This window comes from Cynocephalus volans, chromosome 1 (assembly GCF_027409185.1).
Source record: "Cynocephalus volans isolate mCynVol1 chromosome 1, mCynVol1.pri, whole genome shotgun sequence".
NCBI lineage: Eukaryota > Metazoa > Chordata > Mammalia > Dermoptera > Cynocephalidae > Cynocephalus > Cynocephalus volans.
The window spans coordinates 56,089,603-56,158,708 of record NC_084460.1 but is presented as its reverse complement, the minus strand read 5'-3'; the positions used below and the strand labels follow the sequence as shown (position 1 = coordinate 56,158,708).

At 55.7% G+C, this 69,106-nt stretch overlaps 3 protein-coding genes across 3 annotated transcripts; 2 read left to right on the top strand and 1 right to left on the bottom strand.

The window, feature by feature from the left end:
- The first annotated feature begins 31,491 nt into the window (after positions 1-31,491).
- RBBP8NL (RBBP8 N-terminal like) lies at positions 31,492-39,885 on the top strand. The gene is made up of 13 exons (XM_063097251.1): positions 31,492-31,552; positions 32,754-32,796; positions 33,459-33,554; positions 33,911-34,023; positions 34,532-34,604; positions 34,797-34,954; positions 35,084-35,166; positions 35,442-35,608; positions 36,120-36,849; positions 37,227-37,251; positions 37,778-37,848; positions 37,952-38,081; positions 39,755-39,885. Exons 1-13 carry the CDS (start codon positions 31,492-31,494, stop codon positions 39,883-39,885), a joined length of 1,881 nt encoding a protein of 626 aa, XP_062953321.1.
- A 4,030-nt stretch (positions 39,886-43,915) lies between these two features.
- On the top strand, positions 43,916-57,708 carry CABLES2 (Cdk5 and Abl enzyme substrate 2). Its single transcript, XM_063110712.1, has 10 exons — positions 43,916-43,927; positions 49,828-49,899; positions 49,999-50,091; positions 51,257-51,334; positions 52,124-52,232; positions 52,719-52,872; positions 53,341-53,444; positions 53,752-53,858; positions 54,952-55,156; positions 55,389-57,708. Exons 2-10 carry the CDS (start codon positions 49,889-49,891, stop codon positions 55,527-55,529), a joined length of 1,002 nt encoding a protein of 333 aa, XP_062966782.1. The 5' UTR covers positions 43,916-43,927; positions 49,828-49,888; the 3' UTR covers positions 55,530-57,708.
- Positions 57,709-57,840: 132 nt separating this feature from the next.
- Positions 57,841-59,034, bottom strand: RPS21 (ribosomal protein S21). Its single transcript, XM_063110725.1, has 6 exons — positions 58,976-59,034; positions 58,802-58,864; positions 58,638-58,701; positions 58,467-58,538; positions 57,989-58,044; positions 57,841-57,902 (listed from the first exon to the last, which is right to left on the bottom strand). The coding sequence occupies exons 2-6, from the start codon at positions 58,849-58,851 to the stop codon at positions 57,893-57,895; spliced, it is 252 nt and encodes an 83-aa protein (XP_062966795.1). The 5' UTR covers positions 58,852-58,864; positions 58,976-59,034; the 3' UTR covers positions 57,841-57,892.
- Between the last annotated feature and the right edge of the window lie 10,072 nt (positions 59,035-69,106).

The following is a 69,106-nucleotide window of genomic DNA, read 5'->3' as shown; positions in this document are numbered from 1 at the left end:
GTATCGATGGCCTAGGAGAGCCTCCAGCAAAGGGGTGTGCAGGAAGGGGGTCCCCAAAGGCGTGGAGGGAGGACAGCCAGAGGAGAGGAGGAGACTGGGGATGAGTGCTGTAGACAGGGGAGTCCCCCAGGTCGGGACACTGGTGACTGTGTGAACTGAGGGTGGGCACCTGCCCCCCTCGTGTGGTGAGTGGGCTGGGAAGAAGTGTATCCCCCACCCCAGGGGGCATCACGCAGGCCTGTGGGCATTGACAACAGGAGCCTCTGGAAGCCCCAGGGCCTGGATACCCCAGGGCTGCCAGCCCCTCTGCAGGACAGAGCCCAAGTGAAGCCCCAAAGGTGGCATCCCCACAGCTCCAGGCACTGGGGGAGCCACACAGGCCATGCCCGTAGCGGGTACACAGACCACCACCCCTACTCCCAGCTCCACCCAGGACTCTGCCACAGCCTGGATTCTCTCCCACCACCCCACACTCTGCTGAGCCTGGCCTTGGCCACCTTGGTCTGTAACTTTGCAGACCAGCTACAGTCACACTCACCTGTGCACTGTCAGCAGAGCTCTCAGACCAGGCATGCAGGACCCTCTGCCTCCCACCACCCTCCACGCCTCAGCTCCCCCATCTGGCATCTCCAGGGGCTGGCTCTGCAGTGACATAACAGGGGCTTTTGGGGGTCTCAGTGTGGGCCTTTCCCCACCCCGTGGTCTCCCTCCCAGAGAGCCACTTTTAAAAGATTATTTGCAAAATATTAAAAATCACACACCCAAAAAATCTTCCATAACCCCCCAATATTGCTTAAAGACATGCAGGTGCCCACTGCCTCCTCCCAAACCCCAGGGACCCCAGTGAGCCTAATCCCTGAGCAGACTTGCTCTGTCCCTGTCAGGGTGGGGCACACAGTCCTTCCCTCCACAGCTTCTCCCTCTGGGACCAGGTTTGCCACTGAAGCAGGCGTCCTGAGCAAGGGGGTGTCAGAAGTCCTTGGTGCCCCCTTGCAGAACCTGGGTGGGTACCAAAGGTGAGGGTGATCATTTCTGCAAAAAGGGAATGTTCCAGCCCTGGTCAGGGACCTAGACCTCGAGGACGTCAACGCTCCCCACTCAGCAATGAGCTATTGTCATACAGCGTATCCATCCGCAACCAGGCAGGTTCCACGCCCCTAGACACCCCATCTCCCCAGCAGGAAGGCCAAGCCGTTCCAGGTGAGGCCACTGCCCGTGGAGGAAGGCCCCCATGTGGCAGTCACTGAGCACTCCGCTTCTGCTGACAGGAACAGTGCAGGACTGAAAAGTGACTGAGCTCCAGAAACCTCAAAATAAATGCACACTCAGTCCGTCACAATGGCGCTTGCTCAGGTTTGGCCCCATCTGTGCTGGGCTGGGTTCTCCAGAAGCAGCACCAGAGACCAGGTCTCACGTGACATATGGGGGGGCGAGCTCAGGAGAGGGGCAAAGGGAGATGGGTGGGCCGGGGAGGGGCTGCGCAAGGATGGGGTTCCGGGAGAAGTCTGGCTCACGGGAGCCCTGGAGGGTAAATTGCACCACAGAGGTGCCCCACCCAGAGGTACGTCAGCCCTGGTCAGTCGTTGGCTATGGGCTGTCCCAGAGGCCCATGAACTCCCCGTCGTCCCCTGCAGTTAAGGCATCTCTGGTATCCAGGAGGGAGTCTCAGAAGACACAGGTGTGGGCTGTTGCAGTTGCAGGTATGGGCTGATGTGGGTGCACACAGCTGTGGGAACATGTGTGCCCCAAACCAGTAACAGGGGTCAGGGAGACCTGGGTGGGACAGTGCCTGTTCCAGTCACATGTGGGCCTTGGCATGCAGGGAGGGGGAGGGGGAGGAAGTGCAGGCAGGGCCAGGCGCAGGGCTGACCCCCGTGGCCCACCTTGTAAGGAGGAAGCTCAGCCACGGGTGGAGAGCAGGTGGGGGCAAGCTGGGCTGACCCAGATCTCAGAAGTCAGTGGCCTGGGTGGATAGAAGGCCCTCCAGCCCGGGAGAACCTGCAGGACCAGGCAAAATTGCGCTCACACACAGGGAAGAATGAAAAGCCAGAAGCCCAGCATCAGGGCCCCAGTGGGCTCAGGGTGGGGACTGATAAGCTGGGCCTTAAAACAAGACTTGGGAAGCAGCAAGGACCCTTCCTGGCCTCTTAGCCTCCGGAGGCTCTGCCGTCCTCGGCATTCCTGGGCTTGCAGATGTGTCACTCCAGTGTCTGCCTGCGTCTTCACACACCCCTCTCCCTGCGTGTCTGTCTGCACACCGGCTTCTTGTAAGGACACTGGTCATACTGGATTAGTCCACCTCCTAATGACCTCATCTTCACTTCATCACATCTTCAAAGACCCTAATTCCAAATAAGGTCACATTCCCAAGTACCGGGGGTTAGGACTGCAACATATCTCTCAGGGCCACAACTCCACCATCCCAGGGGCCGGGCCCATTCTGGGGTCTGAGGACACACCTGTGAAGTGGGCAGAGCCCTGCCATGCCAGAGCCAGTGTTTGATGAGGACAAGCCAGAAAATACACACAGAAGTAAATAAGAAGAACAGGACAAGAAGAACAGGACAAGCGTGGAGCCCCTGGGGCAGGCGCCTGCCTGGCAAGGAGGCCAGCAGGGCTGAAGAAGAGGGGTGAGGAGGGGGACATAGGAAAGGACAGAGAGGTGGGGGCCAGATCATGGGCCTTGCCACCCAGAGAGGCAAAGGGCATCAGAGGTGACGATTAAGAGCTGTCTCCCCAGCACCCCACCCACTAGTGGTGTGACTTTGGGCAGGTCTTGGCACCTCTTGGAAAACCAGTATCCTCCTCTCTAAAAAGATAAGCAATAGTCCCCACAGCAGGGAACCCAGGGTAGGGCTGGGGGGGTCACACAGGACACCAAGTGTGCCGTTATCAGCCAGGCTCCACGTAAACATGGATGCTTAATCAGTGCCATGTGCTAGTCACATCTGCTGTCATCTGGGCTCCAAGAGGGTGATGGGCGTGGCTAAGGAAGGGTCCCCCCAGAGGCCCACCCAGGGCCTAGCCACGGCAGCGGCCTCTCTGATCGGGAGCACCGGGGCCTTTCCACACAGGCCCTGCCATGCCCTGGGCACCAGCTGCTCCAGCTCCCGCCCTCCTGCACTGCTACTGTCCCAGAGGACCGTCCTGGTGTGGGGAGCCTCCCTGACCAGTCACTCTGCACCACGTGCCCCACCGGCTCCTCAGCCACCCTCGACCTGAGGATTCTCCTTCTCCCATCTGTGTCTCCCCCACCCACGAGGGGTCTGGCTCACCGCCACCTCCCAGTGCCAGCGTCTGACACTCTGTGACACACGGGAAGAGCCCCAGGCCCACTGGCCCGATGGGGACATGCACTCAGGGGTCCTGACACCCAGGACTGCCCAGAGGCCACGTGCCTCAGGAGCGCCACATCTTCCGGAGGACGTTGCACAGCAGCCTCAGCCACCAGCTCCCTGGCACCAGCTGTGGGCTCCGAGGCTGGGCAGCTGGAGAAGCGCCCGGCAGCTCGCAGGCCCTCGTGGACCAGTGCAGCCCCCACCCCAACACCCCTCGCTGCCATGGGTACAGACGTCAGTGCCACGAGTCCTGAGCAGCATCTCCCAAGCCTGTCCTGTGAGCGGCCACGGGAAGGGACTCCGAGACTCTGGACGCCGCCAGCCACTCGTGGCCCGCCAGCAGCCCCAGCCCAGCATGCTGCTCCGGAGCCCGGCCCAGAAGGACAGGACAGGCTTCCTGCCGTCCTCTTGCTCTGTAGGGGAGACCTTGTTTGTGCCTTTGATCTTTCATAAAGCACTGCGGCTTCTGCTCCGTGTCGGCCACGACATTGACAATTGTTTATTAGTTCTAAAATAGCTGAAATTCATGTCAAACATTCCTCATGTTAGAAAAATGTTTATGAAGTGTTATCACCGTTTATGTAACTGCATGTTTGGGAAAGCAACATAGAATGTAACAGACCACACAGACCTCAGGCCTCGGCTCCAGGCAGCGCCTCCCCTGGGCTAGGGAGGATGTCCCTGAGCCTGGCCCCACCCGCCCCGGGCCCCCGAGAGTAGATGGCCGACCCACTCCAGGGCCTTCCTCTCACCACCTTGGCGATGTAGGGGAACCATCCAGGCTGCCTTGAGACCCCCCATCGCCTGGGTCCAAGGGAGGGTGGAGTACACCCACCTCCCACTCTAAAGTAAAAGGTGGTAGGAAGGGGTCCCCTCCTCCCTGGGGGGGCTGCTGTTGAAGCTTCAGAGGGGTTTCTCCACTGGGATACTCCCCAGTTCAGTCTTGGGGTGGAAATGTGGTCCTGGTTGTCTTGTTTCCCTGGGTTTTGAAGTGTCCACAAATGATCCCACTGTTTGGAGGTGGATACCCATTTTCCTCCCCACCCAGAGGGGCTGCTGAGTCCAGGCGGGTGTTTCTGCTGCACTCGCTGCTCCAGACTCACCAGCCGGGCACAGGCGCAGCCTTGCAGGGCCTCCAGGAGCAACGAGCAGCCTGGCTCCTGCCCTCCAGGGCCTTACTTTCGAGGAGGACAGAAGGGAGCCATTGGTGCTGGCTGCAGATGCACTGCTCTGTGCAAGCGCTGAGGGGCTCCCGGGCCCAGGCCTGCCACTCCCACAGCACGAGGAAGACACGGCCAGGAAAGCTGCACATGCAAAGGCCCTGGGGAGAGGAAAGCACCAGCAGGCCGGAGTGGGGAGGAGGGGTGGCACAGGGGGTGGGCAGGGGCTCTGAGGGGCATGGTGTGAAGGCCTCACCAGTCTCAGGGCGGGGGCCAGGTTGAACACGGACCCGTCCGATTTGGGAGGTGGGCTCACAGCACTGAAAGTCTGGGCTTTCTTCATGGGCAGGTTCTGACTCTGCCCAGTGCTGCTGTGCAACCTTGAACAGCTCACTTCACCTCTCTGAGCCTCAGTTTTCTGATTTTTAAACTGAGACCCATACCCGCAAAAATGGCTAAAATTGAAGAGACTGACAACATGTGGAGGAACAACGTGTTGGAAAACATGTAGAGCAGCTGGAACTCCCACCGCCCTGGCAGGAATGCAGAACGGTGATACGGCACAGAAGGAAGTTGGGCAGCTCCTTGTGAAGCTAAACGGGCTTTTCCCAAAGGGCCCAGCCATCCCACACTTGCAGATTTGCCCTAAGAAATGAAAACCCGTGTTCACACAAACCCTGAGCACAGATGTCTACAGCAGCTCCATTCATAATTGCCAAAGAGTAGAAACAACCCAAATGCCAACCAACAGGTGCATAAATGAACAGACTGTGGAACAGTACTCAGCAATCACAGGAACGGTGCAATCCCATGCACAGCAGACCCCAGGAGAGACTCAACTAATCTCTAGCGACAGAAATCAGAGTATTGATCATGTCTGGGGCAGAGGGAGTGAAATTCACCAGAAAGTGCCTCAAGGGAGACTGTCATGGTGGGAACACCCTGTTTTGTGATCAGGGTCACATGACTGTACACATTTGTCAAAACTCACCAAACTGAACATTCAGAATTAAGTGTGCTATTTCATAAATTGTCTTGCAAGATGCCTATCACTAGGTAAATGCTTAATAAAGGTCATTAATATTCAATAGGCGCTCCTATGACAAGGAGAAAATGTGTCTCAAAACCTGAGCAAAATCCCTAAAAGAACAGAAAACAGTGTTCAAGCAAATATTTGTACCTGAGTGTTCACAGCAGCCAGAAGTGGAAACAATCCAAACGTCCACCCACAGACGAGTGGGTAACTGTTTTAGTCCGTTTTGTGTTGCTATAACAGAAATACCTGAGACTGGGTAGTTTATAAGGAAAAGAGGTTTATTTGGCTTACAATTCTAGGACAGCTGCATCTGGCATGGGCCTCAGACTGCTTCTACTCGGCGGAAAGTGGCAGGCAGCCAGCGGGTACAAGCAGATCACATGGCGAGAGGAAGCAAGAGCGAGAGAAGGTGCCAGGGTCTTTTTAAGCAACGAGCTCTCACGGGAACTTATAGAGTGAGAACTCACTCATTAATCCTCCCTCCCCCAGGGAGAGCATTAATCCATTCATGAGGGATCCATCCCATGACTCAATCAGTTTCCAACACTGCCACATTGGGGATCGAATTTCCACATGAGTTTTGGAGGGGACAACACATCCGAACTTCATCAGTAACCATGGGACATCATACAGGCCCTGAAGACTGCTGCAACGGGGCACGGACCTCAGAAACGTGCTCAGATAAAGCAGCCACGCATGAAAGCCCACCTCCTACATGACAACGCTTACGTGAAATGCCCAGGTAGGTATGTCCAGAGACAAAAGCAGATTGGTGGTTGCCAGGGGCCGGAGGAGGAGAGAATGGGGACTGACTGCTAATGGGCATGGGGCCTCCTTTTGGGGTGCAGAAAGTACTCTAGAACTATCCAGAGGTGGTGAGTGTACTAAACGCCACTGAATTGTTCCCTTTAAAATGATCAGTTGTATGTCATGAGAATTTCACCTTAATCATAGTAAATTAAAAACCAGAACAAAATTTAAGCAGATCCTGCAGATCCTAATGCTGGGTGTGCCCGTGTCCCTGGGCTCATCGCACGGGCACAGGGGGTGGCTTTCCCACCCTGGTGCAGGGACAACTGCACACAGATCTCACACACTCCATACCCTGTGGATGGCAGGAAGGAGCAGAGCCACCGAGTGACAGTCACAACCAGAAAAGAAGACTGGTGTGCCAGGCACACCCCTCCCTCGTCCCACAAGCGCTCGCCGGCTCTGGCTGTGAGCAGGCCCAGGGTGGAAAGACCTGGTACTGGGCTTGTGGGAAGGAGTGGGGGCTCATAACATTAGGGGCGGGCAGTCACAAGGCCTTGGCCACCCTGGTGCCAGGAATGCAGCCCTGCCCTGGAGCACGCACAGGGCCTTCATTACCTTTGATCTGCTCCTTTTCAGCAGGTCATTCAAGCTGACCCATAAGATAAAAATTTAAATCCTGCACCAAAGTAAATTACCATTACAAGGTATGTGGTAGCCAGAGGAATTTCCTTCTGGAAAGAGCTCGGGTGAAGCCACATCCTCCAGGCATTTCTGTCCATGACCGGAACCAGGCCCAGGGCACTAGGACACCCTGGGAGTCCCTCCGTCCCAAGCCCTGTGACTGTTTGGACAACCCCAGCGCCCCTGTCCTGTGTCTCTGCTCTCGAAATTCTCTCCAGGAGGAAGTTTCTAACAGAGCCGAAGGTTCACAGAGAGCTGCCAAGGCTGACCAAGTTAATTAGAGCCGGGCAGCACCCCCTCTCCATGTCGCATCCAGGATGCTGAGGCCAGGCAGTGACAGATATTTTAGTCTGCCTTCCCACATCCTCATTATTCAACTTTTTTTTAGGCCATAAAATTCTGACTTTTAATATTTTCAACTCTTGTTTCTCATAAAACAACAATATTAGTATTTCTTTAAAGACACATAGACCATTAATGTATCTTTATGATGTGCGTGGGATCCGTGGTGCATGGACTGTGGCCTTCTGACACCAGACTCCTGGCCACGAGGCATCACTTACAACATCTTGGTTTGACGCAGTCCCCCGTGCCCTGCAGGACGATGCAGTTTTATTATCTGTGACGTGCCAGTAGACAGCCCAGCTTAGTCCTGGGATTGCTCCCATCACGGACACCTCCTCATCCCCCCCCAATCATGGATCAAGTTATCCCAACTGACAGCGATTTACAGTCCCCATTGCCTGCTTGTTAAATTCCCACAGCTCGAGGAAGCTGGAGGCTGGATCTGCAGACACGCAGAGCCCGGGAGCACTGCCACGGCCTTCCAGCCAGGGCACAGTAAGCAGAAAAACAAGTCTTTGGCTTCCCGGAGTTGGGCGAGTAGGCCCAGAACTGCTGGCCAAGCTCTGGGCAGATCTTGGGGTGACCGTCATGGCCCGAGGAGCTGGATACTGTGTGTCCAGGGGCAAAACAGGCCTGCCAGCCCCGCTCCCCTGGGACCTGCCCAGCTGCCCCCCCCCCCCAACTGGCAGCGCTGTTCAGCACTCTCCTGTGGGTGTGTCCTCTCGTCTAATCCCACATCTCCAGGAGACAGAACCCAGGAGTTGTCCCCATCATCCTAAAACGGAAGCTGAGGCTGGAGAGATTGAGAAGGCACACGGTCCCTCTGCCGGTTTGCTCCAGACCCCTCTGTCCCGCTCTCTGGAGCCCCACCCCACACACCCCAAGGCAAGACGCAAGCTGGCCTCAGCCATGGGAAGACCCCAGAGTCTCTCCTCCGTCTGACACACAGGGTCAGCCACCCCATGCACTCCCCAGTTCTACTTGCTTTTAGCCAAGTGTATGCACACATCGTCTCACAGAGCAGGGCAGTTCTGCAGGCTCGTTAGGAAAAGCAGACCCCCGCCCCTCCTATACCACCCCAAGTTCCCACCAGCAAGGATTCTTTTGGCATTTGCCTCCAAATCCCTAAGCTTCTCGAGCTTTCTGTTTAAGACATGACCTGTTGGCCAAGCCAGCGAAGATGAGGATTTAACTCTTTCACACACACCTCACCCCTGCAGTTCCACCCCACCCCACCCTGCTCCCCTCAAATGTTGCAAAAGACGTTCAGTGCTTATGTTGTTATGTCTGTGAACACTACTCAGAGGTGACCTGTGCGATGTACTAAATCTTTTTTTTTCCTCTTTTGCACAGCTTTTTGAACATCCTGGAGCTAATGGTTGTCTTTATTGTTATTATTCTATCTTCCTGTCGGTAAATAACTCCCAGATTTCTTCTTCTCAGTTTGTTCGAGTCCGTCTTGGAGACTTCCTCCTGGTATTGGGGGTGCGTCACCTCCTGCACCCGCACCTTTGTCCTAAGGGACAGCATCTCAGCCCTGCGCCCTTGTCACTGGAACAGACTGGCAGCCCACCTGGAGAGCCTACCTCATGCTAAGACCTGGACTCTACCCTCACGTCCGACAGAATCTGTTGGTAGGTGCCTCCAGGTGGGAAATCATCTGCCTTGGGAATGTGAAGATTTTGGCCCAAAGACAACCAGCCTCCAGAGCTGTCAGAGAACTCTGAACGCATGCTGAGTCCTGAGCTCCTGCTGATGACCACTTTCTTTCTTTCTGGAAGCTTCTAGGGTCACCTCCTGATTCCAGGTGCTCTGAAACATTACCCCTAGATGCACAGGTGCGAGCTTGATTCATTCCACAGCCCTGGGCTCGGCCCTTTCCTTGTGAAATGCACATCTGTATTAGTCCGTTTTTTTGTTTGTTTTAAAGATGACATGTAGGGCCGGCCCATGGCTCACTCGGGAGAGTGCGGTGCTGATAACACCAAGGCCACAGGTTCGGATCCCATATATGGATGGCCGGTTCGCTCACTGGGTGAGTGTGGTGCTGACCACACCAAGTCAAGGGTTAAGATCCCCTTACCGGTCATCTTTTAAAAAAAAAAAAAAAAAAAAAGATGACCTGTAGGAGGATCTTAACCCTTGACTTGGTGTTGTCAGCACCACGCTCTCCCAAGTGAGCTAACCAGCCATCCCTATATAGGGATCCAAACCTGTGGCCTTGGTGTTATCAGCACCGCACTCTCCTGAGTGAGCCACGGGCTGGCCCTTGTATTAGTCCGTTTTTGTTGCTTACAACAAAATACCTGAAACTGGGTGACTTATAAGAAAATGAAATTTATTTGCTCACAGTTCCCAAGGCTGGGAAGTCCAAAGTCCATCTGGTGCTGGTGACAGTGACCCAAGGGTCTCACATTGCAAGATTGTGGAATTAGGGAGAGAACAGAGAGAGAGAAAGACAGACTCTCCTCTTCTTTTAAAGCCCTCAGAACCACGTGCCTGACCACCACTTTTATTCCATTCCTTACTGCACAGTCCTACGATCCAATCACCTCTTCAAGGCCACACCTTCAATTACCATGATAGGATTTCCCACCGTCTGTAATTACAGTGGGGGTTTAAGCTTCAGTGAGGTTGGGGGGGGGACTCAATCAACAGCATTCCACCCCGACCCCCTCAAAACTCATGTCCTTTTCACATACAAATACATTAATTTTGTCCCCAAAGTCTTAACTTGTTTCAACTCAAGTCCAAAGTTTAAAGTCCCATCTGTGAAATAAAACAAGTTATCTACTGCCAAGATACAACAGTGGGACAAGCATAGGGTACATGTTTCCATTCAAAAAGGAGAAATAGGCCAAAATAAAGGGGTAACAGTGTTATAGGGGCCACTCAGCTCATGGCTAAAGTTCCCCAAAATTGATACCAAACTCACAAGTCCAGATTCCTGCCCCCAGACAAAAAAACAACCTGAGGGCCAGCCCGTGGCTCACTCAGGAGAGTGTGGTGCTGATAACACCAAGGCCACGGGTTCGGATCCTATATAGGGATGGCCGGTTTGCTCACTGGGTGAGCGTGGTGCTGACAACACCAAGCCAAGGGTTGAGATCCCCTTACCGGTCATCTTTTAAAAAAATAAAATAAAAATAAAAAACAACCTGAAAGTCGAATGTTGGTGAAGATGGAAGTCAGCTTTATTCAGGAATACCAGTGACCTGAGGAGAAATGTTGGGCTAACCCATCTGTCCAGTAAACCTGAAGGCGAATGGCCAGACTGAAACCACCTCACAGACTCTGGTTTACTGAGGGATTTTTAAAGAGGGGCTGAGGGAATGGAACGTGGGACACGAAAAGCAGGAGGGAGGGGGCGTGAGCCACGGGGGGCTCTGTGCAAGATCTCAGGTGCAAGATCCCACCGAGACTTCATCTGATTTCTGCTCCTGTCCTTGCTGTTATCTCAGGGTCTGGGTAGCATGTGCGAGTCTGCAGCTTTAGGCTGACAGAAAACAACTTTCCATTTATGTAAATAATGTCATCTTGCCCCATAACCAAAGTTCAAAGTATCAAGTAACCACAGGAAAAGAGGGGACTCAGAGAAATGCATGCCAAGAAAAAAAAACTGTCTTTTCAAAATTTGCCTGCAGCTCATGCGGTTTTGTAGGTCCCAGACAAGTCTGAAACCCAGCTGGGCAGGCGTCAAACCTCAAAGCTGGTGAACCACGTACCTTGACTCCATGTTCGACGTCCGCTGCACGCTGGAGCAGGGGCTGGGTCCCAAGTCCTGGGGCAGCTCTGCTCCCATGGCTTTCCTCGTCTGAGGCCATGCTTCAGCTCTCGCAGGCTGGTGCTGCCCGCTGCTGGCTCCATGATTCCAGGGTCTCCACGGCAGTCCCCTCCCTCAGCTCCACTAGACATGGTGCTGATGGGGTTTCTCTGCTACAACTCTGACCCCACATTTCCTCTTGGCGTCGCTCGAGGGAGGGCTGTCTGTTGTGACTCCACCCCACAACAAATCCCTTCCTGGGCCCCCAGACTTTTCCATACATCCTTTGAAGTTGGGGTGGAGCTCCCAAGCCTCCACAGCTCTGGCATTCTGTGAGCCTGCAGACCTAACACCACATGGATGCCACCAAGGCTTCAGCTTGTGTTTTCCAAAGTTGTAGGTCCAGCCACACCTGGGACCAATTTAGCCCCAGCTGGAGCAGCCAAAGCAGCTGGGGTACTGGTGTGGGGAGCAGTATTCCGAAGTGGCACTGGGCATTGAGCCCATGGAGGGCGCCTCAGGCCTGTTCCCCAAGACCCTTCTGTCTCTCTAGGCCTCTGGGCCTGAAATGGAAGGGCTGGCCCTGGGGGCTTCTGCAATGCCTTCAGGGCCTCTTCCCCTTCTCTTGATAATCCCTTTCTTTTGTGCTAATCTTCTTAGCCCACTGCATTTTTCTTCTGAAAATGTTCTCTGCTTCTCTACCACATGGCAAATTTTCCAAATCTTTCCTCTCTGCTTCCCTTTTAAATTCTGACTTTATGTCATGCCTTTTCCACCATAACTCAGCATAGGCAGTTACAAGTAACCATGCAGCTTCCTGAATGTTTTGCTCTTTAGAAATTTCTTCTGCCAAATACCCTCATTCATCATCTTTAAATTCCACATTCTGTAAAGCTTTTGAGCATGAACAGAATGCAGCCAAGTTCCATGCCAGTTCATAACAAGGGTGATCTTTGCCCCAGTTTCCAATAAGTCCCTTCTCATTTACATCTGAGATCTTCTCAGAGTGGCCTTTACCGTCCATATTTCTATCAGCATTCCGCTTACAACCATTTAACAAATCTCTAAGAAATTTCAAACTTTCCCTGGTTTTCTTGTCTTCTAAACTCCCACTATCAACCAGGCCTTTTCTAGCCTGTTCCTTCAAATTCTTCTAGCCTTTGCCCATTACCCAGTTACAAAGCTGCTTCCACATTTTCAAGTATTTGTTATAGGCAACACCCCATTTCTCTGATACTAAAGTTCTGTATTAGTCCATTTCTGTTGCTTATAACAAAATACCTGAAACTGGGTGATTTATAAGAAAATGAAATTTATTGCTTACCATCTCAGAGTGGGAAGTCCAAAGTCCAGGCGACACATTTAGTGAGGGCCTTCCTTAGTGGGGCAGCAACGACTTGGGGGTCTCACGTGGCAGAAATGGTGGAGCAGCGAGAGAGCTCCTCATGTACTTCCCATTTAAAGCCCTCAGAACCACACCCAAACGGCCATTATTAATCCAGTCGCTATGGCATGGTCACACAATCTAATCACCTCTTCAAGTCCCCACCTTTTAATTACCATAACAGCATTTCCCACCCTCAACAGTTACAGTGGGGATTTAAGCTCCAGGGAGGCTGGGGGTGGGGGATACCCCATCTACAGCAATAGTGGACAAAATCTGCTGGGGCTGGAATCTCCTCAGGATTCGCCCATTTATTCATTCATTTAAGAAGTGTTTATGGAACACACACCATGTTTCCAGAAGCAGGACTTGGCAATGAACAGGCACTGCTCCTGCCTCCAGGAGAAGGCCTTCTGAAGTGACTCCATGAGTCGGTACACCGTCACCACCGAAGACCTGCACACACAAGACTGTGAGAGAAGGGCCAGGCCTGGTCTGTAGTCAAGGAGGGCTTCCATCAGGAGGTGGTGCTTGGGCCAAGACTTCGAGGATGCCCAGGAGTTGACTAGGAAAGGGAGGAGGGCCAGCCGCAGAGGACTATGGTAAGGTGAGCATCTGCTGGCCCATTCAGGAGGATCAGACCACAAGGCCTAGAAGAGGCCTCTGGCCATCCCAGCTTAAAAAGTAAAAGCCTAGCCTTTCAGTGGCACCTTTGGTGACAGATGGAGGACAGCAAATGTCCCAGAGAGGGACCCACCCACCCTGGCCTAGTCCTGGGCTCTCATCTTCTGAGCAGTCTGATGAGGTGGTGGCATGGTTGGCCCCTTTCACAGATTAGAGGACAGAGGCCCAGGCCTTGAGGCCAGGTCTGTGCCCTGGGCTCTGCGCCCCAGGCTCTGGAGCGGATTCCACCTGCGTTTGCACAGCCTGAGGACGCCTCGCTCCCCTTGCCCTAATCCTGTCTTCATGTAAGACTTGGATGTTAGGTTCATCGTGGATTTCTCCATTAATTTAGACCTTTAAAAGATATTGCATTAAACTATTATTGGCAATTTCTTTAAAAATTAAACACATTACTACCATATAACCCAGAAATTGCACCTGGGTATGTCCCAGAGGAATGAAAACTTGTGCTTGTATAAACACAAGGGTCTGTCTAAACCCTTCATATTTCAAAAAGTTTGTGGAAAATAAAGATAATACGAATCTTTCCATTAACTTTTGAAAACCCATGTACATGAATGTTCACAGCAGTTTTACTTGCAGTGACCAAAAAGTGGAACCAGCCCAGATGTCTTTCAACAGGGGAACAGACTGTAGTGTGTCCATACAACAGAACACTACTCAGTAATAAAAAGGCACAGACTTGCTCCCCACAGCAACTTGGGTGGGTCCAAGGGCATTATGCTGAGTGAAAATAAAAGCCAATTCTGAAACACCACATACAACGTGATCCCATTTGTGTAATGTTTCTGGAATAACAAATTTTAGAAATGGATAACATGTTAGTGGTCACCAGCCAATCTAAGCTGCCAACTAAGGTTTAGGGAGGGGCCTGGAGGGAGGTCACAAGAGGGTGTTGGAAATGTTCTCGATGTGGACTATGGGGTGGCCACACAAACCTACACGGGTGATAAACCCATGTAGAATCTAATACACACACAAGTACGAGCAATATGTCACCACAGGTAACGCCTTCTGGGTGAGGTATACGTAGAATATCTCAATGTTATTTCTTACAACTGCATGTGAATCTACCATGGTCTCAGTAAGAATTTCTATTAGAAATAAAAAATGTATGTTATTTCTCTTTGGTGCCCCTTTAAATTTTGTGACCACTCACCTCACCCCAGTCCCAGCCCTGGAGACTCCTGCAGGCCAGGCTGACTTTTTGGCTCAGTCTGCCCTGCCACCCTGCTGGGAGCCTAGCACGCTGTCCGCATGCCCCACCAGCCAGAGACGATGCCAGGGACAATGCCAGGCAGGATGGCGGCACCGCAACTGCCCAGCAGTTCCTCCTCTCCCTGAATTTCTGCAAGAACCAGTCACACCCAGGTATGGGGGAATGCCCCGCAGCAAGATCTGGCAGGAAACATGCTCATCCCAGGCAGAAGTTCCTCTGGGGAGGGGACAAGATGTGACAATAAAAGTAGACTTTGGCCTTATCCGTGGTGTTTTAGTGCCTTGCAAGGTGGGTCATCCTTGCGGTTCTTGTGTGATCACAAAGTAATTTTAAAAGTAGGATGCTCAGTATCGAGGCCACACAGGGAGGCTGGGGGGGCGGCTTCCTCTCCGTCCCCCACCAAGAAAACCCTGGACCCCCTCAAACCCCCAGCTGCCCAGCCAGGCCCACCTGCTCCTCCCCCCAGCTCAGTCTGGCCACGCTGGGCACATGCCCACTCTGCCATCAGGAGCTGCATCCCTCAGCTGGGTCATCAGGATCCTGTCTGCAGGGAGGGTGGGACAGGGGCCACACAGCCCAGAGGCAGCCCCATCCCTGCACACCTCTCTCCACAGGGCTGTATTAATAGGTGACCCATTTATCTGGGGGCCAGGGCTGCAGGCTGGCCTGGCCTGGCCGCTGTCCTGCCCACCCCATCCCCTTATCTATCAATCCAGTAACACAAACATCGGGCAGGACAGGCCCAGCTTTTAAAGGTGCATTTACAACCAGATGCCTTTGAAGCTTTATCTCCCCACCTCTCCCGGCTCAGGGATAAAAGCCCAGGAGAGCCACCTCACCCCTGGGGCTGGGCGTTTTGCCCCCAGCTGGCCCAGGAAGCAGGCTCTGGGGCCGGTCCAGTAGGGAGTCCCTCTGGATACCCCTCCCAGGCTCTGCATTCCCCACCCCTCAGGTATGGGTGGAGCAGCTGTCGGCCCAGAGGAGCCCTGGGCTGGGTCTGGGTGCTGTCCCTGACTCCACGCAGCATGGGCCAGCTGCTCACTGCAGGCCTCAGTCTCTGGCTGTAGAACAGGTGCAATGAGCAACCCCAAACTCTGAAGCCTGGCCCCAGTTTGCTGGGGAACGTGTGGAGGTCAGTGGTGTTGCTCGCGATGCTTCTAGAGCCTGGCACTGGCCTTCACATTCCCCAGCACCTGGCTCAGCAGGGTTCGGCACACATCTGCTGGGTGAATGAATGGGAGAACACACACGAGACACAGTCTCAGTCTTCACAATCAGCCCTGCAAAGGAGGGCTACAGATGGGTAAACTGAGGCCCAGAGCACCCTGCCTGTGCCAATTCTGACAGCCAGGTCCCTGAACAGGAGGCAAGGGTATGAGTCACACTCACGACCGCGCATGTGCCAGAGCCCAGCACAGAGCCTCGCAGGTGGTCAAGATGTGGTTCTTGGATGGCTGCACACGGACAGATGGACGGACGGATGGACGGACGGCTGGGTAGAAGGGTAGACAACACCCGGTGGCGCTGGCCCTCCTCCTTCCTCCCCTTGCCCTTCTCTCTTCTCTTCTGCACATGGTTCTGGCGTGGCACCAGGAGGCTAGACTATGCCTGGTGTTCAGCGAAGGAAGCTGCTGGCCCGGGTGTGCCACCTCTCCCCTGGGGGCCCAGCCACAGGCACAGCCTGCACCCGGCCTCTATCCCTGGCCAGCTGCGGTTTTCCGGCTGGCCCCTCCATTGCGGAGTGCTGGGAAGGGCACACCCAGATGCCTTGGGGCCGTGTAGGTCTGCTGTGCATTTCCAAGTGGGGTTTTCTGCAGCCATGGGCAGTGTGCTGGGTGTCCCCTACTGGACTCTAACATTGGCTGAACTGATCCAGCCTTCCTGGCTGACCCAACGAGCAGGTCCTTGGCAAAGGCCGGTCAGATGGCTGGGGAAACTGAGGCTTGAGCCAGCATTACACAGTGGATTAGAGCCAGCTGAGCTCAGCCCAGCAGAGACAGGGGGACCTGATTCCCCAGGTTCCAGGGGCTTCAGAAGGGACCACGTCACCTCTCCCTCACCTCCGTGCCCTGATCTGCCCTCATCAGCCCCACCCACCCCCACCCCCATGCTGCAGCCTGGCGCTTCACCCCCCTTCCTGCCTGCATCAATCTCCTGCCCTTGCAAATCCCCACGTCCCCTCTGTTGGGCCCCAGTTGAATGCCACCTGCCCCGCACCCACCTGAGGCACCCTCAGACCATCCCAGAGCAGCCTCAGTTCCCTTCTCCCCAAGCACTGGCACCAGCTCATGTGACCAGAATGATCCGCTCCCTCGTTCGCGGCCCCCAGCCCTGACTGTGTGCTCTGAGAGAGGAAGGGTCTCACGGCTGCCCGCCCAGCCTGCCTGCAGCGGGTGCTCGGGAGCTAGCACATCTCCACCTGAGCCCCCAGGTCTGCCCACGGTGGGTGGTCTCCAAACAGCCACCCGATGAACAGGTCCGGGTGAGGTTGTACAGCGGATGTGTCTTCTGTGTTGTCTGCATCCTGCTGGTCCCACAGCAGAGAAGGTTGATCCACAGTCCTCCCCAGCCCAGGGCTGCCGTGCTGCCCCCAGCAAGGCTATGGGGCCCAGAGTCCTTCATGTGACTTCTCTGAGCCTCCGTTTCCACATTTAAAGCTGGCGAGCTGGTGCTCTCGAGGCCTGACAGGTAACAGAAGGAGACACGAATTTACCAGGTGACACCCTCCCTCTGCCCACAGAGGATTCTCCCCTTCAAACCATCCAGGGGCTTCCCACATTCATGCAGGGCCCAGCCTAGTGACCTGCCACTGCCTGCTTCCCACCTGGCATCATCTCCCCCAGACCCACTGGTTTCTGCTGCCCACCCTTTCACCTGCAGGCTAGAACCATCTCATCCCACAGGAGCACAGCTGGGCTGTCCCCCCTCCTGAGTCTCGTTGGGGCCCCCACCCCACAGCTCTGATCTCTGCTAGACAGCTCCCCGCTGACACTGGTGCAGGGAATGGTGGGGACCCTTTGGATGACCAATTTCATGTAACATCTCTAGTGTCTGATGCGTAGCTGTGAGTGAAGGAAGGACAGGACAGGGTGGGGGAGGCAGGAGGGAGGGGAAGGGAGAAGGGGAAGCATGGGACGGTCCCTGACACTGGCCACCCTCACGTGCAGGGTACCAAGGACTCAGGGGCCATCCTGGCTGCCAGGCTGAGCTGCCCTGATCCTGGGGAGGGGCAGGGCCTCCTTGGCCTGCCCTGTTACACCTCCCACCCCCACACACAGAGAAGACTCTCCTGGCAGTGCCCAGGGCCGGGGTGGGACTTAGGCCCCTGCAGGGATGTTGGAGAGCCTGGGGGGGCAGGACGGACTCCTGGAGAGAAGGAGAGGACAAGGCCAGGTCTCAGCAGCTCCCAGGAGACCAGAGCCCAGGCAAGGGTGTGTGTCGGCACCGCCATGGCTAAGGAGCAATCTGAGGCCTGAAAGGGACTCCACTGGGTTGTGCCCCTGGTCAGCCCCATGCAGGGACAAAGTCATCAAACCAAGCACGATGGGCCCCTCACAAACCCAGGCTCCCGAGCCTGACCCCAGCTGACTCAGCACATCCAGGACTCTGGGCCCCAAGAGTAATGCAGAGCCCTTCACCCCAAATGGCTGGGGTGAGGGTGAACCTGCATGCGTTTGTCTGTATGTGTCTCTGTGTGTCTGTGTGTGTCTGCGTGTGTCTGCATGTCTGTGTGTCTGTGTATGTGTCTGTGTGTGTATGTGTCTCTGTGTCTGTATGTGTGTCTGTGTGTGCATGTGTGTCTGTGTGAATGTGTGTGTATGCGTGTGTCTGCATGCATGCGTGTGGCATGGAAGCACCACCAGACCTCTAGCTCTGCGAGGGAAAGTGTCTTGCCTGCTCTGTCCACCACTGTGCCCCTGGCACTGGGACAGTCCTTGACACATGGTAGCAGTCAGTCAACACTTGCTGCAGGGTGAGCGAATGAAGGAATGCCTGTATGAGGGCTGTGCATTCAGTGTCTACACACATCTTGGGGAGGAGCAGGCAGCCTAGAAGAATCCACAGGGGGCTTCCCTGGCTGCCCACCCAGAATGACCATGGGGCTTTACTGACTGTGGGAAGGGGGGAGGAGAGGGCTCTGAAAGCCCTCTCCTGCTGGGCAAGGTTTGCCCAGGGGGCATGGGCTGGGGGCTCCTGTGCATCCTCCCCCATCCCCAAGGACACTGACCCCTGACCCATGCAGAAGTGAAAGCCACCTCCCCATAACTACAAGGCCAGGTGCTGCGGTCCATGAGCTCTGGTATCCCTGAGGCAGTGAGGACAGAGCCCTGGCCTCCTGGGTCAGACCCAATGCTAGGTCAGCCACTTGACTGCCACCCCTTCCCTGCATGCCTGTAACCCACGGGATGCTCTGCAGCTCTCACGGGCAGCTCCTGCCCCCATGCAGATGTGCTCATCACCCCCACCTTCAAGGCTGGGACAGGCTTCAGGCTTTGCTCCCAGCCACCTGGGAAGGCATGGGAATGAAACCAGGACTGACCGGGCTCCCCATGAAACTGGGCACAGGGAGAGGACAGGGCTGCACCATCCTGGGGAGAGGGACCAGGCCTTGGTCACCTCTAAGCCGTGACTGGGGTGCATGGTGGTAGGTGGCAGGGACACCAGGGGCAGGAACAAGGAGGGGCTCGCAGTGGCATCTGAGCAAGGCCAAGTGCAGGGACCTCATGCACCGTAAGAGCACGTGTTTACTGAGCACCAACCACACAGCTGGGTTGTGTGAGGGCCGGGCATGGCAGGCCTCCACCCTGGGGCCAGGTCCCTGGAGGGTGAGAGATGATCTGACAGGACCCCCACCCCCACCACCTCCCAGGCTCTCCCAAAAAACCAGCACACCGTCTCACCCACTTCAAAGGGTCACAGACCCTCCACCCCCCCTCCCCCAGGGCCCCTCATGGACCCCAGGCCAGGAGTCTTGGGGCCAGACCTAGATACATAGAGATGGGGAAGGAGTTTGAGAAAAGGGTCTCCAAGCAGGATGGGTGGAGCTTGCCACCCCCAAACCAGGCAAGTCCCACCCCCTCGGGCCTGATTCACCCTCTGTATGGTGGGGCAGCATCATGGTGGGGCTTAGGGGCTACTCCTAGACAGACCCAGCTCTATCCCTGAGACCACTCGTGAGGTGATGCCCCTGGGCAAGGCACTTCACCTCCCTGGGCCTTGCTCCTCCCATAAGATGGGGAGGGAGTGCAGGGGCAGGCGCGTGGAAGGATTGGGCTCCTGGGAAGCCCTTGGCCAAGGGCAGCGTTCGTACACCATTGTCATGGTGATCATTCCAGCGGGGTCTGGAACAGAGGTCCCGGTACAGACGGGGGAGGCACGATGGGTCCCTGACACGCACCTGCTGCCCAATGCGGTCGTCCACATGAGGAGGGGACAGAGATCCCCTGGGGGGGTGTCAGGGAGCAGGAAGCCTCACCAGAACCCACAGGAGGCCTGAAGGAAATCAGGCCACTGCAGGTCCAACTGAGGGGAACGAGGCAGGTGCCCTGCACAGGTGACCTTCCCCGAGGCCCCGTCCAGCGGCTTAGGCAGATGCCATGGACAACGGATAGTCAGGCCCGCCTCACAACCCAAGGAGCATTGCAGCGTTAACTTTATTCCTAGAAAATTCCTATTTTTTGAGCGTTAACTTTATTCCTAGAAAATTAAATATACTTTTATCATTGATCTCATGATCATGGCACTAGATATTTACCTAAAGGAGCATCCACCTTGCAGACCTGGGGATCTGGAGCGCAGCACAGAGGCTCTTCAGGGCAGTGAATGCTCCGTATGACACTCATGGAGGACACAGTTGTCAACCACAGCATGCTGGACACCACGCTGAAGCCCAAGCACAGCCCGTGGACTGCGGTAGGTAACACTATGTCGGCGCCGCAGCACGGCCTGGGGGAGGCGCGCTTGTCTCCGGCGGGGGTCATAGGAACTCTCTCTGCTTTCCTCTCAATTTTACTGTGAACCTACATCTGCTTGAAAAACACACTTTGTTAATTTTTTTTAATTGACCTTAGTGAGGTATAATTTGCATAAAACAGAGTTAGCCCATAATGACCACTCCAACCAAGACACAGAACGCTTCCGTCACCGCAGAGTTTTTCCTGCCCCTCTGCCCACCCCACCCAGACCCCAGCGGCTTCTGACCTGCTCCTGGCCATTGTGGGCTGGATGCTTCTTTCCTGGGCTTCTTGTCAATTGAGCTGGGGTCACCCCGCACATCCAGCTGCTTTTGCATGTGCTGCTCCTGCAGGACTGGTGCACGGGAGGCCAGTGCCTTTTCATCCCTCGGTGGTTTTCCCTTGTGTGGCTGGACTCACCCTTCCAGCTGGAGGTGATCATGGACACGGCTGCTGTGAATGTCCACGGGGCCGCTGATTGTGTGGCCGGGGTGTTTACCGTAACAAACTTACAGCTTTCTTTTTGTTGTTGTTGTTGTTGTCTTTTTGTGACCGGCATACCGCGCTCAGCCAGTGAGCGCACTGGCCATCCTTATATAGGATCCGAACCCGCGGCGGGAGCACTGCTGCGCTCCCAGCGCCGCACTCTCCCGAGTGCGCCACGGGGTCAGCCCGCAAACTTACAGCTTTCCTTCCATTGCTGATGCCATCCGGTGAGAGCCCCCACCCCATCCACTGGCCTTCGCGCTGTGCCCTCACTTGGGGGAAGGGGCCAGGGAGCTCTCTAGGGCCTCTTCTGCAAGGGCAGTAATCCCATTCTTAAGGGCTCCACCCTCAGGACCTCATCACCTCCCAAAGGCCCCACCTCCTGTCACCATCGCCTGGGGGTGAAGATCTCAACACAAGAGTTGGGAGGAGCAAACATTCAGACCCCAGCAAAAAGCAAGGCTCGCACACACACACAATGGCACACTGCACCCGTAAACACACCCCACATGTGATCCCCACACACTAGGCTGTGCCCCATCCACCCTCTCCTGCAGTACACAAGCAGACACACAGACACATGCCCAGCGGCACACAGATGGCTCCTGCCATGGGCCCAGCCAGGAGGGACTGGGCACCAGGCCTCGTGGGTGAGGCATCCAACAGCCCCATGGCCTGGCCTGAGCCTGGGGTGGCCCACACTGACCATGACCCTCTCCCAAGAGCGTAGCCCTAGGGGTACAGGCCATAGTGGGACCGGAGATGGTCCAGCCCCCACCGCAAGCCCAGGGCCGGCCCAGGCAGCCAGCAGGGGCTGGGCCAGGGAGCAGGAAATCCATCCTCAGACCTCGCCCAGTGCTGGCAGGGATCCTGGGCCCTCCTCTGAGCCCTGAGCACCTTCCTCAGTCCACTCGGGAGCCCTCAGGTGACCCTGCACGACTCCATGGCCCCAGGACTCAGGAGTCTCCCTGCTTCTGTGTGGGGCCAAGACAGACTGAGGACGGGAGGCTGCTGGGGGATCGCGGGGCAGGGATTGTGGGGTGTTGGGGGGGGTTGGAGGGGGTTGAGGCGGCCATGCTCTTTTCTGCAGAAGTGCAGCCACCATGTCACTGTCCAGAGAACAAGCATGTACAATCACACTGCCTGGCCCCTCCAGCACCCTGGGCGCACCACTGTGGACTGGGCCAGCCTTCAGCCCCTCTTGTCACCCCTTGACAGGGACATCCAGCCTGCCCAGAGGCCCAGAGATGCACACCCACCTGCACCACCCACAGGTACCACCTCCACCACACAGAAGGCCCAATCTACTGGGAGGGTGGAGGCAGAGTGCTGGTGGGTGTCCCCCAGACCCGGCCAGGCCACTTGCAGTATCAGTTTCTACGTTTCCATCTCCTGAACTCTGACAGGGACAGGCGCAGTACTTACTATCCCCAATTTACAGACAAGAAACTGAGGCCAGAAAGAAGAACTTCCTCTGCACAAGGTCAGCCCAGGGGAGCACGGCCCAGACCATGAGTAGCACAAGGGGTCACTGTGGCCAGGGAGCCCTCCCCACCTCCGTCCCAAGGAGGCAAGACCAGCAGTTTCACTCCCTCCTGCCGCCCCCCACGTGCCCCCACGTGCCCCCACGAGCCCGCTGCCCATCCCGCCCAGTCCCTCCATGTCCCAGGCCCCTGGACGGGGTCGTCCTTGTTACTGGCTTGGCTCCGGCCAGCCGGCAGGCCACGCGGTGATTATGGGGAAACAATCCCATCTCTATGTGGCTTCAGACCCAACCTGTTCTGCCACCTTCTGTGAGATGGCAGAACCCGTCGGGTGGCTTTGGGCCGTCTCTGCCTCCTTTCTGCTCCTGGCTGGGAGAATCGGAAACCTGTCGAGCGGGTTTGGCCAAAATCATGTCTTGTTGCCTGTGCAAGTTCACACACCGCTCCCTCCTATCTCTGCCGGGTGGGGAGCGTGTGGGCTCAGCACAGGGGTCGGCGGAGGTCGAGGCAAGGCGAGGGGCCATGTGAGTACCCAGTGGACACAGGGCTGAGCAGCTCAAGTAGCCGGGTGGGCTGGGGCTGCTGATGGGGCAGGGGCTGCTCACTACGGTGGCTGCGGGCCCAGCTCAGGCTCCCTGCGTGGGAGGCTGGAGGCAGGAGTGGGAGTTGGTGTGACTGGACTGCCCTCGCCCTCTGGGTGACTCGAGGGGCACAACCACCTGCTGTGGGGTGCCTGGTCCTGGGGACCAAGACAGGTGGAAGGCTCAGGGGCTTCCTAGGTGGGGGGCTGGGCACAGAGAGGCAAGGTCTTCCCTGGCACTGTGGCCCCGGAAAGCTCCCAGGGTCAGCTGAGGGACTTGGGGCACCAGGACTCCCTCCTGGATGAGACCACTTCCCAGACCGCCATGGGGCAGGAGCGGGTACAGCATGGGGTGAGGGGTAGCGCATGCTCTATGCTGGGCAGTGGGACACACGGCTGCCCTCCGCTCGGTGTCTGCAGGGAGGCAGTGACGAACAAGGACTCTGCTCGGCACCCTTTCCCTGCCAGGCCTCGGGGAAGCAGCCAGCGAGGGCAGGTGCCCAGCCATCCCAGAGGATCCGGGTTGCTGGGCCCGCTGTTACCTGAGCTGCAGAGCAACACCTCCATCCTGCCTTGTTCCTCTGTGCATGTGTACACGTGTGCACAGTGCCTGCACATGTGAGCGGTACATGCATGTGGAGTACATGGGGGTGCAGCTGTCTCTGGGCCAGGGCAGTGGCTGCATGCACAGGAGGGGAAGGTAGCTGAGCTTGTACATGGGCATTTGTTGGAGTTACACAAATGCGTGTTTCCTCAGGTTAGAATACTGTTGCTATCCATATGTGTGAGTGTGGGTGTCATGTGTGCACATTGTGTGTGCACATGTCTGTCTTGGGTCTACGTGTGTAGAGGATGAAGAAGCTGCCCTGGAAGGGACACCTCTCTGGACAGGGCCCACTAATCCTGAAGTGGCCCAGGAGGTTGCTGGGAGGCCTTGTTGTATGTGTCCTGACCATGTCCCATGTAAGCTGGTGACCGTGGTGACATCTCTGAGCCCCAGCTTTTGCTTGTGCATCGATAAAGTGGGGGTTGCCATGGCCACTCTGTGGCGAGCATAAGACCCAGTGAGGCTTGCACATAAAGCTCCTATCAGGCTCCCAAGTAGGGCCTTGAGGCGGGTCTGCTCCCAGGTTGACCCTGGCCACTCATCACTAGATCTGGCATTGGAGCACCAACAAGGAGCCCTGATGGCCCAAGGTGGCACAGGCTCCTCCTATCTCCAGGAGCCCTTGTCAGTGCTCACCATCACTGTCTATTCTACGGATGGGGAAACTGAGGCACATCCAGGCGAGTGACTTGGCTAAAGTCGCTGTGGGAGAGGCATTGCCCATCCATACAGGGGCCCCTGCAGAGAGGGTGGGAAGAGATTGGAGCCAGCCAGACCTAGTTAAAATCCTACCTGCAACTGCTCGCCGCTTGTCTGCTTCAAACCTCAGTGTCTGAATCTGTAGAATGGGACAATCAGCAGTTCCCCAAAGGCTCCAATCACATGCATATGCCAAGCCTGGGCACACAGTAGGTGTTCCATAAATGCTCATGCCACAAACTTTGAATGGGCTGTGACGGTGTGGCTGGCTCCCAGGCAGGAGGCAGATAGTGTGGGGGAATCACCTGGGGACTGGACGGTGCAGACTGCAAGTCAGGCGATCACTCTGAGCTCAACTTGCTCATGACACTTCCGGATGGTCTTAGTGCCCCGCAAGCGGGAAACCCCTGGCGTGGTACTTGCATGGAGTGGGCAACTTGGGCAATTGCAGCCACTGTACCGCTACTGCTATGGTCGTCATCTTCATTTTCATGGATAGGTGGACAGTCAGACAGAGAGACAGACAGACTGGCAGCCCAGTCCTTACAGAAGGAGCAGAGTCGGGTCCGGCTCAGCACTCCTGCACCCGAGGGGCTTGCTGGTGGGAAGTCAGCCAGGATAAGGAGCAGCTAGCCTGGGCAGACGTCCTTGGAACCATGTGCCCAGGTGGGCACCCCTGGTTCAGTGCCCTGGATGAGGCAGGGAGCCAGGTGACACCCCGCAAGCCACATGCTCAGACAGCCTGAGGAGCCCGGGGCCCAGCGGCCACAGAGGGCAGTTCTGGCCACTGTCCCAGGGACAGGCTAGGACCAGGACCACTGTGGGCTTTGCCACTCGGCCTGAAGATGCCCAGTCCCATCGGGAGCCACAGCTGGGCCTGAGGTGCCCTCACCCATGTGGGAGGCTGGATGGTGTCTCCCCTGACACAGCCACCAAGACTCCGTAAGCTCAAAGTGAGACCACGGTGAGAGGTTACCCAAAGATGTGAGTGTGTCATCTCTGTTGGAATCTGACACTGAACGTGGGGAGGGTTTCATTCTACTGCTAAGGGTCTCTGTGGAACTCGAACTTTTCCAAGGGAGGAGGGGCACCTACAGTCAGTCCCGCTAGGCACCTGGGGTCGCAAGAGGGCAGCAGTAATGGATGCAGGGTTCCCCTGCTGTTCACTGAGCACTACCACCCACCGAGCTCTGGCCTGAGCATGCATTACCTGGTAGGAGCCCTGCAGCAATGGATATGGGGGTAGGGTGTAGTATTACCCCAGGAGGAAACAGAGGCTCAGAGAGGTAAAGCAACTTGCCCAAGGTCACACAGAGGGTAAAGACAGGACCAGGAGCCACACCAGGGCTGTCCACTTGGAAGCCCATACCTTCAGCCCTCTGCCCAGGCTGACTCTCCAGCCAGTACCCTTCAGAGTGGGACCCCGCCCCACCCTACCCCAGCCAGCTCAGGATTTATGCACCCTCTACTCTGGGGCCCTAAAGAACATGCCTCACCAGATTAACAAGAGCAAACCTCTGCCCTTCTGAGTGGCCACTACAGGGGGGGCCTGGAAGGGCAGGTGGGGGCCCCAAGGAGCAGGTGGGGGCCCCAGGAGGCAGGCAGGGCCTGTAGTGTGTACCTGTTCCCAGGTAAGGACAGGAGGTGGAAGCCTGTGGAGCGCGCCTGGGCTCTGTCTGGTGGGGGGAGGGCAGTTTATTGGATATACTCTGTCTGGTTCTGGTAAACGATCACACTGTCCCTTGCTAGGAGCTGTCACCTGTAGGCATAGGTGCTGGTACTGGTGACAACCTCCCAGCACAAGGCAGCAGGTGCAGCCCTGGGTTAGCCAAAGCCCCATCTCTCGCTGGCTTTGACCATGGGCAGGACACCCTCCTCCGAACCCTGCCCTCACTGACAAAATACGGCAGAGAGCAAGGCCTGGCAGGTTGAAGGTGGTGTCTGAGAAGGTGGCAGCTGTGTGCCCCTTTACACCTGCTCACTCCACCAAGCTGTGAGTGGCGGGTGGGGCAGGGCCAGTGGCAGATGGGGCAGAGGCTGACACACCTGCCTTTCCCTCCATCTGCTCCTTCCAGGGGCTCAGCACCAACAGAGACCTTGCAGCCTGGGCCTATCTGGAGCCCTAAGGAACAGAAGTCAGGTCCTTCCCACCCCCATATCCCCAGCCCTGCACAGTCCCCCAAAGCTCCCTGAGGAAGAAGCCTAGAGGCAGAAGCTCAGCACCCCAACCCTGCAGGCTGGCTCCCCTTCCCAGCCCCACTGCAACCGCCATATCTGGCTGGGGGAGACCTCACACTAACCTCAGAGTTCCCTGCACCATCCACACCCAGACCAGGCCTGCTGGGGAGAGCCAGAGCTGCCAACCCCCTGGCAAGAGGCTGCCGGGCATGGGCCTATGTGCATTTTTATAACCTGGGTTCATCCTGCCCACAGCTGCCAACCGCTTCCCAAAAGCACAGGGCTTGCAGACTTCACTGGATGAGACCCACCTCCTTCCACCTCCCACCCCTTCTACAGATCCCCCATCACTCTGGGAGGTGGAGGCTGGAGGCCAGGACTGCCCCAGAGGCGGCAGGAGCCCCGGAGACTGGCTGCTTTGCCCCGGTCAAATGTCTTTTTTTTTTTTTTTTAAAGATGACTGGTAAGGGGATCCGAACCCGTGGTCTTGGTGTTATCAGCACCACACTCTCCCGAGCGAGCCACGGGCCGGCCCTCCAAATGTGTTTCTGTCACCTGGCCACCCAGGGAGGTCCCACCATCCCCACAACACTGTCACCCACTCCCATCCAGCCCGGGAGCTCCCAGCAGGATGTGCCCTTCCTGCTCTGGTTCCTGCCACCAGCACAGCTTGCCTCAGCCCTGCCTGGCACACAGGAGAGTATTTCCTGCTATCCTTCAGGGACCTGGAGAGGAGCAGCCAGGGGAAGTCTGGGGGATAATTTAGGGTACAGAGGTGAGCCCATGGGTGGGAGGGGACAGGGCTCAGCAGAGGGAGCCCCAGGTCCCTGCCCTCACAGCCTCCGCAACACAATGATGTCATCAGGAATGATGCCCACCTCGCTGGTGGACCCAGAGCCCGTGCAGGCCTCTCCCAGGCCCACAGGCACCACAGGCTCCCTGGGTGGCTCCTTACAGGGCGTCGGCCCAGCCCACGTGGCAGGTGCTGGGGGCCGGGGAAGAACTGCCCGTCGGGCGGGTCTGGGTGGAATTTCAGGTGCTGCATGCAGCTCAGCCCCTTCCCAGCCCCCTCCCATCCCTTCTCAGTCTTCCTTGGCCAGCCAGACCTGCCAGCAGCCTGCACCCACAGAGGCCCCAGCTCAGCCATCCTTCCTCCCAGGGCCCCTTGGAGAGATAAGGCCAGCACAGCCAGGCACACCAGGCCACCAGGAAAATGTCCCTGGTCCATACAGAATGAATGCACAGGATCCACAGCCCCAGGAGTGGAGTTCATCCCCAGCTCCCACTGCTCGCTGGGTGACTGAGGCAAGTGATGTGATCTCTTTGAGCCTCAGTTTCCCCATCTGGAGAGTGGGCTCTTCGAGGTGCAGTCAGGGTTAGGTGGGCTATCGTGAAAATGACGGGCTGGAATTATCCTTTATGACCTGCGCCCTGGCTCAGGCCTGGTCTCCCTCAGCCTCTGGAACTCAGCATCTTGTTTGTCACTTTATCCTGAAGGGACATCCCTCGTCAGGCTGAGCTCTGGCCCCCAGCCTCCCAAGTCCCTCTCATTCCCAGAGCCCTCACTCACCCAAACAGAGCCACCAACCTGTCGCCCCCACTCCCTTGGTGGGCATTTGGGGGATCCCAGAGCCCAGGCTGGTCTGCAAAACAGGTTTTAGAGCCCCACCTTCTTGGTGCTCCACTCCACTCCAGCCGGCCTTCCCAGTGGGCCCCTGTGGCCACTGCAGGACACAGGACCATGCTCTACTCCAGCTCCCCAGCTGCCCCTGCCAGGCCCAGCCTTGCACCTGGAAGTCACATCTTCTGCCCAGTGCTCTGACACTGGGCCTTGGGTGGAGGACCCTGCCGAGAGCCGGGCTTGTAGTAAGATTCTCTTTCCAGGCAGCTCCAGCCACCGTCCTCGCCCCAGCCCGTGGCTTCTCTTGGGGTCACAGGGCCTGCCTCCCTCAGTCAGGGCTGCCCCCCCAGGCCCCAAGGGCACCCAGCATCCCAACTTCCAGGAGCCCAGCCTGGTGTGCCTCTGTATCTGGCTCACACCACCTGGCATCAGGCTGTGGCAGGCACTGCAGCAGGTAGCAGCCACCCCTCCCACATGGGATATACAGTGATGGGTTTGAGGCTCGTGGGGGGCCACTCTGCAGACTGCTGCTGCAAACCCTCGTGGGGCTGTCTTCGGGCTCTGCCCTTCGAAAATGTGGAGGAAAGTGAAGGAAAACACCTGTTAAAGATGGAGGGACTCTTGCTCTCCAGGATTTAGACTGTCAGCAGAAATGCAAATAGACTGGGTCAGAAAAAATTTGCAAAGTTTAACCGCAAACCACAGACTTCCTATTGAGTTGCCTAGGAGACAGGGAGGTGTGGGAGGGGCTTACAGCTGGCTAAAATATATATAATACATGCTTGGAAGACAATGAAGTTGCTTAGTGCATGCACTAAGCCCCAGAACTTTGTGTCTGGTTTCTGGTTGCCCACTTCCCTAGGTGGCAGCCCCTAGCTCAAGGTGTGCCTCGAGCAACACACCTCACTGCACTCTCTTAGCAGGGCTGCATGTGGCCCTGCTCCCTGGGGGACTCCCGGCAGAGGCTATGTGTAGTCCTACTTCCTGAGACCCCCAGGACCAAGAGAAAGGTGCAAGAATGCATACGAGATCACTGTGTCCTTTCCCCTCTGTAACCCACTTGGGCCAGCCATGGTGAGGCGTGGTGCTGTGGCCCACAGGCAGGTTCTAAGCAGAAAAGTCCATGAGGTTTCGGGGATGTCTGCTTGGCAGATGGGCAGAGAGTGCATCCTGGTGGGGGGCGGAGGGGAGGCAAGGGGAGCTTGATGCAGTGTCCAGGCGATGCTCCAGTGGTCCAGCACCAGCTTGGGCGCAGGCGGGCATAAGTGGGCGTGGGCAGCCATGGCAGAGGATGGAGAGGTAGCAAAAGCCTGGTGTATGTAGAAGACAGCCAGTCCTCTCAGCTGACCAGCCAGTGTGAGATGCCAGGAGGAGCAGAGCTGGGGAGACTCCACTATCTCCAGCCCTAGGGCCAGGAGCTCAGCCATTGCTTTGCTGGGTCCAGTGAATCCCCAGGGCTCCCCGGACTGATGACCAGGAGAGGCCGCCTCCCCTAGGGGAGGAAGTGTGGGCTGTGGACTCTGTACTCTAGGGAGGCCCTGCTCTGCTCTGGGTGAGACTCAGGGAGCTGTCTCAATGACAGAGCTGGTGACCGAGATGGAGACGGAGGGCCTGGCTCGGCCTCCATCAGGGTGAGTCAGTGTCAAGTTAATATCCTGGCTTTGCTGAGACCCCAGATGGGCCACGAGGAGAAGGAGCACTGAGGCCTTGGACACCCCCACACACCCACAGCACACATGTGCACACATGCACACACACATTCACACATGCCCCACCTGGGACAGAGCTCAGCCTGACAGAATGAATGGGAACCCACAGTGCACTCCCCCAGCAGCCAGCAGCCTCTGTGGGCAGTGAAGGGTTTGAGTGTCGCAAGCACTGGCCAGTGGGCTCACAGAGCACGTAACGGGCACTACTTCCAGGCCTGCCAGCTCCTGACATGTGGCCCAGCCTCCCAGGCCTGGGAAGAGGAGGGGAGGGGAGGGGACCATTCCCCCACAACCCCCCTCCTCCCAGCCACCTGCGGGAACTCTCCAGGCCTTTGGGGGTTTGAGGATGAGTGTGCTCAGGCCCAGAGTCCCCAGGCCCAGCCTGCAAGGGCCCTACATCCCCTCAATTCTGGCCTCAGGCTGTGGGACCACAAGAATTGCCCTGTGCGGAGGGGTTTCTGCCCCTCCATGGGACTCTCCACCTGGAGAACAACGGCTGGTATCCTTGGGCAGATAGGAGCTGGTGTGTCTGTGTGTTTCTGTGTGTCTGCAAGTGCATGTCCTATGTCTGCATGTATCTCTGTCAGCATGTGTGTCTGTGTGTATCGATGCCCATGTGAGTTTATATGTCCAAATGTCTGTGCATCAGTATGTGTCCATGCCCATGCATCTGTCTGTGTGTTTATGTGCTGTATGTGTGCATGTGCACATGTATGCCTGTCTTCGTGTGTGTGTATGTGTGTGTATGCTGTGTGCATGCACGTGCTGTGTGTGTTGTGCATATGCTTGCTGTCTTTGTGTGTGTGTGCTGAGTGCTATGTGCATGTGCATGCTGTCTTTGTGTGTGTGCTGTGCTGTTTGCATGTGCACATTGTCTGTCTATGTGTGCATGCTGTGTGCATGTGCATGCTGTCTTTGTGTGTGCTGTGTGCATGTGCATGCTGTCTTTGTGTGTGTGTGATGTATGCATGTGCATGCTGCCTGTGTGTGTGCTGTATGCATGTGCATGCTGCCTTTGTGTGTGTGAATGCATGTGTGCTGTGTGCATGTGCATGCTGTCTTTGTGTGTGTGTGTTGTACATGTGTGCTGTGTGCACATGAATGCTGTCTTTGTGCATGTGTGTGTGTGTGCATGTGTGAAGGGATCAGGTCTGCCTGGCAGGATGGCCGTGGGGTTGGAGGAGGACAGAGGCCCCAGGAGAGAGCTGAGAGAAGGGCTGTTATCGGAGTGGGGCTTCAGTGATGAGGGAGAGGAGGGGCCCAGATGGATGGACAGTGATGCTGGGTGGGGGCAAAGGCAGAGTTGGTGACACAGATGGTTGGGTCTGGGCTGATCTTGCTCGTGAGGTCTGACTCTCAGCTCTGTGCTGGCAGGTGCTGTCCCCTCCACGGTCAGCTTCCCCATCCCTCTGGTAAGGTCCCACAGGGCAAGTCTCACATGGGGACAGCACTGGGCACTGGTGGTCTGGGTACCTCAGGGAGGACAGAGCAGTTCAGAGGGGCTGCTGCTCATGCCCAGATGCCCCCCTTGTCCCCTCCAGCTCCACCAATGGAATTGCGTGCATACTCTGCACCTGCCACGGGGTTCTGGGTCCTCCAGCCCCCTCCCCTACAGCAGCCCTCCAGCATGGTGCAGGTTCTGCCCCCATGCAGACATAAGGAGCCCACCTCCTCACCCCCAGGCCCTCCCTGAATTGACCCTTTCCCACCTCGTCTCCTACAGGATGGACACAGAAGGGCAATAGAGGCAAAGGCCTTTCCCCATACGACACGGCCAGCACGGGGGCCCAGAACAGGGCCTCAGGGAGCCATGGAGAGCTTCATGGAGTCCCTCAACAGGCTGAAGGAAGTCCACGAGAAGGAGGTCCTGGGTGAGTGGCTGGGCTGGGAGGGGTCCCCGCAGCCCTCACCTGGACCAATGGCCCCAAGGGCTGGAAGCAGGCTGGGTGCTACTGTCACCTCCAATTCTCAACAAACCTGGGGATCCTGTCTTTCTGGCCCAGGAATGGGAGTTCTGACCCAAGGCCCAAAGCTGTGAGTAGTCAGATGCCCAGCCTGGACCCAGACCCAGACGTGGGTGTCACCCTTGTGCTGGGCATCCTCAGACTATGGCCCTGATGTGGCCCAAGGGGAGGGCACATACAAGGGGCACCACCAGCACCTCACAGCCACCTGCCACACCCAGCTCCAAGGGCATCCACGCCATGTTCTCCCAAAGGGTCAGCCCACAGTGGGGTGGAAATATCAGGCCTGGCCACAAGAGCTGAAAATCCCTGGCCTCATGGACCCCTCGCCCAGTGTGGGTGCCCAGGGCCTCCCAGAGTGAGAAGTGAGCTCCACGTCTAGGGATAGGAGCTCAGGGCTCCTGAGGCCCATCAGGAAGATCATGGGGCATTGAGCTAAAATTCTTCTCTTCCCTTTAGAACATGCCTCAGATCCACACCCTTGTCCAATCCCCCCACCAGAGAGAGGGCCGCAGCCCCTCCATTCACCCCACTCCAGGGCCAGGGCCAGCCCCTCCTGAGGACTTTCCAGGGATCCCACCTGGAGATCCAAAGGGCCTGGCTACTTCCTGAACAACCAAGAGAGGCGTAGCTACTGGTAGAGACCCCCACATCCACCCCCAACCCCTACCTAGCCCGGCCCAAGCTGGGTCACAAAGATGGGGAGAGGGTGGTCTGATGAGGTCTGCCCCCAAAGCCCATCTCATTTCAAATAGCTGCACCCTCCAAAACAGCCCCTCTCGGTTCCTCTGCCCTTCCCAGCTTTAGGATCCCTACCAACCTCCAGACTGATACCAGAGCCAGAGACCCTAGGAGAAGGGGAGATGCTTGGCCCACACACGGGGCCTCAGACAGCCACGGAGACTGGGTGGAAGCTAAGCCCCAGCCACCTGGGCAGCAGGGCAGACAGGGAGCCCACTTAGCAGGTGGGCGAGGGTCTGGAGAGGACCCTGCATGGCAGCAAGGGACAGGAGGTGTCACCCCATGTCTCTGCCCAGGCCCCTCTGCAGGAGGGCTGCAAAGGGAGGGAGTGACTGGGCCTGACCTTTGCCCCTCTCTGCTCCGCCAGGCCTGCAGAACAAGCTTCTGGAACTGAACTCAGAGAGATGCCGGTGAGTCAGGCCAGGCTGGCCCAGTGAGAAACACGAGCAGAGACAGCTGCTCCCCACGGGGGCCACACCGCTCACTCCACCCCTGAAGCCCCAGGGCACCAGCACTGCCGCCATCCCCTGATGCAGAAGGGGAAACTGAGGCTTGGTGTGGGGGGATGAGTGAGTTACTCATCCAAGGTCACGTGGCAAGTAGGTGGTGAGCCAGGACTGGACCCTGGGTGTATCAGCCTCAAGGGGCTGAGCAAGCCCATCCACTCGGGGCGTCCCAGCCACCACTAGGGTCAGGATCAGAATATTGATCATACCATCCACATGAGGCCTGGGACACGGGCCCGTGTGACGGCGTAATGGCCTGAAGGCAGCTTCCTATGCCCCCACCTCACAGACTGGGCTGCGGGTCTGCATGTGCTACAGTGCTGAAGTGGCACACAGGAAGACAGAAGTCACCAAGTGTCACAAATGACCAAGATTAGGAGCTCTGGGTTAGGCACTCCCCTCGTAGTGCCCCACTTCAGGGGCAGGTCCCCACAGTGAGGCACACCCAGCAGGGCCAGGCCCTAAGCTGAGGCTGCCGACATAGCTGGGCCTCAGGCTGGACCACAGGGACAGCATGTGGCTTCCCAGGCAGAGCAGGACCCCGCCTCGGCTGTCTCCCACCACAGGGATGCTCAGAGGATCGAGGAGCTCTTCGCCAAGAACCACCAGCTCAGGGAGCAGCAGAAAGCGCTGAAGGAGAACCTGCGGGTGCTGGAGAACAGGTGAGCCCAGCAGGGCACCCAGCAGCATGTTCGGGATTGGTGGGCTCCAGGGAGGGGGCAGTGACAAGGGTTGCTCAGAGAATGAGTTTGGGAAACTCCAGGTAAAGGAAACCAGGCAGGTATCTCCACTGCAGGACTTCTCAGAACCTTAAGTAAATTGTATTTTCAAGATTCCTTCCCAAACTCAATTGAGTATGGGACACATAGCCCACAGGGTGGGGACAGATCTGGGTTCCGCAGAACAGTTTGGGAAAGGCAGGGGCACACCTTGACACTGGGGCAGTGAGGGGCCCAGCCCCTCCGCTGGCCTCAGTTTCCCCCTTCAGAGTGGCCTCTCACCTCCCCCGCCCCCGCAGGCTGCGGGCTGGCCTGTGCGACCGTTGCATGGTCACCCAGGAGCTGGCCAGGAAGAAGCAGCAGGAGTTTGAGAGCTCCCACCTGCAGAGTCTGCAGCACATCTTCACGCTCAGTGAGCACACCTGCGGGGCAGGTGTCGGCCCGTCCAGCTCAACACAGGGTCGGGGAGGAGGGGGACGGCAGTCAGCCCCACCCCACTGGGGAGCACCTCCCACCCCCCTTTGTGGACAAGTAGTGCCAAGACCCCAGCTGGGCCTGACGCGTCCTCACTCCTCGTCGTCTGGGCTGGGGACGTCCCTGCTCTCTCGGGGCTGCAGCCTCTTCCTCCTGTGATGAGGAGGGGTCCCAAAGAGTCCTGAGGTCCTACTGGTCCTCCTGATGATGAAGCAGAAGCCCCCCCTTCCTTGGGGGAAGCCCCAGGGACAAGCTTCACTATCTACCACAGTCTGGCACTATCTACTCAGAGACATCCAAGCATCCACTCACACAGAAAGCACTTATGGGGCACCTGGGCCAAGTGCTGGGGACACCGCAGGCAGCAAGACAAGGAGGGGCTTCCCTGGGGCTGGGACACCCCCCACCCCTCCCCCGGCTGCTTCACTAACCAGTGCCTTTTGCAGCCAACAAGATGAGCGGGCTGAAGGCAGAGAACAAGGCCTTGAGAGAGGAGGTGAAGAGGCTTCAGGGCCTGGAGTGAGTGGGGAAGGGTGGCCGGCCCGGCACACATCCATGGTGGAATCACAGGCGGTGTCAGGACAGCTGCATCCTCTCGGGTCACCCGGGTGTCCCTGCAGAGGTGGCGTGGCCCCAGGGAGTGCCCTGGCATATTGATCCTTCCTGGGGCACTGCCCTCCCTCACCCTCCCCATCTTTGTCTCCACTCCAGAGACAGGCCCAAGCTCCTGGCCAGGGAGGGCACCTCGGACCCTGCCTCACCCCTGCTGCGCCCCTCTCCCAGCAGCTGGAAGGCCATCACTGAAAAACCACCAGGGGTCCACGAGGAGACTGAGGAAGACCACCCAGGCACAGGTCCACGAGGAGAAGGTGCTGTGGGGGACGGAGAGGCCAGGAGGCTGGGCACCTGCAGGACCATGGAGCCCTCTGGCCAGGAGGCTGAGCCCCCTGCCCCCCAGAGCACCTCCCAAGCTCTCCCGTCCACTGCTCCTCCTACAGAAAAGCCAGTGGGCTACCAGACCTCTCCAGTGGCCAATATCTCCCCAGGTGCCAACCTGCCTGAGCCACGGACCCCAGACATGGTGAGAGGGAGGGGCCCTGAGCCCACCACACTGGGCTGGGCCAACCCAGGCAGGAGGCTGGCAGCACTGTGCCCAAGCCTCACACTGACTGTGCCCATCCTCCATGCTGGGTGGGGACCACTGAGCTGCATGTGACGTGGGTGGAGGCGAGGCTCAGAGTGGGTGGGTGATGGGTGACAAAGCAAGCACAGGCAGGACAGGAGCAGCCTCAGGCCAGGCAGTAGAGGGGAGCACCACCCTCACCCCGGCTGACCCACCCCCGCTACCCCATGCAGAGCCCCCAGCGCATCTCCAACCAGCTGCACGGGACCATCGCCGTGGTGCGGCCTGGGTCCGGGGCCTGCCCGGCTGACCGCAGCTCTACCAATGGGACGCCCCCACCACCACCCACCAGAAGCAGCCCACCCAGCCCAACGTACGAACACAGCCTCCCCCTGGACAGGTGAGGGCCCCCGCCACCACTGACAGCTGGAGTAGCCTCTGCTGAGCCCTCCATCTCAGATCTGGTCCCGCCATTGTGGTAGGGGCCCAGCAACCCAGGAGATCCTTCTGATTATCCCCCCGGGAGCCACTGCCCTTCCCTGGGTTGGCTTTTTCTGGGCACCCTGCCTGGAGCAAAGTTTCCAGATGGACACCTCCTGAGTGGCCAGGCCTGGGGGGCATGGCGGCAGGAGATGGGGCCAAACTTGGAAGCCGTCTCAGAAGGGCCCACATGAAGCCTCCGTCTCATGGTCTGAGAGTGAGCAGGCTGTGGGGGGTGGACAGGGGGGATGGGGCACTCCAGGTGAAGAAGCAGATAGCTGACGCTCCTGCGAGGAGAACATCCTGCGAGGAAGAGGCGGAGGACTCAGTGTCTAGGTCCCCCATGGTGCCCAGGCCCCCAGCCACTTTTGCCGGGAGGACAGCTCACTCAGCTGGTCACTTCTGACCATTGGGCTTCTCCTCCCCAACAGCTTCCTGCGGGCCTCCCGTCCCTCCGCCACTACCTGCGAGTCCCTAAAGCATTCCCTCCAGGTCGACCGCCTCTGCCTCCTGAACCGCCACCTGCATCTGCACCTTCAGAGCCCCCGCAGCAGCCCCCTGGCCCCTGCTGCAGCCACCCACGGCCCCCAGCCCCAGGGCCTGAAGGCTGGGGAGGCAGAGGCCTGGGAGGAGCCTGCAGGCCTGCTGGGCCTGCCCAGTGCCCTGGGGGGCATGCAGGACCCGCGGCTGGAGGGCGCACTGCAGCTGCTTCTTGTGCAGCAGCAGCTCCGGGCACGGGCACTGGCAGGCAGTGCCAGGCTGAGAGGCCCACTCATACCAGGGGAGACGCCACTCTCCCCATCAGTTGGCTCGGACTCTGAGGACCCCGAGAACAACGTGACCGGGGCAGCTCTGACCACAGCAGTCCTGCCTGGAGGGCGGCACCCAAAGCCCGCAGGCCGCAGCAGCCCCACAAGGAGGGAAGCTGCGGCCACACAGAACTATGCCCCAGACAAGCCCCTGGACCTCTCAGACTGGGGCCGGGGCCGGGACGCCCCCAAGCCTGCCAACCAGCCTGGGTCACTCAGCCCCACGACTGCCCACACTCCCAGCCCCGAGCCATCCCCCCAGGTGGGACCCCTGACTCACAGCCCCTGGGCACTCAGCAATGGCATCAAGGAGACCAGAGCACTGGAGCCCGAAGAGCCCCCCACTCCCACGGTAAGGAGCCTCGCCCTGGTCATGGGCTCAATCCCTGTCCTCCGCTTCCACGTCCCCCACTCAGGCCAGCACCCAGCCGGGCCTGGCTGTTCTCCTCCCTCTGCCCCACCACATTGGTTCCCACAGAGAAAGCCTGGCTGCCTAGCTCACACCAGGGGGGATCGCTGACCCTCCCGCTGCAGCCCCAGGTGGGGTCCTGCAGGCTGTGTCTGGTGCTGAGCTGGGAGCAGGATAACCCCCGAAATAAACTCAAGCCACTCGCTTGCCTCCCCCAGGATCCCTCACATCCCCTCCCAGGGCGCCACCCCAGGCTGTCCTCTCTAAGCAGGACAGGAGGTGAGGTCAGAGGGAGGCTACAGCCATCCCCCCACCCACAGAGGCCTGACGCCAGTGGCCCCCCAGGTACAGTGAGCACCCAGCGTCATGAAAATCCAGCCAGGAAGTGGGGCCATGCATAGTGGGGAAGGGGGTGTGATGGTCAGTGTCAGCTAGGGGCCCAGTCTTGGGGCCCAGCTCAGCCCATCGGCCTGACTGACTAAACCCGGGGTCTAGGGCTGGGTTCCTCCCCGCTTCAGACACAGAAAGGAGTCAAGGGCCAGGACTGATGCTTCTCTGACCACACTGGTGGAGGGAGGAGCATGCTAGTGCATAGGGCAGGCAGGCAGGCATGAGTTCTCCATCACGCAGTGACCAAGCCAGGGAGGGGCCCCCAGCTGGCAGGGGCCTCATGCAGAGGACACTGGAGACACTGGACCTGGCTTCAAACCCCACCTGCCTCTTATCAGCAGGTGCTCTAGGGCAGGTACTCAGCCCTTCTGTGTCTCAGTTTCTTCATCTGCAGAGTTGTTTCCATTCACCCTAGTCTGGCAGGCTTGGGAGAATTCCAGGGCCACCAGCCTGGCCTGACCCTATACCCTGCGTCCTTCAGAGCCCAGACAGGCTGAAACACAGAGGCCAGAGTCGGATGATCTAGACGAGCCAGACACCTCGGACAGTGAGGTGGGTGTCCCAGCCCCACACTCGGGTGGGGCCATCGCAGTAGGGCTGCTCAGGCTGGGGATGGGGGGCCTTCCTCGGCCTGACCACACCCCTTTCTGCCCAGGAGGGTCCCAGCTCCGAGGCGGGTGCCAAGCCAAGCATGCCAGGTGAGGGGCCCAGGTGTTTCTGCCCCAAGGAGCCCAGGCAGACCATGCAGCAGAAGAGGAAGCAGGCCTCAGACCTGGGGGGCAAAGGTATGGCCAGCAAGGGGCAGGTGGGGGAGCAGGGCGAGGGCAGTGCAGCACCAACATCCCCATGCCACCCTGACCCAGGGAAGCCAGACGCGAAGGCTCAGACCTCTCCAGAACAGGGCCCTCAAGAGGGACCAGGGTCAGCCTGGGTGAATTCCGACTGTGTCACCTGGACCAAGCCCTTCAACACTGAGCCTCAGTGTCCCCACCTGAAAGAGGGGCTGATACCAGAGCTCGCGTGTGATGTCAGTGGTGGAATGGGTAGAAGGCCCTGAGCAGAGAGCTGAGGATGGTCTTCACCATCACCATCGTCCCGGGGAGGAAGGGAGGGGGTCCCTGGCAGTCTCTTGTACACCCTGAGAGAGCAGGAGAGGCAGAGGGCACATTCCCACTGGGGGAGTTGGGGGCTGCTCAAATGTTTGCCAAGGGCGGTATCTTTGGGCTCGGCTCTTCCGATAAGGCCAGCAGGAGCCTTAGCTGGTCCGAAGGCATCCAGACAACCTCCCACTTCCTGCTCTGGGCACAAGGGCAGCTCCGGCTGGGCGTCCAGGCACCTGAGAGAGCCTTTGACACCTAAGCTAACAATCGTGCGGCCCTGGTGTTTGTCCAGGCAGCACCCACAGTGGGAAAGGCTAGGCCATGGCCACCACAATGCACCATTGCACTGGGAAAGCAGCATGACCTGGGTCTGCTCCAAGCCACAGTTGATGCCAGCACCCAGCCTCATTTCAAGGGACTTCCTGCTGTGCGTGTGCAGAAAGTACTCTGGGTGGGGTGCAGTCCACCGGGGTGCAAGGGTGTCACCCCCTGCCTCCTCACTGAGCCTAGCCAGCCTCCCTTGTCCTCCCACCCGGGCCAGGGCTGGGGACGGCTGGCAGGGGCTCACAGCAGGCGCTGGCACCCTGCAGGCAGCACTACACTGCCCTCACTACACCGCTGTGGCAGTCAGTGAGAACAGGGCCCTCGGCCAGCACATGCTGGACACCCACTCTGTGCAGGTCAGGGCACCACACAGCTCAGTGCCAGGGCCCAGCACCCTGTGACTCATGCCCAGGGAGGGTGGGAGGCAGTGTGCAGTCATTACTGCCTGTGGGCCTCACCACCCTGCCCAGCTGGCAGGATCATCACCGTTTGCAAATGGGGAAACTGAGGCTCAGAGAGGCAAGGTGACTTGCCCAAGGTCATGGGGCTGGTCACTGAGGTCAGGATTCAAACCTCACCAGTCTGACCCAGAACCAGAGTTCACTGTGCATCAGAGACGGCCCAGGGCCCAGCATCTTGGCCCTCGCCTGAGGTCCCAGCCCAGCCCCCAGGGGCAGGTCCTCAGAGGCACACAGTGAGTGTCTCAGGGATTCTGAGAGCACTTCCCGTCAGCTCCCAGTTATCAGGCATTTTCCAGGCCCTCTGCAAGGCAGAGAGGGAGGTGCTGGGGTCAGGCCCTGTCTTCAGGGTCACACAGCTAGGGAGGGGGCCACCCTTCCACCACATTCTCAAGGTTTGCCCTCCAATCGGGTCACCCACTGCCATTAGGGACAAGGGCGGGCTCTCAGGTGCCAGCTCCCTGAGCCAAGATTGCCCACAAGGCCCTCGGCCACATTGTCATTTCAAGGGAGGACCCACCAGACTGCCTGACCTTCTGCTGTGCCTCTGACCTGACCTCGGTCCACTTCCCACAGCCTCCAAGAAGCCATCCCAAGGGAGAAGGAAACTAAAGGAGCCCCTAACAGCAGCTGAGGAGTCCGGGAGCCCCAAGGATGCCGAGGATCACAGCCCCTCACCAGGCAACAGCAGCTGGGAGGAGACCTAGCCAGGCCAGCCAAGGGACACCACGGCTTATGGGTAGGCGGAGTCTGCGCCACCAAACCAACAGACAGCCCCACACAGCTGCGTGGCCTGGGAAGGCTGAGACGGCTCTCTGGCTGGTGTTTCATCCCCTGCATCTGCACCATCCTGGAAATGCCCTGCTGGCCCTGCTGTCGGAGTGAGCAGGACTGAAGCCATGTTGGGACCTATAGCTGCCTGGGCTGCAGACGGGGGGAGGATTTTTAAAAGGACAGTTTTTTCCTCTCCACTCCCTCTTCCCATCCCCTGACTTTCTTATCTCGCTCGCTAAGTAGGAAAACAAGGCCAAGAAGCTAATTAGTACTTTGCAAAGCTAACAGTTCTTTCTTTGAGACTTGTAGAGTTTTGAGAAATGATCAAGGCCAATGACTGAAGCTGACCTTGGACACCAGCCAAGTACACCTGCACAAATCAAAACCTTGCAGGGTCCTGAGATAACAGCAAAGATGAGAACAGAAACCAGACGAGGCCTTTGTGAGACCTTGTACCTGACCCATAGAAACGGACCCCTCGTAGCTCACGTCTCCTGCTCTCCTGCTTTTCACCTCCCACATTCCATTCCATCAAGCCCTCCTTAAAAGACCCCTCAGTAAATCTAAGTCTTTGAGATGGGACAGCCTGTCATCTCCTTCAGCTGAATACACCTGCTTTTCTAACACCAACCATTTGACTTCTGAGTCTTTTTTTCTTTCCTTCTCAAGGGGGCGGGCAGCCAGACCTGAGCTTGGTAACACTGCCCTCCACCTTCAGCCCAGCATCTGCTCCCTTGGAGGGAGCAGGGACAGGGAGGTGGGGACTGCTCAGGCTCCAGCCAGCCCCCACCCTGCTGCACATGGGCAGCCTTTCTTCGGCAGTGCCCCCTCCCCATCTCCGTGGTGCAACAACAGACCATCCCGGACCCCCGCGGCCCTTTATGCCTGGCCACCTCTTCCTGACCCTTCCTCAACGGGACCAAGCTCTGAGCAACGGTCTCGGGCGCCCCCTCGTGGCTTCCCGCCAAACAGTCATCTGTCAACAACAGCGGAGGGAGGCCAGTGGGCGGCGGCGCCCTCACAGACAGGATCCCAGATGCTGGGAGAATAAACAAGCAAAGGACAGGAGCAGCTGATGGTGCTGGGGGTCAGCCAGGGACCAGGAGACCAGGAAACCACTCCCTCGCAGGGAGCAGAACAAAGCCAGCTTCTCTGCTTGTTTGCTGAGTGTTAATGGCACCACAGTGTCCTCGGGGAAGGGACTGGGGGGGTCAGTGACAGAGCATGTGCACCTGCCCTGGCCCAGAGCCCCCTCCTCAAGGGCACGCTCCTGAGCCCTTTGCCCCAAGTCTGCCACCGACTGCTCTGCCATCAGTTCAGCCACAGGGCAGCTGGGCCAGGATTCCACCAGCAACGCTGGGGGCTGTCTGCTCCCTCAGCAGTGCCACCGTGAAAGGACGCACAGCACCTCTGAATTCCACGGGAGGAACTTAAGGAACAGATTCCTGGACCCCATTCACACCCACCAAACTGGGATCGTGGGGGTGGGCCTGGCAGTCTGTTTTAAGAAGCCCCCAGGGGTAACTGCCTATATGGGAAGTTTGAGAACTGCCCTTTCCAGGGCAAAGACAGAGGAACTGACACCTGTGGGCAAAGGGCAACGGTGCTGGATCAGGGTCCCATGGAGGCGAGATGGCATGGAGAGAAGCCGTCCCTGGGCAGGTCAAGGAGGGTGGCATCTGAAACCCAAATCTGGGTTTTGAGGGATGAACAGGAGTGGGCTGAGGAGACACAGGGTTTCTGGGAAGTTCGCTAAGACCAACTCTAAAGGTCAGCAGAAGAGAAAGGGGGTGCCAGGCGGAGGCAACAACCAGGCAGTCAACCGAGGGCCAGGCCTGCAGTCAGGGCATGTGCCCTGCCATGCCCTCAGGGGTGTCCAGACAGAACCCTGCACCTGACACCTGGCAAGAGGTCAGGGTGGGGACCAAAGGAAAACTCAAGACCAAAAGTGAGTGAGGGCAGCCTCCCTGGCCAAGCTAGGGCAGGAGTGACCGTACGCGCCTGTAGGAACGACAGGACATGGGGTGATGGCCGGGCTGGGGTGACACAGGCCTGGCTGGAGGGGGTGCACACTGCCTCCCACCTTGCTGACATCTGCTGTCTGCCTGCTGGCCCGAAAGGCCAGAGCCATCGAATCCCTGAGAGGGAAGTCTGGGTGTGTGTGGAATCAGCCTGCTGTTAAAGGTCGCTTTGATTTCTCCAAACTCAAATATAACAAAAGCTGTGTGCTTCACACACGCTGGCCTGCAGGCTGGGGTTGGCTGCTGGCACCCAGTGAGGGAGTGCACCAACCCCGGGAAGGAAACCACTCACCCACTCCGTGTCCCTCCAGCCCCCGCAAAGCTTGACATGGGGCCAGCTGCCAAGCAGGGCCTGGCTCCACTACTGCAGAGGCCGGCATGGACGAGGAGCCGGGTGCCCTTATCTCCCCCTCTGATCCCAGCTCCTCTGTCAGCTGCCCCTACTCTGTCAGGGTCCTCCTCCTGGGCAAGGACTGAGGGCCCCAGTGTACCTTGCCTTGCCCAACTCTCTACGGTTCAAGTTAGCACCCCCATTTACAGATGGAGACGCTGAAGCTCAGGGAGGTAATTTATTCGCCTGGGGTCGCCCCCAGGAAGTGGTAGAGCCGATGGAGCCTGGATCTGGGCCCCGACACCCCGGTGTCCTTCAGCGCACAGTCCTTCAATCTCAAACGCCACTCCCAGGGGCACCTGGCGGCACACACTTGGTCCCCACCGCACACCTGGGCCAAGCCCCGCGTTCTACCTGACGGGTAGCTGCCCACCTCCTTCCCAGGAACGACAGGGCCCTTGAAGGAGATTTGGAAAGGGATAGAGGACAAGACAGGGCCCTCGGCAAGCCAGCTTGCCACGGTAAAGGAAGGCGACAGAAGGGAGAAGTAGGTGGGGGCCTGCCCGGGAGCCAGGGGGTCCCGGGGGGGGGGTAGGGGGACTTGCTCATCATGCATTTCCCACCAAGCAGGAGTCCCCCACCCCGGCGCCTGGCCCAGGAGCGGCCGGAGGGAGGCCCCCAGTGGGGCTGCGCTGCCCGGCCCGACCCAGTGTCATGCGACAGTACCCGCAGCAGAGCGGCCCCACTCAAAGATAAGGCAGCCAGCTGGACCGAGGGCGGGTGGGCTCCCCGCCGGCGGCACACGTGGCTCGGGGGGCTCCAGAGGCCGCAACTGAGCGCAACGGCAGGGGACCCGGGTGCAGAGAGTAAACTGAGGCCCGGCACAACGCTGGCTCAAGGTCACTTTGCGGCTGAGGGACGCCGGACTTTGCGATCCGGGCAGGTGCCTTCCCCCTCAGACCCTCGGTCTCTTCTTCGGTTGACGAGGGAGGCCGGGTGCACGCCCTTCCGGGGAGCGCGCGGCCCCTGGAGGGGGCGCCATGCACACGAGGCGCCTCCCAGGCGGGAGGCGGCCAGACCCAGCTTCGGCCCGCCCAGACACACACAGCCCGGAAGGGAGAAGTGAGCCGGACCAGCCTCTAGGACCCGGGGGATCTCCCCCGAGCGCCGCGCCGGCCAATGGGCGGGCGCGACGACGCTATATTTGCATGCGGGCGCCGGGGCCAATGGGTGGCGGCGACGGCGCGGTATTTGCATGCGGGCGCGGCGGTGCAGTCGGAGCATGGCCGCGGCGGCGGCGGCGGGTGGTTCCGCGGGCCCCGCTCCCGGCCCCGCCAGGGCCCTGCCGGCGCTGCGGAGGCGCGCGGATTCGCGGCGCCGCCAGGCCGCGCTCTTCTTTCTCAACAACATCTCCCTGGACGGGCGGCCCCCGAGCCTGGGCCCGGGAGGAGAGAAGCCGCCGCCGCCGCCGCCCGCCGAGGCCCGCGAACCGCCCGCGCCGCCGCCCGAGCCGCCCGCCGGCCTCCCGGGGTTGCCTGCCCGCGCCGCCGCGCCCCCCGGCCTGCTCAGCCCCACGCAGGCGCCCACCGGCCTCGGCCTCGGCCTGGACGGGCAGCGCCAGAGGTGAGTGCCGCGGCGGGCCGGCCTGGGGGCGCGGGGCCAGGGTCACCTGGGGTCGTCAGCCCAGGATGCAGAGATGGGGGTCACCTGGGGCCATCAGTCCATGACTCAGGGATTGGGGTGACCTGGGGACTATCAGCCAGGACTTGGGGGTCAGGGCCCAGATGGGTCAGCACAGGACACTGGGGATGGTACCCAGGATGTGGGGTCGGGGTCACTGGGACCTCATCAGCCCAGGATTCAGGGGTCAGGGCCACCTTGGGACCGTCAGCCCAGGACTCGGGGATCAGGGTCACCTGGGTCTTGTCAGCCCAGGACTCGGGGTTCAGGTGACCTGGGGACCTGTCAGCCCATAATGCAGAGGTTGGGGTCACCTGGGGCCATCAGTCCTAGACAGTGTGTGTGTCAGGGTGACCTGGGATTCCGTCAGTCCATGACACAAGGATTGGAGTGACCTGGAGACCATCATCCCAGGACTCGGGGGTTGAGGTCACCTGGGGCCTGGAAATAGAATTGGGGTGTCCTGGAGCTCTGTCGAGGCTTGCCTCATGCCTTATCAGCCCCCAGATGTGAGTCAGCCCCTTCCCTTCCCCTTGGCCTTCAAGACCCTATTCAGATGCCCTTCCTGCCCCCCACGGTTGCACCTGCCCTCACCGGAAGTCATCCCTCCTTGGGCTCTACTGCTGCGTTTGTGGTGCCAGCCTTGTGTCCAGGAGTCGTTGCCCCTCCCCTGTCAGGAGGCAGGCCCCCAGAATAAGGACTGTCCATTTCTCTCTGTACCCCCAGGCCTAGTTGCTGAGGGAGGGAGGGGTGGCTGGCCTAGCACAGGGGACTGCTAGCTGCCTACCGGGCTGAGAGTTCTGGGATCAGTTGTTTCTCCAGACATGAAAAGAATTCCGAGAGTCCTAGAGGTAGTCCCAAAGTATCCATCATGAGTGTGATGATTTGACCCAGGCTCTGGGAACAGACCTGGGTTTGAATCCTAGCTCCACCACTCTGTAGCTCTGAGACCTTGAGCAGGGGGCGTGGCCACTCTGGGTCTCAGTCTCCTCCTCTGTGAAATGGGGATTGCGTTAAGCACTGCTTGCCTGAGGTCGGATGCATGTCAGGGCTTAGCGAGGTGCATGGCAGTGGTCAGGGCCAGCCAAGTGGAGCCTCCCATTACCACAGAGCTGCCCAGGGAGTGCCCACGTCGCAGCCCTCCATGGAGCATTTGTATTTCACACCTGAGGCTCATTCTGGTGCGGTGTTTTCTGCTAAGCCAGTGAGTGAATCATGAAATCCTTGTTTTTCTCATAGAATTAACAGTTTATTTTCATTTTAAACATTGTGGTTACTTAACGCCCAAGAGCAAGCTGGATCCGTGGGCTTCCTGGCTGGGCTGGAAGCGGGTGTCCAGGTGCTCCGCTGGCAGCGGCTCCTGCGGTGCCCTCCTCCTGCCTCTCCTCCCTGGGAGGCCCTGTGTGAGGTTCCTGGGGCTGCTGAAACACAGCACCACAACCCCGGCGGCGCACAGCAACAGCAGTTTATTCTCCCCTGGTTCTAGAGGCCAGAAGTCCAGCATCAAGGTGGGCCAGGGCTGTGCTCTCTGCAAAGGCTCTGGGGAGGGTCCTTCCTGCCTCTTCCAGGTCCTGGTGGCTCCAAGCATTCCCTGGCTGGTGGCCACATGGCTCCAGTTTCTGCCTCGGTGTCCACATGTCCTCTTCTTGTGTGTCTGTGTCTTCGTGTGGCATTTTCCTCTTCTTATAAGGACACCAGTTACTGTATTAGCACCCCCCATGACTTCATTTAACTCCTCTGCTAAGACCCTGTCCCCATCTAAGGTCCCCTTTACAGGTACTGGGGGTTAGGACTAACATATCTTCTGGGAGGACACAGTTCAAGCCATAGCCACCCTGGTTCGTGTCCACAGTGCTAATGAGGGGGAAGGTGACATCCCTACACACGAATGACTCTCTGCAAATCACAGACACATCCAGCCCAGCAAAGAGCCAAGAGGTAGCCCTGAGGCAGGAGGCTTTGCAGTGCTCTCTGGGAGCAGAAACCCTCCCATTCTGAGGAAGGGCCTGGGATGGTAGCCGTAGGTGTGGCCTGCTGTCTCCGCCAGGAGCCACTAAGCATCCGGGAGCTACTGGGTGCCTGTGCCAATTAACCCAGTTTCAGTCTAGCATCTGGCAGTTTGTTTATAGCACTGATTTGGAGGTTTCTTGCTCTCCAGCTGGAAAACAACTGGAGGTGGTTGGCTGAGGTTGGAACCTGTAGGTACATTACCCAGAAGTGGCCAGAGCCTTGCAGGGACCAAGGCCTGGCCCTCAGGCCCTCCCTGCCCAGGGACCCCATGCTGCAGGGCCCAGGACTCCCAGTCAGGCTATGCTAGAACTGGGAGCTTTGCTTTGCCTGGGCCTTGGTGAGACAGGGGTACCCAAGACCATCCATTCACTCAAAAAACACACCCCAAGGGTCTGTGACATGCCAGGCACAATGGTCAGACCAGCGTCCAGCCAGGCAAGATCTCTGCCCACACCTTCCTGGGTTCAGGTGTCATTAGTGCTGGAGCATGTCGGCCATGGGTCGCAGGGGCACATTCACTTTGGTGGAGGGTGCCAGCTGTTCCCGCATTGTCTGACCCCACTTACAAGATTATTCCAGCAGGCTTCTATGTGGTCAGTGGCTTCCATGGCCAGCCTGAGCCCCATGTGGCCCCTTCCATGGGCTTGGGTTTCTAATGGTGACTTGGTCTTCAGATCTCAGGGAGGTGACACTTCCTGTCCTCTTCTGGATTATTCTTCAGTTACAGTGTAAAGAAAGTCTATCAGGCACTAGAAACCACGGTTAATAAGTAGCGACTTCTCTTGCTGTCTGTGAGCGTGGCTGGGGGTAGAGGATGGGGCAGCACGTGTTGGCACCCAGTCGTAAAGGGGGATTCTGAGTTGGGCCAGCAGGTCGGTTAAATGGGGTGGCCACCCCGCCCTCTTGGCAGCCTCCCCCCACCCATGATCTCTTTTTCCCAAAAGATCCCAAAAGTCAGAGGCAGGCAGCTCTGGGTCGGTCACCGCCATGGTTGGGGACCATGCATAGACACCATCCTGGGTTACCCTAGCATGACCGGGCAGGAGGGGCTCCTGGGACCCCCTGGGCTTTGTGTTTGCACAAATGTATTAGCTGAGGCAGTAGAAAGCCCAAACTCTGCAATTTTTGATTTGTTTGCTTGTTTTTAGCCTTTTTTTTTTTTTCTGACCAGCAAGGGAATCTTAACCCTTGATTTGGTGTTGTCAGCACCATGCTCTCCCAAGTGAGCTAACGGGCCATCCCTATATAGGGATCCGAACCCGTGGCCTTGGTGTTATCAGCACCACACTTTCCCGAGTGAGCCACGGGCCAGCCCTAGCATTTTTAAAATTGAGGTGAAGTATGGTACGTTGAGAGCTAAAGGACATAGACTGTGGGTGTACGGCTTGATGTGTTTCCATGGGCTCACCCCCCTGTCCTCCACTGCTGGACATGCAGACATCCCCTTGGGAGGACCTCCCCCCAACAAGGCTGACTTGTGTCGTCATGTGCGCACACCCGTGGCCGTGTTGCCATGTCTCCATGGCCTGGGCAGTCATGCAGTCCGCATTGGGGATTCCCAGCCCATCTTCCAGATGGGCTGGGCCACAGACACGGTCCCTGGATCACCACTGTGTTTGCAGTGGCCGTCCTGCTGGCCTGGTATTTAGAGTTGTGACAGTCCTGCCCTGGGAGGGAAGCACCTCCATCATTCTCCCACAAACGCCACCTCCCGTGGGGGCAGGGAGGAGAGGCCGGAATCAGCGCCCCCACATTTGGCCAACCCTGGTCTCCTGACCCACATTTGGGCACTGCCATCAGCACTGTCAGAATCTTTTGGACCCAAACCAAAAAACATTACCTGGAATGGAGACTGGGTTCACAAACTGAACAATCGGGAAAACAGTGCCAGGGCACCTTTATTCCAGCTAACACTGGCGGGGCGTGTGGCAGATGGAGGTGGAGGGCAGGGTGTCCAAACGGCTAGAACCCAGACTGCCCACTTGGGCTCAGGACCCCACCACACCTCTTACCAGCTGCGTGGTCTCAAGCCAGTTGCTGAACTCTGTGCCTCAGTTTCCCCATCTGTAAACTGTGGGTAAGAACACTGCCTTACCTCTTAGAATTGTTTTGAGGGTTGAGTTTACAAATAAAATGCTTAGGGGCTGGCCAATTAGCTCAGTTGGTTAGTGCACAGCCTTATAACACCAAGGTCAAGAGTTTGGTTCCCCATACCAGCCAGCCGCCAAAAAAAATAAATACACAAATAAAATGCTTATAAAAAAGGAAAAGAAAGAAGAAAATGACAGTGAAGATCTGCGGAACCAACTGGGAACAGACCTTGAAAGCTTGAGGAGAAAACATGCATCGTAAGTCCACCGTGAGCAGAAGTTACAGGAGGCAAGTTGGGCAGCAGAGGTCACACCCCACCCACAGCTCTGCCAGACTGTGGGCCAGGGCCACCAGGGAGCCTCAACACTGACTGCGCCACCAGAAAGGCCACCTAGGAACCCCTGGCTTCCGCCAACACCTCCACAGCCTTGCAAATGAACCTTGCAGGAGCCACCTGGGTAATTACCTGAGGCGTGAGCCTCAAGGAGGCCACACGGGGCAGTCCTCAGGGCCAAGCGCTTAGGGCAGAGCACGTCCTCTCCCTCTCCGGGGACAGACCCCACATCTCCAACTCAGCCAGCTGCTTTTCCCAGTGTGCGTTCTACACATCCAGCCTCCAGTGGGGCAGGCCTGTCGCCATCACCCAGCAGGGGGTCAGCACCTGCCTGGCCCCTCCCTGGGACCCTTAGGACAGCCAGATGTCTTCTGCCAGACATGCCTCCCAGCCTGCAGCCGAGCTCTCAGCCTCTCCACTGCCCCTGCAAAGGCCCCTTGACCCTGCTGGCCTGGCTGGCCTGAGGGCTACCAGCCCCACACTGTCCCTCTCCCAGGCTCCCCAGCCCACTCTGCAGCCCGGCCAACAGGTCCCTGCCCCACCACAGGCTGGGGCGGGCGGATGCTCAGCTCTCTCTGCAGATGGAAGCACCCAGCATTTTATTGGATCTGTTTTCAGTTCCTTTGCTGTCACCAATCTCCTGTTGCCTTTGTCCTTTAAAAGACTTAAAAATTACTTTGTAAGTAAAAAAACGAAAGGATGGATTTTGGTATTTGGGTGACAGCCTTAAAATTGACGAGGACCACACTGGCAGTGTGACCTTGGACAGGTGTCACCCTCTGCACGAGGGATGTCACTGCTGCCACCTTGAACTCTCGAGTCGGCATGAGACGATGGCTGTAAGAGGCACGGGTACAGTCTGTCCCTGCCACAGCTCCTGGAGACCAGTACTGCTCTTGGCAGGAGGCTTGTGGCAAGGGTATGGTGTGTGTGGGGACCTGGATGCAAGGCTGGCTCCACAAGGGAGGTGGCTTGCCCGCACCAGGCCTCGTGTAGACCAGGGGTCCTGCCTTGAGGAAGGTGCTGGCCTGGTGGCCACAGCTCCTAAAAATGACCCCTCAGCAATGAGTTTTCCTCCCTTCCCCAGGAACAGGGCCTGGCTCCCACGTACTGGGGGTGACCACTGCTTCATGTGACGAGCCACACACTGTTACCCGGCCTCACAGGGGCAGGTCCGGGCCTGTGGGGACCTCCAAGCGGGTGTTTCTCAGGCTGAGTGCCCCTCTATGGGCAGGGAAGGTTGGCTTGTCCTGTCCTGTCTGAGGAGCCTGTCCTGCAGGGCCACTGGTCCCCAAAGAGGAGCTCTCTTGAAGCCTCTTAGCCCCGTGGGTGCAGCTTGGCCAAGGGCTGGCTCTGCTGAGGAGTACCCCAAGGCAGGTGACACCGAGGCCTCGGTTCTTCCCCGCAGGAGGCGCGTCACCTCTCAGCGCTGCTCCCTGGAGTTCCTGGAAGATGCGGCTGGATGCACCATGGTGCAGAGGTTTGCACCCCACCCCACGCGCTTGGGCTGCCATGATCCTGGGGGCTGAGGGAGGGTCTGAGAGGGCGAGGGCCGCCTGCTTTCATCTGTCCCTTGCAGAACCAAACACACATCTGGGTCACCAAGACACAAAGGCCTGAAGAAGACACACTTCATCAAGAACATGAGGCAGTATGACACCAAGAACAGCAGGTGACAGCAAGGCCAGCAGCGCCCTGCCCGCCATGTCCATTAGGGCGGACCCGCCCCCCCATGACCCTCACCTTCCTGTGGATTCACGGAGCTCGGGCAGGTCTCCGGCACATTCACAGCATGTCCATGGCAAGCCCTCCCTCAGCCGCCTTCACCAAAGTGCCCAAGTGGAGGGAAACTGGGAAAAGAAATGGGTGTGGCAATGCAATGTGCCAGAAGAGGAGGGCTTGGTGGTACTTGGGAGCACAGAGGGAAAGCTAAACCAGACCTGGAGTAGAGCAGCAGCTGGTGCCCAGGCTCGGCCCTGGGAAGCTGTGCACGGCTACACTGGGGGGCACCCCCCTGGCCCAGCCCCTTGCCTCCACACTGCCGGCCCTGACCCAAAGGGTCCCAGAGAGCTCCCCTTCCCACTGGAGGTCACCCTGCCAGGCAGCCACATCAGTGGTGACCATAGGTTTGGATGGACCCTCCTCCCCAGTCCTGCACATGGCATAGCAGCTGGGCCCAGTACAGCCCTCAGGCAGGCCCAAGCACTGGGCCTGGCTCCTGTCATCCCAACCAGAAGAGGTGGGGGGGGGGGCTCTCCACTGTCGTCCCTCTGCTGAGACATGGACCACGCAGGGCAGAGCCGCCGTCATGGGGGAGGAGAAGCTGTGGTCACGCTTCATGCTCCCAGGGCCCTGCTGCTCAAGGGCCATGGGACAGAGTCTCTGGTCAGCTTAGCTCTGGACGTAGATTGGGGCACTCTCTGGTGGCATTAAGCCCTGCCCCCTCCAGGACTGGCTCTGGGCAGACCTCGGTCTCACCGCCTGGTCCCCTCAGCCTTTCCCAGAGGAACCAAGATAGGACACGAGGCCTCCAGCCCCAATTGCATCCAGACGGGGAAGAGCCCTCCTGTTGTGCCGGCATGTGCAGCAGTGCCACAGGAGGGGACGCTCCTACTAACCACCTCTAGGGCTTCCATGTGACAGCTGGGGCGGCCAGACCTGCTGACACTGGCCCCCACCTCCTGGGCCCAGGAGTCCCCTCAGGAGGCTTGGACAATTTCTCATTACCTAAATTTAGGCAGGAAGGAATTTTCCACCAAAATGCCCATGGCCCTGGAAACAACACTGCCCTGTTGCCCTCCAGCACCCCCATTCTGAGCCTCCCACCCTCCCCACAGGATTGTGCTCATCTGTGCCAAGCGGTCCCTTTGTGCTGCCTTCTCTGTCCTACCCTATGGAGAAGGCCTGCGGATCAGGTGAGTGGTTCCCCCTGCTTTGCACACGCACATGCACATGACTGGGCAGAACCCAAAGCCCTGGTCCCTGCCAAGCCTGGCATGCAGAGGCACCAGTGTGGACCACACCATCAAAGCGAAGGCCGTGAGTAGCCCGGCCGTGGGTGGCTCACTTGAGGGTCAGCAGCCCAGCTTGTCTCAGGAGCTCTGAGTGGCCATTTCCAGCCCTTGTTCTCTGGGAGGGGCAGGATCTCTGTCCATGCTGTCTGTCTGCTATAGCTTGCCTGGGATGTTCCTCTCCCTCTTGTGGACACGGCTGTGCGTCCTCGTAACCAGCGCAGGCAACGGTCCCATGTGTAATTCAGGGAAGGAGGAGATGGCTGTTGGGGTGGAGACAGCATTATGTGTTACCCTGGCATAAGAATGGAATAGTCAGTGAGAGAGACACCTCATCTGCGTGGGAAGCAGCCGACCCCCAGGGCTTGAGTCAACCTCCCAGGGAGTGTGAGCTTGGGGTGGGTGGTATCCACACCTAGCAAGCAAATTTGGGGTGAGGTCAAGGTCACTGCTGCAGACCTGGGGTGTTTTAACGGGCAGCTTCTGTTGCTGGGGAGAAGTGAGGCTTAAGTGCTCCTCGACACGGGTCTTGCTGGTCCTGCCAGTGCCACTTTTCCTCCAAAGAGGGACCATGTAGGTGCCGATCCCATGGGCGCTTCTGCGTGGGTGCATGGGAGCAGCCCAAGCTTGGTTCCTGCCCGCCAGCTCGCAGGCAGAACGGCCGTAGCCTCTCTCCTCTCCCACGCGTTGCAGTGACCTGAGAGTGGACAGCCAGAAGCAGAGACATCCATCTGGGGGCATTTCCGTTTCTTCCGAGATGGTCTTTGAGTTGGAAGGCGTTGAGCTGGGAGCCGATGGAAAGGTAAGAGTCCCTTATGGGCTGGCGCCAGACAGGGCTGGAGGGTGGGCATGGATTGCAGGCTGGCACCTGGAGGTGGACGTGCTAGGTCACGAGGCTGCAAGGGGGAGTGGCCACACTGCCCTATAAAGACGGGCCTGTGGAGCCTTTATCCACAGGTCCCTTGCAGCCGACTGTAAGCTGCGGCCACGGCCAGGCGTCTCCGGCACCTCCACTGTTGGCATTAGGAGCCTGCACACTATCCACCCTTCAGAGGCAGGAAGAACATCAAGGTGCTGCAGATCCCAGAGAAGGATGGGGAAGGCAGTGTTCTGGAAGGTTCTTGTGAGCGAGCAGCTTGAGCTCCAGGGCTGCCTCCACACCTCAATCCGAGTTGTATCCTTTGTGCTCTGGATGGGGGCACAAGTGCCTCCCTGCAGACAGCAGAGCTGGCCTTGACCTTCTGGTCATGGGAAGCAGGACTGAGCCCTGACGTGCTTGCTCTTCCAGGTTGTGTCATATGCGAAGTTCCTGTATCCTACCAACGCCCTGGTCGTGCACAAGGGTGACAGCCACGGCCCACTGCCCCAGCCTCGGACCAGCATCCCCCGGGCTCTGCCAGGGTCAAGACACAAACCTGCCCCTGCCAAGTCAGTGCCAGCCGGTACAGAGCTAGGTAGCCCATGTGCCCTGACCACGGCACAGAATGGGGTGGCCCACGTGCACAGGGATGGCAGCAGCACTGGCCAGGCTGGGGACAGCTGCGTGGCTGGCAGCACCAATGAGCCACGAGCAAGTCCACAGCCCTCGGTGCAGACAGCCTGGGCTGGGAGCAGGGTCAGAAGGTGGCCTCTTGGAGAAACCACTGCAGACAGAACCCACGGTTCTGGGCTTCACCTGAGCCAGGCAGTGGGGAGGAACTACATCCACAGATCTCTCTGGGGAGGGGCCCCTATCAGAATGTCCTTTTCTTTACCCCAAGCTTCGGCCCTTGGGGAGGGAAGGAATGGTGGCCTGAAGCCCCCAGACCCAAGGAACTTCACTCCCCCTTGTCCCACTGTCCTGGCCCCAGCCACCTCCCCTCAGGGCTTGACAGTTCTGATGGAGGCTCAGTGGCTGGCTCTGCTCACAGGGAGCGACGGGGGAGACACCCTGGAGTACAACCCCAACCTCCTGGACGATCCACAGTGGCCCTGCGGCAAGCACAAGCGGGTCCTCATCTTCGCGTCATACATGGTGAGCACTCTCCCTCTGACCCCGAGTGCTGCTGTGGGTCAGAGCACTTGGGGGCGGCTGTGGCTGCAGCCCACCGGGGGTCAGCCCTGGGGGCTGGGCAGGCTGGGTCTTCCCCTCGGAAGACACACGGACCCTGGTGTCTTCTTAAGCCATTTAGTTCTCAGAGATGGGGTGCTTCTCTGAAGCCACCACGTCCTCCTGTGAGCAGTCACAGGCTAGTGTGGAATCCGCCCTCGCAGGGGCCTGGGGAGGTGGGCCCAGGGCTGCTGAGGGGCAAGCCCGACCCTGCTCTGCTTTTCTGTTGCAGACCACGGTGATTGAATACGTGAAGCCCTCAGACCTCAAGAAGGACATGAACGAGACCTTCAGGGAGAAGTTTCCGCACATCAGACTAACACTGAGCAAGATTAGGAGGTGAGGCTGAGGTGGTTGCCGTGGTGGGGGACACCCTCGCAAACCCATGTCTGGTCATCCTAGGAGGCCTCTCCACTCCAGTTTCTGGTAGGTTCTCTGGAGCTCGACAAATCCAGTTGCCACCCTTTCCCAACCCCTCCCTGCACCCAGGCCAACAGCAGCAGTTCTTCCTGCCCTCGCTGCTTGTCAGGCCCTGGCTCCACCTGCTCATGCCGCACAGCTCCCTGCCAGGGCCATGTCTCTGACATGACCCTCACAGCAGCCACAGCCTGTTCTCTGCAAAGCAGCTCAGGATCCTTTTAAAGCCCATGTTGGACGATGTCCCTCTTGTGCTTACACCCTCCCAATGTTGCCATTGTGCTCAGAGCAGACACTGGGGCTCTTATGTGGCACATACAGCCCCACCCCCTCCCCGTCCCACCCCACACAACACCTTGCTTCTCATCCCACCTGTGCCTTGTGTGTACTGCTGCCCTCACAGGGAGCCCAGAGGTGGCCACTGTGATTGTCTCCATTGATGGACTTGTCCAGGCCCACAGTGAGGAAGGGGTGGAGCTGCCCTGAGCCCAGGCCACCTGGCTTGAGTCAGGCTCCTGGCCACTGCCCTTCACTGGGTCCTGCCTTGCTGTGTGCTCCCCCAGCACCAGGACAGCAACCGCACTGATGTTCCAGAGGGCGGTCATGGGCCACACCCTGCCCCAGGGCCTTGGTATCTGCTCTTTCCCCAGCAGCCACCCACCACTCCCCTCTGCTCCCTTGAGGTCTCTTAAACTCATCCCCTCACTGGAAAGGCCGCTCCCCCTTACCCCCCAGCCCCCAAGAGCAGGGTCCATGAGGACAGTGTGGGCCACCCACGAGGACAGGCAGGAGCTGCTGTGAGCACCTAGCTGGGAAACAGGTGGAGGCCAGGATCTGGCCCACTCCCCGCACCAAGCCGTGTACCCTGGCACTGGCTGTGGCCCCAGGGGACGTGGTGCCTTTTCTCACGGCACAACCAAGTCACATTGCCCAGGCCGCTGGGAGGGCAGCCGCTTCCTCAGCCCCAGCCAGAGCCCATGCCCTGTCAGGACCTGGCTTCCATCTCCACCCACAGTTTGAAGCGGGAGATGCGGAACCTCTCTGAGGAATGCAGCCTGGAGCCCGTGACAGTGTCGATGGCCTACGTGTACTTCGAGAAGCTCGTCCTGCAGGGCAAGCTCAACAAGCAGAACCGCAAGCTGTGTGCCGGGGCCTGCGTGCTGCTCGCTGCCAAGGTCAGCAGTGACCTCCGCAAGAGCGAGGTGAAGCAGCTCATTGATGTGAGTACGTGGGTTCCATGGTGGCCACGCCAGCCAGCTCCAGCCCACCGTGGGTCTCCTCTCAGCCCAGCCTCAGGACCTCACTGACCACGGGACCCACCAAGGGGAGGGCTGTACTGTAGCTCGTGTGGCTAACAGCAAGCCAGTGCCACTGCCCCCTGCCCAGAGCCTGACTTCAGTGGGAGGTGCTGAGGCTGGCACCCTCCCCTAACCTCTCTCTTCTTCAATGCAGAAGCTGGAAGAAAGATTTCGATTCAATAGGCGTGATCTCATCGGCTTTGAGCTCACAGTGCTCGTGGCTCTGGAGCTTGCACTGTATCTTCCCGAGAACCAAGTATTGCCTCATTACAGACGCCTCACCCAGCAGCTCTAGCCCAAGCCGGGCGTGAGGTTGCTGTGCAGATGTGTCCTGCCACAGAAGCCCTCTAGCCCTCATCCCATCGGCCCCCTTCTGCACCCACCCTCCACAGCTGGCGCGAGGCTCGTTTCTTTACCCTGTTTCCTTGGAAAGGGGTATTGATTTCATTCCACACCTCCAGGGGTATTTCTGAGTTTTTTCCTAGATTTTTACATGAACGAAATATGGGGTTTTGTTATTGTCTCCATTTTCTGTGTCTGGCACGTTTGGTTTGTGTTGTGCGGTCAGCACTGTCACTGCTGATATGCAGCGTCTTCCTCCTTTACCTCACGGAACATTGCAGCCGTCACACCAGCGTTGCAGGGGAGATCGGGGTCTCTAGACCTCAGTGAACACTCTGGACTGCGAGTTCAACTCACGGAAGCATTAACCCAGGCATCTGATGTGGAAATGCCGCCACCTTCGCCACGTCGGCAGGAGGAGCTTTCGGTGCCAGGTTGAGACTGCAGAGCAGCCTCGTTTGTCTTGCTCTCATTTTTTGACTCTTGGACCTCTGTTTTCGGAGCATCATGTCACTGTGAAATCCTGACATCCATGTATTGCATACCCTGACAGGGATCAGCACAGATGCTAGCCCAGCCCATGCCAGGATGCACCCCCTGCCTGTCACCAGGAAAGCCCACCTCCCTCCACACTCCAGGCCCTCAGGACGACCGCCAGCTCCTGATTTGCCTAAGCGATTTTGTGATGGAGAAAAGTAACATTTTGGATTTGGTTCTGAATCTTTTAAGGGAACAAAAACTGGTTACATGAGGTCTGCTGAAGTTGTGACTGGAAACCACACTTGACCCTCAAGCAGGAGAACACTGACCCCTTCACAGCCCTTGGCACCCTCAAAGGGCTGGGTGTGTCAATGTCTTCCACCTAGGAGGAAGTAGACGCTGTCTGGGCCAACTCAGCCAGGGCAGACCACTGTGCTAAGTGGACCCCAAGCAGTGGTCACTGTCCCTTCTGTGCCCATCTTCAGCTTTTCAAAGTTTGTCTGAAGTTCTGGTGAGTTCTATGTGGTCTGCTTCTCCAGCTTGCTGCCCACCAAAACCACTCTGAAGAACCAAGAACTGTTGAGTTTTTCTTCATGGGCCAGTAGTCTCAAAAATAGCCATTCTGTTGGGGCCACCAAGCTGTCTTTCCTACCACTGTTCTATGAACCTGCTTGTCCCCCAGATAATACATTACATTCTGTTCATGCAGACTGGTGTTTCTGCAGAGATGCCAGCAGTGCTGATGACAGCACTCAGCTGCCAGCAACTCTACCCAGACCCCCACCAGAGGCACAGGACAGTCGCCCACCCACTCACTTCCTGCAGGCCCACACCCACCTGGTCCAGTGTTCCTTTTCCTTGAGCCACTCACCAGGACCTTGAGAACCAGCAACAACAGGAGTACATGAAGGAAGGGCAGCAGGTTGGAGGACAAACCAAAGCCCTTATTCTGACCTTATTTATTATGGAGTGTCTTGTAACTGTCTTCCTAAGCCAGGGATGGTTCCCTCACATCTGATGTGCACTCAAGAAGGGAGGACTCCACTGTGAAGCTGCTAAACTATGTGCAATGTTGGGCCTGAGCTGCAGGCAACTTTCCTATGAAAAGCAACCTGTTCTGCCGCTGACACAGCACCTCAAGGGCACTTCCACCTTACAAGCGCTACAAGGGGCTAATTTCCAAAAAACTTGTTCTGGTTTACAACCTACCCTCAAGGGACACATCTTCAAACTTTTCATATAGGTATTAACAGCAAGAAAGTGGCCAACCAACCCAACAATTTAAGTGTACTGACACAGTGAAACAGTCATTTATCAGACTGGTGCGTTTGAAGCCCTGCCTCTCATGTGTCCTTTTTAATAATGCCAGGAGCTGTTACTGTGTGTGTGGTATTCAAGGACTACTGCAACAAAGCCAGTAGTCAAAACCAAACCACAGCCTGAACCCATCATCCTCTAAAAGAAGTCCAGATGTCCAAGCTGTGTGGTGGTCAGCTGGGCTGTGACCACACAGAAGCAGACCTGGTGCAGTTTACTCAGCACCCAGCAGGAGTGGTGGCTATAAATGCGCAAGAGTAAACATGACCTCAGAATGCTTATTTGTCACAGATAACATATTTATGTTTTAAAGTAAAACTTGGTTTTGCAACATACTTAACAGGTTGTCTCCTGTCAGTTAACTAGCTACTGCCCATTCCTCTCACCTGTTCACAGCAACATGTCAGCCCAGTCTCCTCTCGAGCGCAAGGGAACAAGCCTACAGGCACAAAATGAACCCACACAGCTAGGGTTTCACTCTTTATTTATGACAAACATTCCACATCTATGACTCTCCACTCAGAAATTCCTAGAACAAGGAGAGAAGGGCAGTGTTAAAACCATGTCTCCGGAGAAGTCTTAGGCCACTGTGCCCAAACATTAGGACCCTCTTACTTTGAAACGATGCCATCAGCCTTCGCCAATCGCAGAATGGAGTCATCTGACTCACCCTTTAAAAAAAATACACACAGGATATTCCCACTACTGTTACTGAGAGGGTAGGTCCAGCCTAAGTTCTACCCAGTTGAACCAATGGAGAAACAGGCATTAGCAGTGAGCAGCCCTTCCTGGTCCCAACCTCAAGCCTGACTACAGGGAGGCCAGATGGGGCCTGTGACAACTGGCAGGGTCCTGGTTAAAGGCAGGGACTGCTGCCTGCCCGCCTGCCTGTTCTCTCAGATGAGTCCCTTCCTGGGCCGCTGAGCCCTTTTCCATCGACAGAAAGGGACGGGCAGGCAGCCAGCAGTCCCGTCTCCATTCAGGCCTCAGGAAAAGCAGGAAGAGGCCGCCAATGCTCATGTGCCCAGCCCCAGTCCACATTGTTCCTAAGTAGGGAGCCCACGTGAAGAGCACAGCGCAAGGAAACACTCACCATCCTGCGAATAGCCCCGCAGATGGCGTACGTTTTAAACTGGCCGTTAAATCTGCCGGTGACCTTGTCAACCTACGAAGAAACAAGGGTTCAAAAAGTGCTCACCCAAGTGCCGGCAGCTCTGACTCGGGGTTTCGGAGACAGCCAGCTCCAGCCCCTCCGCCCGCTCACCTCGGCCACGTTCATCTGGATGGACGCGTGGTCCTTGGCACCGATGATGCGGTTGCTGGCGGAGCTGCGGGGAAGCGGCGCGGTGAGCGGGGCGTGGAAGGGGCCGGGGGCTTGGAGGGGCGGTGAGGGGGCCGGGGTGCGCATGGACCAAGGAGGGCGCTCACCATTTCCGCGGAACGTACAGGTCCACGAACTCGCCGGCGTCGTTCTGCATGTTACGGCCGGGCCTGTAGAGTCACCGCGCGGCGCCATGAGGACGGCAGGGCCCGCGCCCCGAGCCCCCCCGCCCCCGCCCCCGCCCCCGGACCCCGGACCCCGGACCGCGCCGCGCAGCCTACCTGCTACTACCACGACGCGCGAGCACAGAAAGGAAGTAGCGCCTGCCCCGGAAGTGATATCAGCAGGCGGGGGGGGGGGGCAGGGCAGCGAGTGCTTCCGGGTTACGCCGCTACAGCGAGTCTGCGTGGTGTGTCCCTGCCACCACCGAGTGACGCACTTCCGCTTCCGGCGGGGGCGGACCCGCCGTGGGGGGCGCGGTCGACCCAGCGAGCGGCAGGGGCACCAAATCCTCCCCCCGAGTCCAGTGGGCGGGGGCAGGCCAGGGGCTGGGCAGAGGGCAGCTGCCGCGGCCCGCGGAGAGCCCGCCTCTCACAGGTCCCAGCGCCGGGGACAGGGCAGCAGCCGGGGCGGCCTTTTTGCAGAGCGCGTCGGCCTATGTACCAAAATGTCAGGTACATGCGCCTTGTCCCCGCAGACACCGAGAACGTAACCGCAGACAACAGAGCTGAGTACACGGAGTGTTCGCTGATGATAAGAACCAAGAGTGGGGACCGCCCAGTGGGGTCTTGAGGGAGGCTTTGGAGAAAGCCCCAAGCAAGCAAGGGCGGAAGAAGCAGGGCCTTTGCTGGGTCTTCTCTGGGGAGCGGGCGTCTCCCCAGCATGTAGAAGCCAACCCCTCGGGAAACCGAGGCCTGAGCGGGAAGGCACTTGGCCGAGCCTGGTGGCAGAACTAGGGCCACACCCCACAGCCCTAGCCACACCATCCCTTCCCTCCGCAAGGACCCCTCTTCTACCCTTCCCTTCCCAATTCCCACTCCCACTACCCAGTGCTCCACGGGCCAGTGTTGTCTGAGAAGTGCTTATGCCAGACCCGCTCCTGGTGCCCACGGTCCACTGATGAAAATAGAACATCCCAGACTGTGGAGCTAACATCCCAGAGTTGCCCTAGCACATATTCGAGGGAGTGTGCGCAGCAGTCTCTCAGCTAAAACATCCGCTTAGGACTTGGAGAAAGAAGGCCCCATGAGGATGGCTTAGGACCATGTGCATCCTGACTCCTACGCAAGCGCTGCCCGAAGCTGAGCCACAGGAGCGCCACAGGAGCATCTGGAAAGATGAGTGATTCCTGTCTCGCCCCTTTGCCTGGCCAGCCCTTCCCCATGCTCCACGTCTCAGCTTCCATATCACTTCCCTGACCCAAGTCTATGTCAGGTTGTTGTTAAGGGCTCTCCCAGAGCCAGCCTGTCTTCCCCCACATGCCATCCCGCCTGTCACAAAATGTGTGGAACTGTTTGCCTGAGGTCGCTCCTCCGTGGGCTGGGAGCTCCCTGGCACTGCAGCTGGACCTGTAGCACTGCACACAGTAGGTACACAAGGCAGTGTGGGGTAACTACACCAACAAGACCTCTCTGCTTGGCCCCATGCACCCCGTCTGAGTCCTGGCCAACCTCATTGCAACCGTGGGAGGTATAACATCTGGGCCTCGCTGGAGCTGAGGCTGCAAGTTTCCTCATGCCTGGACACCAGGCATTTCTGTGGGCAGTGTGTCTGCTGTTGCTTCCACTGGATTCCAGCAGATGGGCATCAAAAGTGAGGTCCCTGAGGCCACTGTCTTTCAGGAAGGTCACTCAGTGTTTATGCAGGCCCTGAGACATGTGCTTTTTCCAGAACCCCCAGCATGTGTACAGAGATGACTTGTTTATGTTTGCAGTTGAAGATCTGCACAGCTGGTCTCCCTGTCTACATCCATGTGTGGGTTGGCCAAGCAAGGCATGGTGGTCAAGAGATTCTCTCTAGCTGAAAAGCCAGAGACAGAGGCAGCTAGCATGCTAGAGTACCAGAAGGGAGAGAGTGGCAGAGCCAGGACCCAGAGGTCTGCAAAGGGTTTTCCTTGAGTATTCAGCAGAGTACTGTCAGTACGTTTCTCCAAGGCTGGGGAAAGAACCATCCTAAACGATTATAGGAAACGGTATCTAGTGCTCACACAGAACTGGAAATAGTACCTATTCCCATCAATTAGATTGGAAAAACTCAAAATTCACAAGTACTCTGAGTATACAAGAGTACTCAGAAAGGTCTTGCCTCAGTAATGGGAAATAATTATCCCTGCCCTAAATGCTGTCCTGGTCCCACCTAACATTGTAAAAACAAGACCTGAAAGGATCAAACTATTTCCAAGTAACTTAATGCATCCCAGAAAATAAAGCTTTAAAATATGCATAGGAATGCAGTAATATTGAGTACCCACAAGGTACAATTCGCATTATCAGGCATCCACCAGGTATACAAAGAAGCAGGAAAATAAGACCTGTAATGAAAAGAAAAAGCAATCAATGGAAATTGATCCAGAACTGACACAGATGTTAGAATTAGCAGGCGGGGCTGTTATAGCAATTTTTATATAACATTCCATATGTTCACAAAGTTTAGTAAAAAGTGGAAGATAAAAAAAGACCCTAATCAAACTAATAGATATAAGTTTCCTCAGCTGCTGCCAAGGTGCTCAGTCCTCTCAAGGAAGTTGAGGCCATGTTGGGGTTAGGACCTCAATTCATCCAGAGTCTAACACCACGCCCAGCAGCTGCCAGCCTGCTGCCACCACGCCCAGCAGCTGCCAGCCTGCTGCATTCCTCTGTGCGCATGCCATTTCTCTGTCTCCAAGCGCATCTGCATCTATTCAGCCTTCATCCTGCAGGACAACGAGGTGACTGTCACAGAACATAAGATTGATACCATCATTAAAGCAGCCGGTTTAAATGTTGAATCTTTCTGGCCTGGCTTGTTTACAAAGGCCCTGGCCAATGTCAACATTGGGAGCTTCATCGGCAACATAGGGGCTGCACCAGCAGGAGGTCCTGTCCCTTCCACCGCTGCTGCCCCAGCTGAGGAAAAGAAAGTAGAAGCAAAGAATAAAGAATCTGAGGAATCTGACTATGACTTGGGCTTTAGTCTTTTCAACTAAACTTCTTTTGTAACATGTTCAATAAAAAGCTGAACTTTTAAGGCTGGCCTGTGGCTCACTCGGGAGAGTGCAGTGTTGATAACACCAAGGCCACGGGTTCGGATCCTATATAGGGATGGCCAGTTAGCTCACTGGGTGAGCGTGGTGCTGACAGCACAAGGCCAAGTGTTAAGATCTCCTTACCAGTCATCTTTCAAAAGAAAAAAGAAAGAAAGAAAAAAAAAAAAAAAGCTGAACTCTTAAAAAAAAAAAAAAAAAACCTGATAGATGTGAAAACTACAATATCTGAGATTTTAAAAATGCACTGCATTTGATTAATGGTAGATTATATGTTGCAGAAGAAAAGGTTCGTGAACTTAAAGACATGGCAATAGAAACTATCTAAAATGAAACAAAAAGAAAAGGAGATGTTTAAAAATTAAAAGAGTATTAGTGAACTGTGAGACAATTTCAAGCAACCTGATATGTATGTAATTGGAATCCCAAATGAAAGGAGCAGGGAGACAGAAAATGTGTGAAGAAGTAATGGCCATAAATTTTCCAAATTGTATGATAACTATAAAACCCCAAAACCAACAAACTCCAAGATATGAGACATGAAGAAAACTACACCAAGGTACATAATAAAATTTCTCAAAACCAGTGATAAAGAGAAAATCATAAAAGCAGGGGGAAAAGACATGTTACATAAAGAGAAAAATAAGGATGACAGCCGGTTTCTCATTGGAAACAAGACAAGTGAGAAGACAGTGATGAAACATCTTGAAAGTACTGGTGGGAGAAAAGGTTGTTAACCTGGAATTCTATACCCAGTGAAAATATCTTTCAAAAAACAGAGGTAAGGGTGATATCAGCAAAGTGGCAGAGCAGATGGCTCCAAATTCTTGTTCTTCCACAAACACAATTTAACAGAAGAAATTATCAGAATTAATTTGTCACAACTCTGGAAAACAGTCAAAGATTTATACAACCAAGTGAGTCTGAATCAAGTAAAAAGCTTTAAAATGATAGGAAAGCTTTGTGATGTTTTTACCCGACTTTATCTCACCCTTTCCCTGATTCAGCAGCAATCTTCTCACAACAGCTGGCATGCCCAGGGTGGAACCCGGGTCCCTGGTCCTGGAGGGCACAGAGCAGACCTTATTCAGAAATTATTGTGTTTGTCTGTTCTAACCTTTCTAGGGGCTACCAGAGAACTGACACACAGTGCTCCTCTTCATTTTACCTAACTCATATTGCATTCGGAGCAGAAAAGAAAAGGAGGCATTGATCAAAAACATTGTAAGGAAATCAAAAAGTCCACAGCCACCTGGGGCAAGGATTAAGAGAGAAACCCACAATAGGCCATCTAAGATCTGGGAGGAAAAGCTGGGAAGAGAGTTTCTTTGGGAAATTAGGGCATTTGAAACCACTCCTGTATACTGGGAAATTTAGAAAGCAACACGCATGCCCAGGACAGGATGCATGCTCAGAAAATACCTCAGAATACCCTAAGCTTCCACTCTTGGCTATCCTATAGGTTCAGTGCATGCAGGAAGTGAAAGCTCAGGCAGAATTATAAATGGCATAGCTAAATATTAATGTAGTACCCCAGCACAAAGCCAGTTCATAACGGCAGGGAGAGATGTGTGTGTGTGAGAGAGAGCTCCTAGAGTTCAAGAAAATCTCAGCCAAAACACAGGCTGAACATGAGGTAAACATTTAACAATTAAGAACTGCAAATCCTGGGAAAGGAGGAAAATATGGTTTCCAAAGTTATCACATTATAATATTTGAACTTCAGTTTTCAGTTTTAAAAAGTCACATGCAAAAAAAAAAATCACAAAGCATACAAAGAAAGAGGAAAGTATGACCCATTCAAAAGAACAAAGTAAATTGACAGAAATTATCCCTGACAAAGCCCAGGCTTTGGATTCACTAGACAAAACCCTTACAAAATTATCTTAAATTTGCTCAAAGAGCTAAAGCAAACCAGAAAAATGATGTATGAACAAAATTAAAATATCAATAAAAACATAGGAAGTATAAAAAGGAGCCAAACAAAAATTCTGGAGATGAAAAGTACAATAACTGAAATGAAAACTTTATTAAGTGGGTCCAACAGCAAGTTTGAGCAGCTAGAAAAGAAGCATCAGCAAACTTGAAAATAGGGAAATTGAAATTAACAAGTCAAGTCAAGAGTAAGAAAGAAAAAAGAGTGAAGAAAAATTAGCAGAGCTTACAAGACCTGTGGGACACCATCAACAGTTCAACATATGTATTATGGAAGTGCCAGAAGAAGAGAGAGAGAAAGGGGCAGAAACATTATCTGAAGAAAAAATGGCCCCAAACATCCCAAATTTGATGAAAGGCATGAATCTACACACCCAAAAACAAACTCCAACATAAACCCTCATAAATATAAACATATATGTGGTCAATTGATTTTTGACAAGGATGCCAAGACCATTCGGTGGGGAAAGAACAGTCTCTTTAACAAACGGTTCTGGGAAAACTGAATATCCATATGCAAAAGAAGGCAATTGGACCCTCACCTTGCACCATATATAGAAGTAAACTCAAGATCAACTAAAGGCTTGAATTTAAGAGCTAATTAAGCTCTTAGAAGAAAACAAAAGGTAAATCTGTATGACCTTGGATTTAGAAACAGTTTCTTAAATTTGACACCAAAAGCACGGGCATGAAAAGAGAAAATAAATCAACTGGACTTCATCAAAATTTAAAACTTTTCTGCATCAAAGGACACTATCTACAGAATGAAAAGACAGCCCACAAATTGGGTGAAAATATTTGCAAGTCATGTGTCTGATGAGGGTTTAATATTCAGAATATATAAACAACTCCCACAACTCAACAACAAAAAAAAAGACAAACAGCCCGATTTTAAAATGGACAAAGGACTTGAATAGACATTCCTCCAAAGAAGATACACAAATGGCCAATAGGCATGTGAAACGTTGCTCAATATAATTCCTTATCAAGGAAAAGCAAATCAAAATCACAATGACATAAAACTTCACACCTACAAGGATGACTATAATTTTAAAATAATAGTGAGTGTTGAGGAGGATGTGGGGAAATTGAACCCTCACACATTGCTGGTGGGAATGTGAAATGGTGCAGCTCTTGTTAAAAACAGTTCAGTGGTTACTCAAAATCTTAAACACAGGATTGTAACCAGAAAATGAGAGTGGGATGTAGTTACCTCCAGAGCTCGTCACTGTTAACTCAGCCTGAGCTTCATGACAGTCATAGAAGTGGATTCCTCAGTAACAAAGAAAACATAGTTTTCCCTGAAAATAAACATAGAATTACCGTATGGCCCAGCAATCTCACTTCTAGGTTTATAACAAAAGAACTGAAAACAGGGATTCAAACAGATACTTGTATACTAACATTAGTATACAAGTGAACATTCATAGCATCATTATTCACAATAGCTAAAGGATGGAAACAACCCAAGTGTCCATCAGTAGATAATCGGATAAATAAAATGTGGTAGATACATGCAAAGGGATATAATTCAACCATAAAAAGGAATGAAGTTCTGATACTTACTACAACATGGATGAACCTTGGAAACATTATGCTAAATGAAATAAGCCAGACACAAAAGGACAAATATTGTATGATTCTGTTTATATGAAGTATCTAGAATAGGCAAATTCATAGAGAGAGAAAGTAGATTAAAGGTTACCAGGGGCTGTGAGACAGGGGAAAATGGGGAGTTATTGTTTAATGGTTACAGAGTTTTTGTTTGGGATCATGAAAAATGTTTGAAATATATAATGGTGATGATTGCACAACATTGTGACTGTATTTAATGCCACTGAACTGTACACTTACAAGTGGTTCAAATGGCAAATTGTGTGTATGTATATATCACAATTAAAAATAATTTAAAAATGAAATAATGAGGGCCGGCCCATGGCTCACTTGGGAGAGCGTGGTGCTGACAACACCAAGTCAAGGGTTAAGATCCCCTTACCGGTCATCTTTTTAAAAATTTTTTAAAATGAAAGTGAAATAATGGGCTGGCCGGTTGGTTCCGTAGGATAGAGTGCAGCCTTGCAACACCAAGGTCAAGGGTTCAGATCCCTGTACCAGCCAGCCACCAAAAAAAAAAGTGAAATAAACACTCTAAGATATACAAAAAGCTGAAATAATTAGTCAACAATAGACCCTCACTACAAGAAGTGTTAGAGAAGATAAAATTATGTTCAGAGCTCTGGAAATGATAACTAAATGTGGAAATATATGACATTTTTTCTTTTTAAAATATCTTCAAAAGATAATTTTTTAATTAAAAAATAATATAATTTGTGGCATATGACACATATATAAGTAAAATGTACAACAGGGGCTGGCCCGTGGCTCACTTGGGAGAGTGCGGTGCTGATAACACCAAGGCCACAGGTTCAGATCCTATATAGGGATGGCCAGTTCACTCACTGGCTGAACGTGGTGCTGACAACACCAAGCCAAGGGTTAAGATCCCCTTACTGGTCATCTTTAAAAAAAAAAAAAAAGTACAACAACAGCACACAAGACGGGGTAGAAATGGAAGTGTACAATGTATGGTTTTCACACTACACAGAAAGTGGCATCATGTCACTTGAAGATAGAAACCAGTGATGTTGTTAAACATCCAATAATGCACTGGACAGCCTCCCACACAAACAATTATCCAGCCCAAAATGTCACGTTTAGAAACTATGCCCTAAAGCTAAATAACTAAAACAATAAAACAAAAAGTTGTAGCTTAAATGCCAAAAAAGAGATTAAATGGAATCATAAAGAAATACTCAATCCAAAAGAAGTCATTTAAAAAAAGGAAAACAGGAAAAAGAGCAAGTGAAATTAATAGAAAACATATAATGCCACTTTCATGAGCAGAATATAGTAGAAACTGGCAAATTCCACTCTTGCGTCTTAGAATGTTCACTCCGGGTGAAGCCAGCACCATGGGAGAAGTCTGATCATCCTGAGACTGCCATGCTGTGAGGAAGCCCAACTAGCCGTGTGGAAAGAGAGAGAGAGACAAAGACAGAGACAGAGATGCCCAGCTGTTCTGGCCAAACCAGACCAGGCATCAAATATGTGGTTGAAGACACCATTTTGGACATTCCAGCCCCAGCAGATGTGACTTTCCAGCCCAAAGCCAGACTTGAGGCCCAGATGTATGGCCCCCCTGGAGCAATCCCAGACATCTCAGCCATTCAAGCTGAAGGCCCACTCAGTTGTGGAGCAGAGATAAGCCATTTCTGCTGTTCCCTGCCCAAATTCCTGACCTGCAAAATCATGACTAACACAAATGTCTATTGTTTAAAATAAAAAAAGAAAAAACATGTGGAAAGATAGTAGACTTAAACCTAACCATATTAAATGTAAATGATATAAACACTGCAATTAATAGGCAGAGATTATCAGTTGGATAAAAATCAAGACTCAAGTATATATTGCCTGCGAGAAATGCACTTTGAATGTAAAGACACAAGTAAGTCAAAAGTAAGAGATGAAAGAAGATAAAGCATGCTAAAACTAATCAGGAGGAAGCTGGAATGACTATATTAATGTCAGACAAAGTAGATGTCTGAACAAAGAATATTACCAGTGATAAAGAAGGTCATTTCATAATAATAATAATAAGAGGTCAATACATCCAGAGGACATAATAATAGTAAATGTTTATACATCTATTAACTGGATTCAAAATACATGAAGCAAAAACTTATTACACTCCAAGAAGAAATTCGCAATTATATAATACACAGTTATAGTTGGAGATTTCAATATCCCTCTCTCAATATTATTAGAACATGTGGGTGGAAAATCAGTAAGATATAGAAGACTTGGGCAACGTTGTTAAGCAATGTGACCTAATGGACATTTGCAGAACATTCCTCCCAATGACAGAAGGAAAATCATTCTCTTCAAGTACACAAGAACATTTACTAAGATAGACCATATGATGGGTTGTAAAAGAAATTTCAATAAAATAATTCAGGTCACACAAAGTATATTCTCTGATCACAACAGAATTAAATTATAATTCAATAACAAAGAGATTTCTGGGAAAATCCCCAAATATAATAACATGCTTTTGAATAACCAATGGGTCAAAGAAGAAATCAAAAGAGAAATTAAAAAGTATTTTCAAATGAATGAAAATGAAAATATAGCATATCAAAATTTGTGTGATGCCTCTTAAGTGTGCTTAGGTGGAGGTTTAAAGAAATATTAGAAAGTAAGGAAGGTCTCAAATCATGTCCCTCAGTGTTCACATTATGAAACTAGAAAAAGAAGTGCAAATTAAACCTCAAAGTAAGCAAAACAGGGAAATAATAAAGATCCGAACAGAAATCAAGGAAATTGAAAACAGAAAGATGAGAAAGAATATCCATGAAGCCAAAAGATAGCTCTTTGAGAAAATCAACAAAATTATAAATCTCTAATAAGACTGATCAGGAATAAAAGAAAGAAGGTGCAAATTACCAATACCAAGAATGAGGGAGGACATCAGTACAAATTCTACAGATATTAAAACATAACAAAGGAATATTATAAACAACTCAATGACAGTAAATTTGATAAACGAATAAATTCCTTGAAAGACACTAAGTACCAAAGCTCACTAAAGAAGTCGATAACCTGAACAGCCCTATATCTATTAAAGAAATTGAATTTGTAGTTAAAAACCTTCGCATGAGCCGGCCCGTGGCTCACTTGGGAGAGTGTGGTGCTGACGACACCAAGTCAAGGGTTAAGATCCCCTGACTGGTCATCTTATAAAAAAAAAAAAAAAAACCTGCCCTCACTTTCTACTGTGACTCTGCTCTTGAATTCTTTCCTGTGGTGGAATCAGGAACCTGGTAAGAGGACTGGCCGGGTTGAGGCCAGCCATTGGGTCCCCCAGACTCTCTTCTCTGGCATCAGTATGCCAACATTGCTAGCCACCAAACAAAATAAAATAAGAAATGTTTAGGGGTAAATCTGACAAAAGACATAAAAGATCTGTACATTAAAAACTATAAACATTGCCGGCAGAAAATAAAGGAAACCTAAACAAATGGAGAGATACACCTTGTTCATGGGTCAAAAAAATATGAAGACCAATTCTTACCAAGTTGAACTGCAGATTCAACACAATTCCAGTGAAAATCTCAGCAGGCTTTTTGTAGAAATTGTCGAGCTGATGCTAAAATTCATGCGGAAAAGCAAATGATGT

Bases quoted from the DNA above. Each gene is read 5' to 3' on its own strand.
- RBBP8NL (XM_063097251.1), top strand. From the start codon at position 31,492: ATGGAGAGCTTCATGGAGTCCCTCAACAGGCTGAAGGAAGTCCACGAG. The intron at 31,553-32,753 runs GTGAGTGGCTGG...CTGCTCCGCCAG, and splicing joins CCACGAGAAGGAGGTCCTGG to GCCTGCAGAACAAGCTTCTG. The intron at 35,167-35,441 runs GTGAGAGGGAGG...TACCCCATGCAG, and splicing joins AGCCACGGACCCCAGACATG to AGCCCCCAGCGCATCTCCAA.
- CABLES2 (XM_063110712.1), top strand. The intron at 52,873-53,340 runs GTACAGAGCTAG...CTCTGCTCACAG, and splicing joins TGCCAAGTCAGTGCCAGCCG to GGAGCGACGGGGGAGACACC. The intron at 53,859-54,951 runs GTGAGGCTGAGG...CTCCACCCACAG, and splicing joins ACACTGAGCAAGATTAGGAG to TTTGAAGCGGGAGATGCGGA.
- RPS21 (XM_063110725.1), bottom strand. From the start codon at position 58,851: ATGCAGAACGACGCCGGCGAGTTCGTGGACCTGTACGTTCCGCGGAAA. The intron at 58,539-58,637 runs GTGAGCGGGCGG...GTTTCTTCGTAG, and splicing joins TCCAGATGAACGTGGCCGAG to GTTGACAAGGTCACCGGCAG. The intron at 58,045-58,466 runs GTGAGTGTTTCC...TTTTTTTTAAAG, and splicing joins GCGGGGCTATTCGCAGGATG to GGTGAGTCAGATGACTCCAT.